Genomic DNA, 72089 nt, shown 5'->3' with positions numbered 1-72089 from the left:
ACAGTGGTTACTGAGATAACTTAAAACGCACAAAAGTACAAAGAAAATAAAACTTATTGAAAATGATCCAATGAGAATGTGCTTCAATAGAATCATAAAAAAAAGACTAATGAAACAGACCTGGAAAAAAGTGATGAAAAAAGTAACTTAATACTTTGCTGCGCATCTTCTTCTTAAAGGTTTCATTGGCTCTACTGGCTTTTATTTGAGAGTGAATCTATACTCGACTTCCTGTCTACTGTATATCTGACAGGAAGTCAGGTTGTGAGAGAGAGGGAAGACATGCAGTAAAGGTCATCAGGTCGGGACTTGAACCTGTGACAGCCGCATCGAGAACTAAGGCTTTCAAATATGGGTCTTGCGCTCTACCCCTGCATCACCGCAGCACCACATTGGACAACCTTTTCAAACTGTTTCTGTAGTTGTCAGTGAGACTTCTGCACCTGTCCACAGGTATTCTTCCTCCCTTCTCATCTGCACACTGCTCCAGTCGTCTCGGGTTTGAAGGGTGCCTTCTAGATGTTTCATCTTCAGTAGATGTTCAATAAGATTTACATGCGAGCAATCTGGGAGGACAGTTCAGAGTAGTTGTGTTTTTATGTTTTCCTTTCCTCGTTTGTCATCTCTCATGAAGTCCGCTTTGGTTCAAAAGATGACAACTGGCGCGATTTGGCAATGATGAACCTTGACCTTGGAATTCACCTTTAATTTCTTTGGACATTGTTCTTTGTTATCATTGCGAATATCCTTCTTTTGTCATCAAGCGTCCTCCTGCGACTGACTTGTTAATCATGTTGTGTACAATCCATAACCCTAACCCATCAATTGTGTCCAGGCCTGTTTTACTTGGCTATTTTTTTTTTTAAGGATTTTGTTGAACCACATCTCAAAAACACTGTTGGAGAGATATAAAAACATTCCATAGAGTACTCGATTACTAAATTATTCTTTCACAGCAGCCCTAGTTCTGTTCTCTCAACTCTTCCTCAAAAAAGGTTTTATTTTGATTTTTTTCTCAAATAATTTATTTTGTACTTTTTTCTGTAGTACAAAAGTACTAAGATGTGTAAAAAGATGTACCACAAATCATGTTACCACGTTATTGAATTATCTTGTAGATGCTTGTGATTTTCTCTCAAATGATATTTTGCACTTTGGGAAAAACACACATACATGTTTTGTGTTTCTCTTGTTTCTGTTTGTCTCCTTAATAAGGAAAGTTTAGGTAAACGCCTAAACTTTGTTAAAATTCTTTCTCAGGTTTTACCAACATAATTTATCATAAAAACTACAAAAACGCCTAAATGTCTACATTTTGATAAATCAAAGTTAAATTAAACGTGTCAGTATTGGTATCGGCAATATTGGCCCTGTTTTTATGTAGTATTGGATTGGAATGTCACACACACCTACTGCTGGAGGATTGCTGATCTATATGGAAATATTATCCAACAGGATCAATAAAACTGCTAAAACTTTTTATACTTTTATTTGATGTTTAATGCAGATTTTCTGTTGTTGGCCGATCTTCAGCCGCAAGTGAAACTGACATGGAAAGTAGCATGCGGCTCCTACAAGAAACCCCGTGGTCCTGATCATCTTTAGCAAATCGATAGCGCCTATCGATCTGTGTGTAATTATGACAAGAACTGGTAGATTATGGACCGCCTCTCCCCCCGACACTCTGTTTGTTCGGGGTGTTTGTGCGTGTGTGTATGTGTGTGTGTGTGTGTGTGTGTGTGCGTGTGTGTTCGGGTCAACTCTCCGCCACCTGGAAATTCGTCCCTCTCCCTTTAAGTGGGAGGTGAGCTTTTTGGAAAAGCTCCGAGCAGCGGATGGAAAGCCCGCTCCAAAACATTTACGCACCGGCGGCGGTCAGCGACAGCGTCTGTCTGCGCTCAGTCACCAAACCCGTCCAGGCAGACCGCAACCGAGGAGGAGCGGCTCCGGATGACCGGGAGCAGAGGTCCGGACTGTCACCGAGCAGCCTGAGTCCCGCCGCGCCGCGCCGCGCCGCATCGCGCCGCGCTCTTGGATGCGGTGAGCGGTTAGGACGGAAGTTTTCCCTCGGCTCTCTGGTGGAGAGCGCAGCGGCACTGGTGAGTGGACAGCTGGACTTCTCAGCTGGAGCTTGTGGAAACTAATGAAACTCTTTTTTTTTTCTCATCTGTGCTTTTGGCTCACTTAAAAAAACTTAAACACAAGCAAACTTCAGTCTGTTCCTGGCGTTATGTAGGATAGTCATGTCCATCATGGTGGTGATGATGATGATGATGTCAGCTCTCTTTAGTCAATGCAAATAAGTGGATAAGGGCTCTCTTTTCTGATTGGCTGAAATTGTCTCCTAAATATTTAGAAGTACTGCAGTTCTTCACTGGTGGAGGCTGTGGGCTCCAGCTGGGCAGAAAGCCACCGGCTGAGCAGGACTGGTCATCTATACTGTTTACGCACATTATGCCTGGTAGCACTGAAAGGTCAGAGGTCAGGAGTGTCCTGTAAGAATGAGCTGCAGGTCTAAGCTAAGCGCGGTGTGAAATAGCAGACTGCTCTGAGGTCAGTTGTGAAGCGATGGCTTGTTCTCAGTGAGCCGGAGGAGAAGGTATGTGAAGGCTGGTGGGCATAGAGCCACCCTGGGGGTCTCACTGAGCGCTGAAGATAGTTATATGGGGGCAGAGGGGGTTGGCCCACTGCACACAAAGCAGTCCATCAGCTGGGAGTCCCTGACCTTTCTTCCTGTCACTCCTCTTTTCTGTCCTTTCATTCTTCCGGCTCCTTATTTTACTCCGATGCCTTTATTTAGTTTGTCTCCTGACAGCGAAGCGGCTTTTCACTCTCTGACTCCCGACTGACTCCTGTTTGTTTTCCAACGGAGATCCAGGTGTCATACACTGCTGAAGCTGCTGCTGCTGCTGAAGCTGCTGCTGCTTCTGAAGCTGCTGCTGCTGCTGAAGCTGCTGCTGCTGCTGAAGCTGCTGCTGCTTCTGAAGCTGCTGCTGCTGCTGAAGCTGCTGCTGCTTCTGAAGCTGCTGCTGCTGAAGCTGCTGCTGCTTCTGAAGCTGCTGCTGCTGCTGAAGCTGCTGCTGCTTCTGAAGCTGCTGCTGCTGCTGAAGCTGCTGCTGCTGCTGAAGCTGCTGCTGCTGTGGAACTTCAACTTAAGTCTTTTCTAGTTTAGAAAAAAAAAAAAAAATCCAGAAACAATTAACTATCCAACTGAGTAAAAAATATCCATCCATCCATCCACAGTAAGTTTGTCAGCACTTAAATGTAATCGTACTGAAAAAGAAAGCACTCAGACATCTAGAAGAATTTTAGTTTGGAAAAAAATTGATTTCTATCACGAAAAGTGAGCACACCCCCCCCCCCCACACACACACACACCTCCACCCCACACACAGTGGTGCAGACAGAAAGCATCCCTCTGTCAACACTGGCGCAGACTGAGCATTATGCACTTCGACATACACACAGAAGATAATCTCAAGGAGTGGTTCGGCATGTCACCCTTCACCTCCCTCCCTCCCCTGGCCCTCCATCACAGCCCACCTCCTCTGCCCCCACCCTCATGGAGTTTTGCCTTCCCAGGTGAATGGGTTCATGGAGGAGGGAAAGGTGACTCCTCAGTCTGTCAGTCATTTGCCTCATAAGCCACAGCCCACTGAGACACTTGCCTTTCTTCAGGTGTTTTAACTTAAAACCGATGCACCTCACTGCGTCGGTTTCCAGGCAGGATTGTTCTCATTGTTCCACATGAGGTGAAGCATTAAAGTAAAGCAGACCACAAGTTGTACTGTAGCTCCGCCCCCCTCATGTTATGAATGACAGACTGGCATATGGGTGAAACCGTACAGCTGATCAGTTGTCAGGTGCAGTGCTTTTAATTTGAAACAACCCATTCTGTTTGTATTAACATGATGGCAGTGGTCCCGGGTGTTTCTGCATGTTCTCTCTGGGTGCTCCAGCTTCCTTCCAACATGACTGTTGGGGTCACTGGCTTTAGCTGCCCTTTGCTACAAGTGTGTGCAGGCATGGTTGTTTGTTTGTCCTGTGTGGGCGTGTGCATGTGTGTGTGTGTGTGTGTGTGTGTTCAGCTGTCCAGGATGGACCCGCCTCTGGAGAAGAGTCGGACTTTAACTCACCTGTTGTTGCATATCGACTGTGTGTCCAGCTCCCGAGGCCAGACAACGCACATACGACGTTGTATTACGAGACAAGTTGAGACTTAAAGTGTAACTAACCTCCATGTGGAAGCATAACAGACGAATCTTTGAAAAATATTCCACTAAAGTGGGCGGAGCCAAGAGACACTGAGGGCCACGGCTAAGTGTGCGGGGTCTGCGGTCAGGATGAGGGAAGGTACTGTTGGAAACCTAATGACTCTGTTGCTGCATCTAGCAACTTTTTTATTTATTTTTTTCAAAAAACAACTCTAGCAACTTCTTCCTGTCTTGTTGGGAACTTTTACGGCCCCAGCATGTGCAGCACCAGTCTCTCTGCAGCTGCAGGCCGTCGTCCTGCATAGAGGAGACCCTTTCCACTCCGTGGCCACGTTGCAAATGAATCACACAAATGTGTCGATCAATGATCACCACGCTCACTGATCCGTCTCCTGGCTCTCCTTGGATAGATGCTTTTACACCCGGAGGTCGGAGTGTGACGTAGCGCACCGCTGCAACCAATAGGAAAATTCAACTGCAGTCGCCACCCTTCACCCCATGGAGGGCGCCACTCAGACCATTTTAGGCAAAAATGTTGCAGTATTAAAGAAATGTACACAAAAATGCACAAAAACATCAACATAGAATCTGCAAGTGCAAATGTAGACAGTTTACCCAACAAAACATTGATTTGGAGGTTAGTTACTCTCTAAGCAACACTTTTCAGAAACTAAGAATTCTCCTTTTTCAAAAAGCTACTGACTTATGAAAAATAATCAAACATGAAGAGTATTCCCTGGCCCTATATAAACCGATTGGATATAAAGTAGCTGAACTAGAGCCTGGCTACTTCATATTCAGTTGTTCTTTTTACCAGTATGTTAAACTAGAACGGTAAATTCATGGCTTTTCAATATAAAACATGAAGTACCACACACATGGTTGTTCACTATTTATAGCACAGCTTTTTATGGTTAAAGTAGACCTTTGAATTTAATGCACTAAGCAAGTGTGTATGTGGAAGTGACGATGTGTGTGTGTGTGTAGGGGTGTGTGTATCATCTCCTATACATTGAAAGTCTCCATAAAGGTAGCAGAGCAGACAAAGGTTTTTTTTCCCCCCCTCTTCTTCTGACCTCCTGTATCCTCTCTGCATTGTTCTCTGAATCCTATTGAACCAAGAGTCCACAGAGACTCAGCACAATAGAGAATAATAGTCTATAGGTGTGTGTGTGTGTGTGCGGGTGGGGGCGTGCGCGTGGGTGTGTGTTTCTTCAGCCTATCCTTTAGCGCTGTGTGAGGCCAAGCCAATCACGCAGAACAATGCTGGGTTCAGGGAGGCCTTGTGATCTTTTTAAAAGAAGACCTTCTCGCTGCATTGTCTCTGTCGGAAGCATCGCTAGAACTGCTGATGTCAAAACACTCGGCTGGCTGACTTGACCAAACACAGGCTGGCCGTTGACCGTTTTATCCAAATGTCACATTTCTGGTGGTTGTGTCCAGTGACTGTTAAACTGCAAGCCAGAGCTGAATTCATTGATCAGATGTTAGGTCACGGTGTGCAGTATCGCAAACGCTAATATTTGCATGTAATATTTGGTAATATAACTAGACTAAATGCGTAAATCAATCAAACGGCACATACAACATCAATAATATATTTTGACAATTGAATGACTGCTACCCGCCCTTGGTGCACTCACCCAATTAAATTTTTTTATGGCTGAGATGTTAAAAGCATACATTGTTTAATTTTGGAACAAGAAAAATGGCATTAAATGAGGAGGCAGCAGGCCTCAGTACACATGTAGCCGTGTATTAATATCTTTAGCATCATCGATTAAAGGTGCAGTGGGTAACAATTACTAAAATCTAGAAGTTAACTGAGAGATAGCTACAATATAAACTACAACAATATTGGGGGATTCTGGATTACTTTAAATACTTTTTTTTATTTAGCTTAACACTGATAATCACCTTAAAGTAGTAAAATAATAAGTATTTATACTTTTGTTTTCATTTTCATAAATGTGTTTAGCCCTTTTAAGATTTTCTTTAGAGGATTGCATCATAGGTGCAGTGCTTCTTTTTTTTTTTAAATTATGTATCCTCAAACATCTCAAAACAAAATGTTTCCTCCTTCCTCAACCAGTCTTTTCTTATCCAATGAATGGATGCCCAGACTGAAATAAATGGTTCATTTTAAGGTAAATATAAGAGAAATATAACAAATTTATCATATGGAATAAACACTTTATTAAGGATGATTAGGTTTTGGTGGCCTAACAAGATCTCGTGCCATGAGATCTTGCATGCTAATATGTCAGGATATTCATGAACTTAATGTTCTGCACCATCTTGTCTTTTAAACCAAACACATCATTGTATCTCAGCCATGACTATATTTTGGATACATTCTACTCATAGGTTGCTGTTGAACCTTGTCACCAGTTGGATAAGACATCAGTAGCTTCAACAAGAGTTCATTGTGTTTTGATTATGTGGCGCTAGCGGCTTTTATTGACAATAATCAGACAGGAAATGGGCTGAGAGTGGAAGGTTCGAAACACGCAGCACACAAAGTCAAGGTCAGGAACAGACAGCTAATGGCGAGGACGATAGTCGTTTTATATGGGGCTCCTAGTTGGAAAATACTGATGGAAGTTAGAGATGCGGCGTTTAATTAACACTACAATTAATATAAATTTAATTGGTAAAAATAAATCTTACAAAATAAACTTTATTGTTCAAATTTTCCTAAGAGAGTTTAGGATTTGACAACTACATCCAAATTTCTATGGTTACATTTTATTTTCCCATTAATTTTATGTTTTATATACATTACGCAATGCACCGGAGCTCCGTATGTTTTGACATAGAAGTACAATGTGCGTGAAAAACTATGCCGCTAAGGGTTTGAGCTGCGACAACGTAAGAGATGATGGCATGTGAGCACTGGCTGGCGCGCCGCTCAGCACCGTTCTTGGCACCTTTTGTATTTTCAGGTGCTGCTGCTACTACATGGTTAAAGTCCAGTTAAAGTCCATGTTATCTCAGCAAACATTAGCTGAGAGAAAACACCTTAAATTTTATTTAAGAGTTATATGAGGAGCCCCCCCCCCCAACCTTCCTGACTGTTTGCTCGTTATATGTTGATAATGTTTGTATTTTTTATTGTTGTCTGTCTGTCTTGTCCACTGTGACAAGTGTTGCTGTCTTTCTTGGCCAGGTCAGCCTTGTGAAAGAGGTCATGAACTCAATGAGTCTTTTATCTGGTTTACTAAAGGTTTAATAATTTTTTTAAAACAACCTTGCTGATGTGCTCAATGCTTGATTTGATCATTTATTAGCTTTAGCTTCTGTTGCTGACCTGTTCCAAACTCATCTCTGGTGGTTTATGATGGAAGCGCTAGAAAACTCCCGACACTAAAAGGAACTTTAGTTTTTGCTTTCACTTGTGTTTGGGTAATGGCAGTACTTCGCTCAAGAGATCTCTATCAAGTTGATGAAATGCACTTTTAAATCAAGGTTTGGTCTTTTTTCAAAATTCTTCTCAGGCTTTGCGAGATCGGACGTTGTTTGTCATCGCTTGGCTTCTGTAAAGCGGGTGAAGTCTTCTGGTTAATTCTTCACTGCGTTGCTGATAAGGGCGCAATATTGCCGTCTGTTTCTTCTGCTTCATGTTGTCTTCTTTTGCATGAGCATTCATTACCCACAATCCTTCAGCCACCACTGGTTCTCTGCAACACTAGCACAAGGATCAATTCATATTCAATTATCCAAAGTGGAAAAAGTGGAGGATTTTATTTGAAGAAGCATCTTATCTGGAGAGTCCTTTGTCACCTTGGAAACTTTAAGATTGTACCGTTGAGCCCAGCAGGGTGTGAAAATATGTATTTATCCTTATAAAACATGGACTTCAAAGGTTTGTTGCCACATCTTTACATCGATCCTCTTTGTCGTCTAACTATTTAATGATACTTTCAACCTGTTGCCTTGTGAAAGGAAGAAAAAACGAGAAATGTGCACACTTAGGAGGAAACACACACACACACAGAAAGGTCACGCAGTGGGTTGTGCTGGTTGGATGATGAGGTGCGAGTCTTCTGCTCGTAATGGTCCACTTTCAGAGAGGCGCTGAGACAAAAAGCAGCCGTGCACGCTCACAACTCTGTGAGCATTCACACCTTCAAGGTAAGAGCTTTCACTGAACAAGCTGGGGGTTTTTTTTTCCAACACGTTTGTCTTCCTGTTCCTTCTTAGCTTTTTGTGCGTTTTGTTTCTGCTGCAGGTGTACAGTCGCATCTTGCAAACTGTCTGTCAAGGCAATAATGCGCTATTATTATTTTTTTCTTTAGTTTTCTCCTGAGCACAAGGATGAGACTAAACACGCAGTTTAAATAAACAGGCTCATTGTGTACAGCACACATGCCATTCATTTACATTCTTCCAGCTGTGCTGTGAATGCACAGTCACTCATCCGTGTGAAGCACATAATAAGTGCGCAAATAAAGCAGGAGTACAGCCTGCACTCCCGGGCCACTGCGGGCGATTTATCAACAGCTGTAAATCAGTTGTAAAGAATAAAGAACGGAAGCATTTTTTTGAAGGCAGCGCTCCATTTCTCATGCTACTTTTCAGCACTTACTAATCCCTTAAAAAAATTCTTCTTAAACTTTTCTGAACTTTTCTAATTTGCAACACCGGCATCGTGCGTGTGTGTGTGTGTGTGTGTGTGTGCGTGCGCACCTTCCAGCGCGCCCTGTCAGACACAAGCTCCTACAGGACCAAGGTGTGTTTCGCTAAATGCACAGACGGCTGAGAGAGAAGCTTTTGTTGGGAAGTACGCGGTGAGTTTCCAGCACCGTGACTGCAAGTTTCTTTTGTCTCATTGTTCCCGTAACGCACATCACATAACGGCCTCGCATTGTTCGCCTGACAGGACATGATTGAGCAGGTTCAGGTTTTTTTTTGGTTTGTTTGTTTTCTTGTTATTTGTTTTTCCTGTGTGGTCTACCTTTCTAGTCTCTCATAATAATAATAATAATAATTATAATAATTAATAATGAGTAAACTTAGGTGTGTTAACTGTAGCTCCAGCTTGAACCGGTCATTTGACGATCCGCCGGTGAGGCTGGAACAAAAAGCTCTTTTGACATGTTTCAACAGCTTTTACTACTTTCGGTGTTAACCAACAGATTTGCATCACCATCACCGTCCTGCACATGAACAGATGTTTTTTTGTCCGCCACATCGGAACATAAAGGTATAATCGGCTTGTTGCCATCCTTTTTTTCCAGCCGATTTGTTTATTCCTGCGAACATCAAGAGAATTCACAAACACTCTATTGATGGCTGAACTCGGGACGCACAAAATAAAAACAAACCAGTTTCCTGGGTCATTTACATGAGGTTCCGTTTTGCTCACACAGCGCTGTTCTGTTGTAGTCACACCGTAATTGGACTTTTTTTTAAATATTACTCTATACCTGTTTGTTGTGTGTGTTTGCATACTGTTATTTGCAAGTGTCCAAAGACCGTTTGTTTGCCGTACACTGGCCTACTGACGGGATTTGCATTTTCTTTGAAAATCTGTGAAATCTAAAGAAACACTATGCCATTATGTGTCTATGTACTATATTAGTTTCTTGTTTAATGCTTGGACACTGTATGAAAACAGAATAGCTGAATATTTAAATACTATTTATTTTGGATTTTCTTTTTATGATTTGCATTTATTAAAAATTGAAAACAATGTAAAATTCTTTCTTGTAAAAGTCTTTATACTTCTTTTTGTGTCTTTTCTCTCATCCAGAAACTAAAAATTCAGACTTTTAAGAAATGATGTGGCTACCTCCTCTTGTATGAAGACATTGAGTCTTCATTCTGCTCTGGTAGTTAAATGGAATCCCAGTGCTAAAGCTAGGAGCTGACTTTTTGCCATAAGTCTCATGTCAGGTCCACTAGCCTTTGCTGTCGTTTCTTTCCTTTAAAACAAAGACATTTTTTTTGTATTTATAATATTTTTGGTCGTCAAAAAAAGCAAAAACAAGCCTGGATAGTTACTTTTACTATCACTGCTTTTACTATTAAGATTTTTAAACCTGCTAGCATTTTTAAACGCTAGCTTGAATGCATTGACATCCAGGCTAGCTTCTTGACGCATAAGCTAGCCAACATTAGCTTGGTGTACTTTTTGCACTCAAACAGATAGAATATTCTGTTGAAAGTTGTTGCTAAATTTATTTTTAATTATTTATTTTACGTAAAACATTAATGAATAAGCAAAAAAACCTAATACTTAGTAAAAACAAAAAAAGTCTTAACCTTATTGTTGCTGTAATATCTTAGCAACAGTAGGCTGGTTGTTGCTGTCATGTTTTTACATGACAGAAAATAGATTATGATATGCAATTTTGTTTTAAATTTCTATGTAAAACTCATTACAGCATTGTATTTTTTATCAAAGGGAATTATAGCAACAAAGAGGTTCATGCATATTGATGAAACCGCACACCCAGTTTAATTATCAGTTTGGATGAAATTTCATAAAACCTAATGAATGTCTTAAGGTTTGCCACCCTCTCCATTTCCCAAACAGTAAACATTCCTCTTTGTATCTGCCAGGTCTTCCACTCTCACTACATTTTTTTTTTGTGTGCTGGTTTTATTGTTGACTGAGGAGAACACAATCGAAGGAGAAACCACCCAGATAAATGTCTTTACACGGCATTTGGCAGTTTTATCATTTCGGAAAGCATAAATGCCTCCAAGCTGGAAACAATTCAGAGTTTTTATTTCACAGTGTACAATGACAAAACACTGTATTGTAAAGCCAGGTGATCCAAACTATCCAGCCATTATTATTTTATGTCTTAGATTGTTACTATGGTCTAGAGCAGTGGTTCCCAAAGATTTGACCAACTTTAAGTTTTTGAATTGTATTAAATAAGAGGGGCTTAGAGATGGAACCTTGAGGTATCCCACATGTGATTTTTGTCAGCTTTGATGAAAAGCTTCCTATTGGCACAAAGATGTCCTTGTTCTTTTAGTAAGATTCAAACTCAAAGGTGCTAAAAGCTGTTCAATAACATTTAACAGAATAATAATACACATTAACTATATTTTAACGCTACATACTACTTTGTTTAGTAAACTTGTAGTTCCTGATTTAGATGGCAGGTTCAGGATCTTGAAATAATGTGGTTAGTTTTATAGAATATATGGATCAACCCAAGTTATTAAGTTTAGTTCATAAATCCTCTTTAGGTTCAGAGGAAGACAAATTTTCTGATTTTGGTACTAGAAACTAGTTGGTTGCATTTATAGATTAAACAAACTAGTTCAATTTATTTGTTTATGATGGAAGAAACCTCAGTTAGAACTAAAAAAAACCCCTAATATTTAGATATTCTGCTGGTTGGGTTATAAAACAGCTAATAGTTAAAAACATAGTTACTTTGATAAAGCAATGAGCTACTTTCACATTTTTCATGCTTATAAGAAAGGATCATTTTTGTCGTTAGTAAAGATACAATGATCTGTTAGATGGAGCCGTCATGTGTCCAGCTAAATAAAATGCAACTATCTACTTAAAAAGCTCTAAACATTCTTATGATTCGGTACTGTGGTCAAAGTATTACTTGTACTATTTTACATGATTTTCCAGATTTTCCTATTGCTGCTCTTTGGTATTTTTTCCTTCTGTTGTGACTCCTGTGCTCTCCTGGTAGCAGATGTTATCAGGTTTGCAGGCTTTGTGCGGGAGGCCAACCACCTTGTCATTAGCGTGTCCAGCTAGCCACTTTGAACATGATCTCCCACATGTTGGAGCTGGTTAGGATCTATGGTGCTAACTTATTGGTAGCCACCCTCCTTATTGAAATACACACAGATTCACACACACATACACACACCGTTTAGACCTCCTGTGGCTTGTCAATGGTGAGACGTGCAGGCCCTCATCAGAATCACCTGTTGTGCCGCTGCTCAAAGGAGTTTCCATAGTAACGTCTTGGAGCTTTGGGCCCTTGGTCTGTAAAGACCCTTAGCAAATATAGACTGCCTCTTCTACCCCAACCACCAACACGACCCTAACAAACTCCCAAACACACACGCCAACACACACCCAGCTGTAATGTGTGTGTGTGTGCTCTCTAAGCAGCAGTAAATAGAGTGCGGATATAAAGTGTGCCGGGCTAACGAAGGGAGCGCATTGTGAGAGTCGGGCCTCCTTTGTCTGAGGTAGCCTGAAGGAGCAGGGGGTGGAAAGGAGGGGGTGAGAGTGTGTGTGTGTGAGAGGGACGGCGGGGAGAGATGCTTTGTAAAGGAAGAGGAGAAAAAAGTGGCCTTCATCCACATCCTTTCTTCCCTTTCTCTTGTTCTATCTCTTTATTGGGACTGTTTTGTCCCCCCGCCTTCCTCCCCTCTGATAAATGCCACAGTAGCCTTTCGCTAGCTGCCACAATAGACGACCTGTTTCAGAGAGCGCAAAGAGAAAGAGGGATGAGAGAGAGAGAGAGACATACAGAAAGAGAGAGAGGACGGCATGAAAAGAAAAAAAAGACTGCTTTTTAACCTGCTCTTCTGAAAGGCAGCAGGATAAAAGGAGGGCTGTGACTAAAGCCAGAGTCCGCTTTCCTCTTCTTTCTCCTTCCTCAGTGTCTCTTTGTGAAGGATGCGCTTGTGTCATCTGCCTATTTATACGTCTTATTTAGAGAGCTTTCAGGGAAGACGGTGAACGGGACTCAGACCTGCTGCGGCCGAGGTTTCAAACACGGGAGGCTTGTCATCTGTTTGACGTACAAAGCTGATCATTGTCCGTGCATCGGAAACGCGTATCCTCCCGCAGACAGCGGATCTAAACCATGCAGCAGCCCGCTTTGTTTCTGACTCTGAACTTCTGCACAACTCTGAATTAACCTTCAAAGCCCCTTTTTTTGTTTGTTTTTGGCCATTTTTCATAATACCCTTGCTTGCCAACTGTTAGTAATCTTGCAGTTTAGTCTACTTTAGTGTTCTAGTTCACGTCTGAGTGCTGGCAGCTCCTTGATTAAGCAACTCTTATCATGATGGTTACTTATAGCCGATAATATTGCAACATCCTTTGCAGCAGCAAAAAAAAATCAAGCCAACAAAAAAACCCACCTAACTAATGCAATTAGGAAACATTGTTAAAAAGACTACAAAGTTTTACCTTGTTTTTGAAACTTTTTTTAAAATATCAATTTCTTTGAATATAATTTTTTAGAAGTCTTTGTTGCCGTTAGCTGTGCTGCAATGCTAACAAGAAAAGGATACTCTTTTGAACATTGGATGTGAATGTATCCATAGAGACGTAAAATGCACATGTCTCTTCTACAGAATAGCTATAAAAATGCTGCAACAATGACCCAATAATAACATGACTTAGTTTTATGCTCCGCAATGCAGACTCTTTGTCTGCACTGATGAAGATGAGCAAAAGTTGAAGGGGAGTTACTTCAGCTATTTTCTTTCTGACCACTTGGGGGCACTAACTGATTGTGTAGAGATGATTAAACTTTTATTCATTAATTTGTCAAGATAAGATATGACTCAGGGTTACAGTTTTGTTATGTAGTCCTGCTTTGATTGTTTCTGTGTTGTAAAAATGGACTTTTTTAAATTTGTGCTTTAGTTTTAATGTAGCTTAAAAACAGAAACAAGCCATCATCCTCCTTCCACTTCCTGTTGCCTTCTTTGGCGTTTCCTCCAGGAGCAACATCCAGCTGTAGATCATGTGACTCGTGCAAAGCTAAAAAAGTGTTTCCATTTCTTTCCAAATTCGTCAGGTTTCCGTTCAGCTAATTTATTCCTGTACTTTCAATTTGCGCAATTTTATAGTCAGTGGGAACACAGTTACTAGTTTGTCTTTTTAACCCTCTAAGATCTTTAGGAAGAAAAGATTCTTGACCTGTTGCCTTTGGGAGGTTTCGCCATACCAGCTGAAGCTGAACCACAGCAAAACCCAAATCTACCCTCTTTGTTCAACACCAACTTCTGTTTGACTGAGAGATAACACAAGTTTTTGATGGGGTTATGCGTGTACTGTTAAAGAAACATAGTGCAGTTGCTTATCAGATCCATAAGAACTCAGCCGTACCGTAAAAAGCAGACAGGCGCTCAGAAAAATGGGGGAAAAGAAAGTTATGCTCTCTTAGGAAATCAAGGTGAGTTGCCATACTTTGACTCAGACCGTGCCAACACCCACAATCCCCTGTGAAGAATAAAGTCCAAAAGTTTTGTTTTCTTTTTTTTTCAAACAGATAAGTAGCCTTTTATAATGGAACAAAAAACGAACTATTTTCCTGTTTGATAAATGCTCAAATCTGAAAAAATAACACAGAAAGCACAAAGCAAAGCCTGACTCAGAAGTAATATTGTTGAATACAGTCACTGGGTCAATGTGGGTGTTCTTCTGTTCTGGTATCCAAATTCTATGGAAATGTTGCATTAACAATAATCGTCTCTAAACACCCACTGCGACTGACGACCAAATAATAGTAATACATTTCACCCACTTTTGTTTTCTTTGTTGGTTAGCAGAAGGATCACTGAATCATATGAAGTGTCAGACCAGAAATGCAGGAGACCTACTGTGAAATATTATTCACGCCGCTTGAACCGTTTCAGATTTCATCACGTTACAGACATGAACTGCAATGTGCTTTACTGGGATTTTGTTTATAAAATCAAAGCAGTGCACAGTTGTCAAACACAAGAAAAATCATAATGGTTCTCCTGATTTTATTTTTATCCAATAAAAAGGTAGGACGTGAATATGTATTCGGCCCCCTTTACTTCACTCCAAAGTTCTCCTATTTGGTACAGTATATGGGATTTACAAGGAGTTGGTCCACTTAAACACAACATCACAAAAATAATGGCCAAAGTGATTTTTTGCCAAAAGTGATTTTGTCCCCCCAAAATCACCCCCTTTTATTGCCAAAATATAAATATAATGTAGGCAAAAGATATATATATATATATATATATATATGTCATTACTTCAGGAAGGTGACAACAACAAATTGTTCCTGTTATGGCACCATCATCACTGAAAGCAGTATTGTGAAAAACAAATGAAAGTTCTTGTGTTTTTAAATATTGGACCAAGGTTTTGAAGCTATTGGTGTATTTCAGTGTGCTGTACTGGTGCAGTTATCAAATACATTTGTAAGTCAGTACATTGTTTAAAAAAAGAAACATTTGAAGTCATTTCAGCTGTTTTTCTGTATCGGATCGGTATCAACCGATACTAAGCCTGAGATATCTGTATCGTTATTGGAAGTGGATCGGTGCATCCCTAGTTTCTGCAGGGATCCAGATTTTTTCAAAATAACAAAATGAAGATATGTTTATGTCTTTTGCCTCAGACGTTTTGCTAAGTAAAGTCTCTCTCTGCTGGAACTGATTCCACGCCTGTTGCATCTGTGTTTAGGACATGGACTGGGTCGGAGAGATGTGCTGAGATGAGCTGAGTGCGTGTGTGTGTGTGTGTGTGTGTGTGCGTGCGGTATGGCCGGGCCACTTGAACTCCAAGAGGAAAAGGGGAGTAAAATGCAGTCTTTGTGATGTCTCTATCAGTCAATCGCAGCACTAGAGTTCCCAACACTGCTGTTTGTGATGAACTGAGGAGCATCAACAGAACAGCAGCATCTTATCAGGACTCGCTGCTCTGTGTGTGTCCGCTCCCCGGGGTGTGCACACATTCGGTGCAATTAGAGAAAAATCACCCCCCCCAAAAAATTGAGAAAGTCACATGTGCCACTGTTGATGAGCTTATTCTTTGGATTGCGCGCTACGGTTCAGTACCCTTGACATCAAAAGGCCAAGAGAACAGAGGAAGAGAGGGGGAAGAAAGAAGAAGAGAGTGAGGCAATTGTGTCTCCGGTCCTGAGAGCTCATTCTCTAATGAGACTCAGTCAGCACCGCAAGGAGGCTTTGTTGAAGAGCTGAGTGTGTGTGTGTGTGTGTGTGTGTGCGTGTGTGTGTGTGTGTTTGGGTGAGTGGTTGTGGGTGCTACAGATTAAATTTTTAGAAAGGAAAACAATGATCCCAGACATGAAACATGCATTCTCCACAAGGATTTAAAAAGTTTTCTAGGGCTTTCAAATTGTATTAAAATCTGCTTCTGAAATGTTCTTAAAATGAGTTGGATAATGGCACATAATGTCGTCTAAACCAATTAAGGGAGCAATTGAAATTCAAATAAATAATGTTCTAAAGTTCAGTTTAGTGCAGAACCACTGGGAAGAGGATTACATTGCATTCCATCTAGAAAAATGAGAACCAAATCTTGGTGCATAACCAAAACTGTAACACCAGTTGAAAGTGTTTGCTCTATTAAAATAGAATTGATGTGGACATGTGGGAATTTTCATCTCTTTATGTTCCCAGTTGGGCTGCACAGTGGTGCAGTTGGTAGCACTGTTGCCTTGCAGCAAGAAGGTCCTGGGTTTGATTCCCAGTCTTTATGCACGGAGTTAGCATGTTCTCCCTGTGCATGATGGGTTCTGTCCGGGTTCTCCGGCTTCCTCCCACAGTGCAAAAACATAACTGTCAGGTTAATTGGTCTCTCTAAATTCTCCCTAGGTGTGAGTGTGTGTGTGGTTGTTTGTCCTGTCTGTTTCTGTGCTGCCCAGCGATGGTCTGGTGACCTGTCCAGAAATGTCTCGCTGGAGATAGGCACCCCTCCTGACCCCACTAGGGACAAGGGTGTTAAGAAAATGGATTGCTGTTCCCAGTTCTACCCTATATCAGTTGGTTTTCTGAAATAAACAGAAATGTTATTTTCATGAAGACACTTCTGTGATTGAGCCAGAATAATTCCATGTGACCTGCCGGTGAAAGATCCCACTTTGTTCTACAGTAAATGTATCCATCAGTTCAGTCAAGGTGCACTAGAGTCTGTCTCTTATTCTCATTAAGTGAAAGACTCCCCGGACAGGCCCCCAGTCCCATCAGAGGGCACAGAAACAACCAAAGCGACTCCATTACCAAAAGCAATTTATGAGAAACTAAAAATCCCGATTTGCATAAAAGAGGTACAAGCGTAGTGTACGTCTTGTCTAAAGTACAAAAAGTTCTTTCTAGAGTGGATGGAGCTTTCGTAGGGATTGTCCAGGAGAAAAGTTCTCTTTTTTGTTATTTCTGCAAACACGTTAATTAAAAAAAATCTATTACAAGAACCCAAAACTTGACTGCAGAAGCTAACATGCATGGCTTTCCTTCTTTTCACCCGTTGAGGTTCAATCAACTCTGAGGAAAATGAATGACGGTCCTGGACTGACTATGTTAGAAAACGCTAGCCAATAACACGCCGAGTAGCCTAGCAGTTTCATCTTCCCAAGCCGCACTTTCTTTTAGACATGCAAAAGAAAATTCCAGTAATCGGCAGATTTTTCACAAATAATTTAGAGTCACGTTTCACAGGAGTCGGTATCCACGGTTTTCCTCTGTCCTCTGTGACAGGAGGGCTCTGCTGGCAGCACAGAGTCAGAACAGGCTCGTGGTAAACAAAGACCTAAAATTGGTTGCTAAACAGAGCCAAAACCAAGATGTTAAAAAACAGCCGGAACTGATGGGACTATATCGTACATCCCTATTGGAGCCTCGCTTTAACAACTGAAGATTTAGGGAATTACGATCATTGAGTGTTTTACATTCAGATGCCCAAAGAAACACTCTTTGGGAGAGGTTGCCACTGACACATCTTGTAGTAACTTGTACTTTGTTATGTTATAATTGTTATTATATAAGCATATACTATTTGCTGCTGTGGTTTCTCTGTTTTGTTTCCTCTCTTTCTGCAAGTCTAGAGGGAGACTTCTTCTCTAACTCCTCTTCTTTCCCTTTAAACCTTTCCTCACCTTTACTGCTTTTCCATCTCCATTTGAAATGAACCCACATTAATTACTTGTGTGTATATATATATATATATATACACTTCAAAAACACTTTTAATATTGTTAATGTTCTTAAATCCAGAGGCTTTAGCTGGAGGTTGGATGTTGGGTTATGATTGGTGGATCTCTAAATGTCTTTTCACTGAATTATTTCCTATTTGTTTGCATTTAGTTCAATAATTTTAGCCATTTTGTGGTTTAGTTGTTGAAATCTGAGCGCTGTGTGAAGCGGGCTTTGAGTGGTTTGTATATTTATATATATATATATATATATATATATATATATATATATTAATAATAAAGAAAAAACTGTAATCATTACTCCTGAGATTTCTGTTTTGAAATAAATTATTCATACTCACTTTGATGACAGAATAGTTCAATAATTGCCTCATTAAAATGTTGAATTGTTACTACAGTAAATATCTGACAGCAAGAAGACAGTTAAGTTTGACAAGTCTAAAAAGCAACTGGAGCCAAAATATTCAAGTGATTTTTTTTAAACCTCAAACCAAAATAAAATCAGATAAATAAATACAATTGTGAATCAAAATGGAAAATGCAAAATGAACTTGTGTGGGTACAAAAGAGGGGTTCAGCTCGGTGAAAGGGGGAGTAAACCCAACCTGGAACTCCTCCTCTTTTTTGACATTTCTTGGAAAGTTTTTTTTTTTTTTTTTAAATTTTTTTTACCATGAATATCCAATTCTTAATGGGAATTTAAAGTCTTTTCTTTCCACTAATGTTGCAAAAACTAAAAATGCCCCCCCGCCCCCCTCCCAAAAAAACAAACAAACAAACAAAAGCCCAGCCAACTCTCATATAGTCATTTCCCAACTTTAAAATAGTGACAAGCAGCTACAGTGACGCCTCATTCTCTCCCCCTCTCTGCTATGTAAATGTTTTCTTTTTCAACGCTGAATCCACAATACCGTTCACATATTATTCTGGCTTCGCTCTCCCGGTTTGCGGTCATGTTTCCAGGAAATCATAACGGAGGGGATAAGGCCGACTTTGTTAGAAAGCGTCCTCCCCCGATGAATGCGTTTTATCGCATGAAAATCACACCTGTTGCTTTGGCCGCCCGATCGCTATCGCGCACGGTCGTGTTGCAGGAAGGCTTACCTGCAGCAGCAGCAGCATGCTAATTATGCAAATGCGCAGCCCGTGCGGTGGGATCTGAAGAGGCTCTTTGTACTTGTTCCCTCTTGAGGGGAGAGTCTGGGGGGCGGAGGGGTGGCTGCCTGGGTCAGAGGTAACAGAGAGTAGAAAAGACAGGCGCTACAGGAGCGCAGCAGAGCAGAGCAGAGCCACTCACTATGACTTGTGTCAGCAGCTCTGTTCCAGGCAGGGAGCGATTTTGGATCCCCGCACATCCACCCGGCCCTGCCAGGTCAGTACAAAGTGCACGGAGAAGGTGGAGGAATCATAATAGGTGGCGGGTGTTATTTTAATTTTTTTTACAATTTTGTTTGAATTAAAATTTTCCTTCAGCTTTACACAACCTCGTTTCCGACACATGACTCTCGATTTTAAGATTTGAATCAAAAACGAGCATCGCGAAGTGAGCTCAGTCGTGTTGTGTGTGTGTGTGTGTGTGTGTGTGTGTTGCGTTAAAAGCTTTCTAGATGAGATGCGGTTGAGTTTAAATGATGTTACACTCTGCTGGAAGCTCTTTCCACGATAAGGCAGAGCCAGGCCCTGTGGGCAGAACCGCGCCGGCTCCAGCAGCCGCCGCCGCCGCACCACCAGCGGCTGGATTGCTTTATCATCCCTAAGCAAATAACTGCTAACTGCGAAACATTAACCCCAAACATTTGTTTATACATTGCTTCACACTTGTCTTGACACGACTGGGCGGCAGGTCGGAACTCACCGTGGGCAACCCTGTCACGAAAAGCTGCTGACAATTGAACAATGCGTGAGAAATGGCGTGATAATCAGGGATATGTTGTTATCCCTGCTGTGGAAATCTGGCACAGAGAAAGTTTTTTTTTTTTTTTGGTTCCTCTAAGTATTTAATGTTTTAATTTTGGAGTTGCTCTGATTGGATGGAGTTTTATGAGATTCTTGCATGAATCTTTTTTTATTACCATTGCAGCTGCCGGGCACTGTGATGACAATGCAATTGTCTGTATTTATATGTTGTCAAGTGAACCTTTAGATGTCTAACACTTCTTTCATCTGTTGAGTAAGCCTCCTGGCACTCACGCACTCTGGCTTTTGTGTACTCTGAACAATTTTGCCCCAGGCACTCGTTGAAAGGAAACTGGGATGATATAAGCCCGAAAAGCTGCTGTTGTCAGGAGGGGAAAGAAGAAGAAGAAGAAGAAGAAGAAAAACAATGACGGAGAGAGAGAAGGAGGAAACAAAAGGAAAGGAAAAGAAAGAGAGAACAACAGAAGGGATTTGCATTGCCAACCCCCCGGGGACTAAATGTTAGGTTTTGCGAGTTACAACTTGTTGGGTAACTGAAGTTTTTGTGTGAAGTGATTCTTGTCGTGGGAAGTGTAACGTTTCAGTGTTGTCGGCGCTCAAAAGGGAGAGGAGTTGATTTTTATCTGAGAGCGGAGGTTTCCTCTGTCTGCTGTCATTCATGCGGTAGGAGGACTCGGCGCTGAATCGTAAAAGACTCGTGGTACAACGCGCCGAAACTCCGCTTGGCGACCGAGCCATGGACTTGTTGTGAAAGGTCAGTTCACCTTTAAGGTTTCTCCTTCAAGTTATCAAAAGTGAACCGTCATCTGTAGAGATCAACAACAACAACAACAAAAAGAAACAAAGAACAACTTAAAACAGAACATTGTTCTGCCTGCATGTGTCACATGCTTATATTTAGAGGCAACCAAAGAAGTCAGTTCCTAACATGCAGGTCTCTAACCTTTCACCTGTAAGCCCTGACTAAAACTCTTATTTGGAAGAAAAAAAAAAGGTTTTGAGATGAATCTTTCTGGTTTTGGGCTTTTAAAACTTTCTCGAATTGTTGGTTTGACCGCTTATGAGCAGCAAGTGAGGCTTTTCATAAGCCGTACGGCAAACAAATTTAACACAGTAGGTTGTATGATTGAAACGGAGACAAGAAGTCTTAAAGTTAAACAACCAGTTATGGCAAAAGTTTTTGTGCTTTTCACTGATTTTAAAAATTGAAGGTTATTTTAGCCAATCGTGATCCATACACATGAATTAACCATTTGGAAAACACTAGGAGCTTTTTCTTGGTCATCTTAGCAGGAAACGTCAGGTCACTCTGTGCAGCACCAGTTTAAGGCAGTGTATGTTTCGGGGTGGTGTTAGTTTACAAAGGCTATTTCATACCGTCTGGTCCACTCTGCTGTCCACTTCAGTCCCAACACCTGTGTGACTTAAGATTCATCTCTGGGGTCCGCGGAAATCTGCTAGCGTGTATTTTTGCCCTGTTTGTGTCAACAGTGAGAGTAGCTCTGCCGTTAACAGGGCCGATCCAAACACACCATAAAACGTGTTAATGGACGAGTAGAGAGGTGTCTTTCTGTGCTAACGCTCCAATACAGCCGACATGGAAGTAGAATTAAACAACGCAACTCTACGTTTCTGAAGCGGTTAAGTTTGCTGTGGCTAGGTTGTTGGCTAAACCATTTCACAAGTACAGCATTAGAAAAGATAGAAAAAGAAGCACTACATTTGTTTGTTGTAACCTCCTGAACACTCAGAGGGCTGGCATTGTTTTCTTGGAAAAAAGGTTGTAAGCAAAGTGTCCATTACTAGCTAGCTGCTGACTGGCAACATTTTCATTGTAAAACTTTTTTTTTTTTGCTTTATAAAAAAAATCCTCTTTCATTGGAGCCAAGAAACACAGGATGTTGCAGCTGATTTTTTCCCTCAAGATTAATCAATGTTGTCAAACCTTTTTATAAAGTAAAAATATTCATTTCAATCATTTGGATTTGTAGAAAACATTTAGGTAGTACGGTAGACTCTGTTCAATTTAGGGACATTTCACACTGCTGCAGTTCTTTCACACAGCACTGAGTCAAACCAGCCAAACCCTTTGAGCAATCGGTTCACCCACCTCACCTATGGTGGCGCTGCACCAAGAACCACAGAAGGACACAACACAGAAACGTCTGAAGAAGACACTGAGCGCAACTTCCTTCTTCGCAAAATGCTAACAAAAATGGAGTGGTGTCAGATCTTAGCGGCTGGAGGATTTTTCTTTTGCCTTTGGTAAAAGACCTGGAGCCATTCCTGCTGTTTGTGCTCGACATGCACGTTTGTTTTGGTTGTATTTACCCAGAATGCCCTGTGCTATAGTTCACTTCCTGTTCTTGGAATGGTCTCCAGTTCAGTCGGTGTTCATGAATGCAGCATTAACTTCAACCCAACAGAGTCCTGGGCTTTTAGGCGGATCAGAGTTTGCGCTTTTTTTTTTTTGTCATCAGTTTGATTGTACATTCACACCTACCAAACACTCTTGGCAAACAAACTGGAGTTTGATTAAAGATGACTAAGCTGAGCTGGTTTGAATGCTCCTTTATGAACAACTAAAGTGTTGTGAAAGTGTTGCAAAACATAGCAGCCGTCTTTCAGCCAGCCAGCTGGCAGTGTGCAGCAACATGTCAAGGAGGATTAGGGCTGAAATATGTACGACTCTGACACTTTCTCTGCCAACTCAGTAAAAGTAGCTTAAACTTTATAAAGAGCATGAAATAATGGTTTTAAAGGTTGTTCTTTTTTTTTTAACAAACTAGCCAATTTTTTAAACTAAATTGTTCATGTCTCTTCCTTTTCTTAGTCTTGTTTTGCAAGAGTAATCATGACTAGTGATGGATATGCATGACTGAAAGGTCTGGCTTACTACTCCTTTTTTTTTAAACTCAAACATTTGATACTGCAGGTAAATGATTTCCCCTCCGCAGCAAAGATCACCTGCTCTGGCTGGTTTATTTCCTGCTTCATGCACACGTACCGTAGGCACTAATAAAAGTTTCTGCTCACTCACTTTGTTCTACTTTGTAAAGCTCAACATCTGCCTGGAGGTCGGCTTCATTGTGATTTCTCAGCAGCATGTGGCAACGCCGTATAAAAGCCCAAACAGCCTCGTAGGTGGTCGCAAAAAAAAAAAAAAAACAGGCCTCAATCAGATAGCCTCGCAAGAAGGCAACGCTTTTCAAATAATGCAACACACACACACACAAGGTCGGGTTCTGCATGGATGCAATCTGCTGTGGATAGACTCGCGAGTGTGTTGTTCAGCCAGAGGAGAGTGATGGAAGCGGCAACCTTGACTGGTTTGCATTGTTCTCGCTAAGACGCCGACGGCATTGTCCAAGAGAGTACAAACAAAAACTTTTTGCGCTGGTGAAAAATACACTCCACACCTTTGACGCGCATTCCTCGCTGTCAACAGCGCTGTGGGTCGTTGAGATTCTGTGCATACCTCTGCAGCCGGTGACACACATTCACTCTGAGCGTGTGAACACCACCTGTGGCAGCCTGGCTCCCTCTGGAACGCCGAGAGGAGACCCAGGAATAACTCTGAGCGTGGGACTGGACTCAGCGTGTCGCCGCCGTCCCCCCTCACCCCCGTCCCTCCACTCCCCTTTCCCTCCCGCCGTCGCACAATCAACCCCTTGCTGACGGTGGCCGCTGCCGTGTTGGCCAAACAGTTTCCCACCTCTCCCTCTTCACCCTTCCCCTCTCACCCCCCGATTTTATTTCTTCATAAATATCCACAAACAAACACCACACCTGAAAATAGCTGTCAAACAAGATGAGGCTCATGCCGATTTTTTTTGAAAGCTGTTGATTTATTCCAGTTATGAGTGGAACGTGAATCGGTGCATTTGAAATGCTTCCCTGACTACTTCTGGCTTTAAATGTGAATCTGAATTGCGTGTGTGTGTGTGCGCACAGGGGTGTGTGTGTGTGCGTGTGTGTGTTTTGTTCCGCTTCACAAGAGTTTAGCCTCCAATTCTGCTGGCTTGTGATCTAAAACAAACACACACAAATAATTCAGATCACTTTAAGAGCTAAAAGTAGTCAAGTAGACAATCCCACATGTTTACAGCTGTTTTATGTGCTCTGGAGTTTTAGCTGCAGTTAGCATATACAATGTAACTTACAATGTAAGTTACATTGTATATTAAGATTTGAATACAAACAGTTGTACAAATACCCAAGTTCACTCAAATTAATGCAGTCTTGCATATAAATTAGAAGTTGGAACGACTTTACCTTCAGTCAGAACTCTGTGCATCTGCTTTGTTTCCATCCCAGTTGCTATTAGCTAACAAGCTAACAATACATTTTTAACAATACAAGTTTTATAGTGGTTATCAAACATCAAGCAGAAGTAAAGAGTTTAAGAGCAGCAACCAGGAACTTCAGGGCTGGTCGGTAAGATCCCACTGTTGGAATTCCCACTTCAAGAGGCGTTTTTATATTTATGGCTCAAAACTCAGAATGCCAGTCTTCAAACTGTCCTGTCAACGTACTTCTACACTTAGACCAGAAAGGTAGATTTGTGTCGCGACTACGGTGCATCCGTTGTCTTAAAGCAAAGATTTTTGAAATGCTAATTTCAACTGTGGAGTTGTTTAAATGGCGTTTTGAGCAGTGAGTTTCTAACTGCTTGTTTTTGGTGACGGGCTCGGCCATATTTAAACAGGTTTGGCGGCGGCACAAGTGAAACGACACAACCTCCTGAACCAACACACATTATCAACAAAAGAAGAATAAAACCGAACAGGGTTGGATGTTGAAAGTGTCTAATGAAGGCATACAGTCTTGTTTACGTAATACATTTATGTGACGTCACATTGGACAATTTGTTACCATGGTTATGTGTACAGCTCCAGACAGATGTTTGCAGAAATTCATTACGAGTATGAAGAGTATGAGTTGGACTTTTTTTCAGGGCTGAGCGATTATACAAAAAAGAAAAAAAAAACATCTTGAGAGATTTTTTTGTAAACTTAAACATTGCGCAAATTTCAATTTATTATGGAATTCTTCATTCAACACACATCAAAGATGCAAACAGGCTCACATATTTCACTGTGGAGAAAAACGGTGTACACATTAGAGAGCCGTTTTTCACATTGAATGTCAAAGAAGTCAAATCTAAGTTGGGTTTTTTTCTTTCAATCTAAAAACAAACTGTATTAAGCATGGTGGGAGTAGTGTCATGCTGAGGGTAAGTTTGAGTGAAGATGGAAGAAACCTGAGCACAATTAGAAGTGCTAACAATGATCTCATGTGGACAGGTTATTGTAAGAAAAACACACACAAAAAAAATAAAATGATTTTTCTAGAACAGCTCCAATCCCAACTGTATGAAAAATTTAGTGAACTTGAGTCATAAATCTGCTAGATTCCTAATGGGCAGCATGTGAGTTATAAGCTGAAAAAGCAAAACGTATACAGTATATTTTACTGTATATGTTTTTAAATGTTGTCATTTGAAGATTGTTCCTTCATAAATGGAAGGTTTTAATTCAAAGGTTCTCCGTATGAATGATGAGAAACTGAAGTAAAACGGGGCCGACATTTTCATTCTGGAATGGAAACGTTTTGAAGGAGATTTGTTTTTAAATTAATTGTAACATTTATATCATTAGTATAATATTTCTTAAAAATTTAAAAAGGCAATTTTTTTGCTTGCTGCTTTTCTGCAATTGGGACAAGCAAAAGCAACATAACATTTTCCAGAGCTGTGCATTCAAAGTTTCAGAGACCATTTAAAATGATCTGATTCTCTGATTTTTCTCTTTATAGTTATATGTTTGAGTAAAATGGACATTGTTATTTTATTCTATGAACTACTGACAAGATGTCTCCAAAATTCCAAGCAAAAATGTTGTTTGTTAGCAGAAAATGAGAAATGGTCAAAATAACGAAAAAGATGCAGTGCTTTCAGACCTCAAATAATTCAAAGAAACAAGTTCATATTCATTTAGACACAACAATACTAATGGTTGAAGTCGGGAAGAGTTCAGAAATCAATATTTGGTGGAATAACCAGGAGGGTTCAGTGTAGTGGGCTTTTAATTTTTTTTCCCAGAGCTGCAGAGATTCATGCAACTTTTTCTCTACTTACAAAACAATAATGGAAGATAAATTGATCTTCAGTTTTTTCGTAAATATTGTTAAAATCTTCTCGTCTTGCTCTTGTGAACTCAACATGGCGAGTAGTCTTGTTTGGTGAGTTGGCTGTACCTTTAAACCTCAACTTTTGATGCAGTATAATAGTTAAATGAGGTCACCATTACTACCTGTTTGTATACGTCTCCTAACAGCCACACCCACACACTGAAGCATATTGGTGAGGTCTGGAGCCGTGGACCCTGGCAGACAGGTGCCTTTGTTCAGAAACAGGGTGTGCAGTCTGGGAGAGCTGGCCATAGTGGAGCGGGGGCGATGGGGGTTTCTGAGTCATTATTATGCTTTCCACAACGGTGGCGCTCTGCGGTTTTTCTCTTTTTCTTTTTTCGCCGCGTTCCCGAGTTGGTCGGCACATTCCGCTGGCATTGTTATGCGGCCCGTTTCCTGCGGCCGGCGGCTTTTGTCAGCCTCTCCCCCATTGTCCTGGCTTCCTTTGTTCCCCGGCTCCAACAATAGCTTTTTTTTTCTGCCTCTTTATATATATGTGCACTTTTTGCCCTTGTGTGTTCTGTTTGTTTTGTTCTGCTGCCTGCTGTGATTTTCTTTTCCTCCGGTTGTAGAGCTTGGAAATAACACACACACACACACACAATCCCGAGTTGGTGTTTGTTCAGGTTTGTGTGGATTCAGACCTCTCTCAATCAACCTGTCCTGTCTCCCTCTGTTTTCCCGTCACAGACTCACATAGTCGAGCCTTACAATGATTTTAACTTGACCGTAACCAGGTCACTGTAACCTGGATTAGGCTTGTGGAGGTTTTGTCCAGTTCCCTCCTCCCACGCCCTCATCTCCATTCTAGTTTTGGTAGTTTTGTACCCAAAGTGCTACAAAGATATGTATAAGAAGTGGATGTGTCTGACACGGGCCTTCTACAACTGTTTGTTTGTTTGGACCTGGAATGTTTCACAGCCGCTCTGATGCTTTGTTCACTCAGGAATCGCAGCGACTTAAAAATTATTTTCTGTCATCTTTGTAGAGTCGATTGCAGGGACGCCCAAACCGCTGGTCACATCAACCAAAATCGTCAACTTAAAAGTCCTGGCAGTCAAAAAATATGATTAAAAAAAACAGCTAAAATCACTAATATATATATGTATGTATGTATATATATATATATACACAGTACAGACCAAAGGTTTGGACACACCTTTCTAATTCAATGGGTTTTCTTTATTTTCATGACTATTTATAAGGCAATAAATCCCACTTATTAACCTGACAGGGCAGGTTGACCTATGAAGTGAAAACCATTTCAGGTGACGACCTGTTGAAGCTCATCAAGAAAATGCAGAGTGTGTGCAAAGCAAAAGGTTGAAACTTTGAAGAAACTAGAATATAAGGGCTATTTTCAGCTGTTTTACACTTTTTTGTTTAGTGCATATTTCCACATGTGTTATTCATAGTTTTGATGCCTTCAGTGTGAATCTACAATGTCAATAGTCATGAAAATAAAGGAAACTCATTGAATTAAAAGGTGTGTCCAAACTTTTGGTCTGTACTGTATGTATATATATATATATATATATATATATATATATTTTTTATTATTATTTTTTTTTTTTTGTTTGTTTTTTTTGTTTTTTTACCTGCTCAGCAATAAACTAATGATGATCCATTTTAGTTAAACGAATAAAGTTTTACTTTTATTGGAACAGAAAATGTCATAGACTTGGAGAATCAGCATTCAGTTTCTTTGCTCCTTTAATCTGGAACAAACTTCCAGAAAACGGTAAAACAGGCAAAACACTGACTTCCTTCAAACCTTCACCTGTTAAGAGTTGCCTAAATAATATTAATAGGAACATTTATCGATATATTTGCTTGATGATGGCATTTGATGCTTGTTTCATAACTGGTTGGTTATGTTTTTGTCATTTGAGGCACTAAGTTTGTGTTTTTGCTGAAATGTACAAATAAACGTGACTCATAGATCCAAAGCTTTTTTTTTTTTAGGAACTTTATTTGTTACAGTAAACAACAACACATAACTGTGTACATATCACAAATATATGCTGGGTGGTGAGGGGGCATAAAATAAAACAGAATGCCAAGAGAATGACAGCCACAATAGTTTTGCATAAAGAAAATAATATTATGAATTGTGACACATGTGCGACGCAAAACTTCAAAAAAAAAAAAAGTGTTTTAAAGGATCTGAACCACTTCCCCAATCTTGAAGGGTAGATTTGTCCCAATTCCCCAAAAATTCACAAAAAAAACCTTTGTATAAAAAAAATGTCTATATGAAAATGCAAAAGAAACAAAGAACTATATAAATCCGCCATTCATCTATGGAAATAAAATAAGGATGAAATTTTATGTCCCCCCCGCCATTGTTAGAACAATGGTTCAGTCCAACCTGTAGGAGGAGAAACAGCAGCGCAGCGGAAAAACCCGCTGAGCTGAGGAGCTAGCTGTGGTTATGCTGCACAAGCAAAAAAAACCCTTCAGTAAGTAAATACTTAAAGAAAAAGATATGTAGCTCAATAGGATGAAACACACTAACAATAAAAATCAGACTGCAGTTAGTTATTTCATTACTTTGGCTGAGTTATGATAAACTATCACATTATGCTTTGGAAATCAAAACTAGCAAAACTGGCTACATTGCTTTGACAGACTAAAGCAAATATTTTAATTATTTAGCTCTACTGCTGAAGAAGAGTAGTCAACGTAGTCTTTGAAACCACAAAATAACGTGATCTATTTTTGTTTCAGTGCTTGAGCTTTAAGTTGTGATGCTTCCCAGATATTCATTATTTCTGCTTGTAGGTTCTCAGCCATCCATTACAAGGCAAAACCAAAGCAGGTTTAAAAATAAAGCAGCTTAAGTTATAATTTAAATAGCACGTAATCTGTATTCAGAGATGCTACAATAAATCAATGTTTGAGGAATTTTACTATGTGGGCTTATTTAGTAAAACTTATTTCTATTTAGAGCCTTGCATTTTTGTAAAGGTGCAGCAGAGATTATATTAGTGACACTGAACCATACTCATCTAAATAATATTTGAATCCTAGTTGGTCTCAACATTTACTGAGAAAAACACACTTGACGTGCATTGCTACTTACTAGTCATTTTTGGTCTTGCAGCTTGAACATTTTAAATGTTTCACTGAAATGTAACATTTTACATTACATTTCAGTGGGATTTTGCCCCCAAAATACCTCTAAGCTATTTTCTTTCTAAATTGAATTTTATCTGTTGTGTAGCTGGATGGATTGTCACATGTAAAATGTAATGAATGGGTTTGTTTATGGGTGCAAAACGTACCCGTGAAAATTAACTAAAAATTACAATGCATGTGGAAGAAAATGATAGAAAAGCCAATGTACTTGGTGCCATGACCTCTGACCTGGAGACATGAGATCTTCAGCTGGAGATTTTCCTGAGAATCTGTGTTCAGTTTCAACAACCTGACCACATCTCTGGTGTTTTTCACATATTTTTAGTCTTCCTTTTGAAAATCTGAGATACATCAACAGTTTAGCCCTAAATTCATGAAGCTCCTTTCACTGCTACGGTCATTCTATGGGCCGGCCAGTGAAAAGCCAAAGCTGGTAACTAACTAAAAGCGGACCTGGCTGCAGTCCGTGTCAACCTGAACCACCCTGTGAAAGAACTGCAGGCTCAAGTCGGAACATTTTGCAAGCCAAGGCTAGCACCACACAGGGTGGGACTGAAAAACCATCTAATCTCTTTGTGTTTGTGGCCAAGCCTCTAATTAGGACTGTGCCCACATTTTCAGTTTGCCAGCGCATGAAATGAGACGATTCTGAAACTTTCCCTTGTCTCCATGCAATTTCCATTTTGAGTCATGCTTAGTATCAACTACCTGTACAAAAACTGGCAAATTAGCATGGCAGAGACTCGCAGCGCGCCACACCCAGAGGACAATTAGCATTATGTGTTTGTTTGTTCTTCCAACAGAATGGTTGAGCCCAGCCCTTCAGCTCTGCACCTCCTTTCTGGTGGGGATGTACGCATGGCGGACATCGGCGTCAAAGTGGAACAGGAGGAATGCGGCGGAGACGGCGGAGCCAAAACCAACTCGGAGCACCCCAGGACTCTGCACGACTGGTCAGCAAATCAGCCTCTAGAGACGCGCCAGCTGACCCCCCCACTGTCACGCTCCCCTTCAGTAAGGAGTCTTATTGGGAGGAATGGGACTGCATTTAAATATAATAAAGATTCTTCCCCCCTACTGGGGAACGATGCTGAAACAGTCAGATTTGCTCGGTGTGATGATGAGTTGCTCCATGTTCTTATAGGAGGGCTCTCCAGGAAAGGAGCCGCCTCACAAGCAAAGCCCCAGGGGAGTGAAGGGAGCCGGGATTCATGAGCGATCAGAGGGGCCAGCCAAAATTAAGGAAGGTCTGTAGTCATGTTTGAGAGTCACTTGTTGGTGGAAATACTTCAAAGATGTTCTAGTGTTCCAGACAGTGTTATTTCTTTTATCCAGGGGTGGAAATAAAACATTTTCCTCCACCAGCCACTGTTTTTTTTTTCCTATTACAAACCCAAGCAAGTACAAGCAAATGATAGAAAATGTATGATTTATTCTTAACTCTATGAAAACCAATTTACTGACAATAAGTTTACCATACAGATGTACATATACAGAATAATTTAACATGAAGCATGGACACCTTAACAGGGTTGTAGTGCAATAAGTTCATTTGAAGTAATTACTAACAGCAAACTTTAACTACACAACCTTAACATTCTTGCAATCATATCTTGAACATTTCCAAATTTTGATAGTATTTATTAAAGATGTGTCTGGTCATTTTTTAAATATTTTTAAATTGTATCATTAGCTGTTTTCTAACTGTTTTATTTGTTTTCCCTTACTTATTATGTTTTCTATTGAAATTAACAATTATTACTAAAATATAATTTTAGTTATATATAGTCATTATCATGTCATTAATAATGAACGTGCTCATTATTAATCCCGTCATCATTCTTGTGTTACTCCAGAGTTTTTCTGACACCTGGAGCTTAGTGTTAGCTTCCCCCTCACACACACCTGCCTTCCTACATGCATGAAACTTTTTCTTTATGAACATTTTCACTCCTTACCGGGCAGCAGCAGCTAATCTGAACTCTTCCTCAATCTGTCCCTGGTCACGTCTCTCTCATCATCCTCCTCCAACGATAATAAAGCCCCTGAATCGCTAATTCCCTCTCCTTGTCCGCTACTGAATCTGTTCCAGCGGTCAGAGTTTGTGTGGTAAATTTATCGGTTAGTTTGACGCATTTTTCTGAATGGGCTAATGCACTTTTTAGCTTTTGTCATAGTTTTTGTGACCCGCCCGTCTCGTATCCGCTCATTTTCTCGGACTCCGGTTAGCTGAAATGGCGCTATTTATAAACTTAGAGGGGAGGGGAGGGCCAAAGAGGACTGAGGGATTTCATTGGATAAGCCCAATGTCCGTCAATAAAATCAACCAATGGGCTGTCGCGGTCGATACAAATTAGATTTAATATAATTTTTTTGTTACATTATGACAGCATAGGGCCGCCAGATATGGACATTGTGTACATCAGTCTGGACTCCAGACAGTCAGTCCTCCCCTGGACAGAAGTTCAAACTGAATGTAGCTATTTTTTTTTTTTTCACAATTTTAAAGTGTAACATTACTTTTTAAATATTAAGACATAATAACTAAAAGACACCCTTTGGTATTTTTTAAGTCTTTCGCATGACTGGTCAGTAGGGCTGGGCATTTATTGTATCGTTTATCACGTATCATCATAAATTTCTAACCACGATAAGATTATTTATTATTGTAGCCATGATAAATTCTAATTAATGATGCTTTAAACCCCCCACAACTGTCCACATTGTCAGGAGTGTTATTTTATCCACTGTTTGTTCAATGAGAGTGTCAGTAAAAATCAATACATATGAAAATATGATTAAATACAGTTAGTGTGTGCACGTCTGACTGGTGTCCATATCGCCCACCCCTTCTGGTCAGCAAACTCTTTGATGTTCAGGTCTCTAAGGTTTACTGCCTCCACATTGATATATTTTAAGAGTAACTGAATATAATCCTATTGAGATGGAGTAAGAACTTAAATAGACAAACTGTTTTACCTTTTGATTACTGAATTTGTTTCCTTAGGACCAACCCCAGATTGGATAATCAATGCTTTTAGACAAATATTCTGACAGTTTCTGAATCAGAAACTGCTGACAAAAAACAAAAAACTTCTTCTTCAGAAGTTTTTTTTTGTTTCCGTCAGTGGTTCTTGTTGCAGCGCCCCCACAGGTGAGGGCAATGTGTATGCTGTGTAGGAAATGGACACACAACATCCCCCGGAGGCCAACATTTCAGTATCAAAGACTTTTTGTTTGTGATTTTAGAATCAAGCTCTCTAAGTAATCATATGTTCAAGCTACATTCATAACATTTTAAGAGAAATACATTTTGTATTGTTGCTCAGTCATGCTGTTGCTGGGCTCTAGATTGATTTAAAGTGGACTGAAGCTGCTTTTTTTGTTCATTCTCTACCCTCAAGAAATGTTTTTCACAATTCTGAACTCTTTGGTTGATTTTTTTTTTCTTCTTTTTTCTCAAATTCTCTCCACTCTGTGACCTTGGTTTATTCTCTGTCCAAATATTGATCCACTCAAACACTCCAAATTTCTCCCTGATGCACAAACAATCCCGCGGCCTTCGACATCCCGACCGTCTTCTCCAATCAGTGCCATTAGGCCGGGCGGGCGGGGAGACGCAGAAAGCAGTTAGCGCTACTGTTAGATGTGTTTTGATTTGACGGAGTAGATTCTGGGTGTCGTGTAGTGCCGCGCCGAGCAGTTCAGCTGAGTGCCTGTTTGGTTCTGTTAACAGTAATGCCGACTATCGAGAAGCTGCTGAACGCCGACTGGAAGGAGAAACTTCTGGATAAAAGCTCAGTGGGCGCAGGACAACTAAAAGGTCAGCTCTGCTAAGAAAACAAAAAGAAAAACAACTTTACTCCATTTACTGCGTGTATTGTTTGTATTTCATTGCATTAAGTGTTGGTGGTTTTTAGATTAAATGGAACAACTGTGCTTTAATATTCCATTAATAGTCTTACTGTGTTTGGTTAAAACTGATTGCGGTTGTTGTTGCATGGGTGCAATGATAATAACGCTTTATGTTAAACTATGATGGCCAGTAATAAATTTTGTAATTTTATTGCTAAATTATTAAAAAATAATGTAGCAAATTTCAGGTTTTTTTAAATTCATTTATTTTTTTGTGTACGATTGGTAAAGGAAAGGGATTGTAGAGTTTGAAAAAAATTTTTTTTAATTTTTTTGTCAACAACCCAAGCATAACACTGACCCAAAGTTATGGCAACAACTGCAGCGTTTAAATGGAATGAAGACGATTTGTAGGCTTGATCTTCCCAGCTGCTATTAGCGTCTCCATCCTGCTTGCCACTTTTGGATAAGTTTCACTGTCATTGTTAGCAAAAGACAATTTATGATTATGGATTTGAAATTTTAAGTTGTATTTAGGAAATTGGCACAGATGTTTTTAAACAGCCTGGCCACATCTCCGCCTAACTGTGAAATGATCTGGTGTTTGAGTTTCCACCCAGCAGATCCAGATCAAGATCAGACAATTTTATCACCACCTCATTACTTAGTACACATCTGAAATACAGCTATGGCGATTACTGGAATACGGTGCATAAATATTATGTACTACTAAAGTCCGTCATATCAGGGAATGTCATTTTTATTAAAAAAAAAAAAGTTAATAACTAATTAATCACTCACTGAAAATGAGTGGCAAACATTAGATGGTTTCCTGCAAAAACAGGAATCCACATTTTGTCAAATTTGAACCGTTGCTCACAAAAACAAAATTTCTCTTTTATAACAGAAAACTTAAAAATGATCAAAAGAATTTTCCAATAAATATTTATTTTTAGATTCAGTTATTCACAGGTGTCAAACTCGCGTCCAAATCCGGCATTTGTATTGTGCCAAACGGTGTTGTGTTCAGTGTCATTTAACTTTGATACATTCTCATCAGACTGTTATTTATTCACATTTTAATAGTCTCTTAATGGGAAGTTTTATCAACAGATTCTGCCACCATCGGCACTTTTTAGGATATTTGTGATGTGTGTGTGTGCATGTGGGACGAAATGAAAACCAGGTTGACACGCCTGCTCTAATGGTTTCCAGGCACCCCGGAGTCTCTGGCGGAGAAGGAGCTGCAGCTGCTGATGATGATCAACCAGCTGAGCGGCCTCAGGGAGCAGCTGCTGGGGGCCCACTCAGAGCAGAGGAACATGGCCGCCCTGCTGCTGGAGAAGCAGCAGCAGCAGATGGAGTTGGCCCGGCAGCAGCAGGAGCAGGTACGGCTTCCTGCAGGAATATCATCAGTCGGATGATATGAGACGTTCCTGTGGTCTGGCATTTCAGAACATCACCAGCTGCGTTTCCACCAACCACAGAACCAATTGAAATTGCAAAAAAACAAATTCGCTTGATGAAAAACGTGCATCCCGACGCAAAAACGTGCATTTTAGGTGATTCTTTTCTTTTCTTCAGCTGAATTAAAAAAATAAAATAAAATAAAATTTTTGCATCACAAGGGTCACATGATCAACAACCGGTTGTTACTACTGGCAGAAATGCAGAGGAAGAAGACAGGAAGCAGCAGTAGGAGGAAGATGGTTTGTTTTGTTTTTTTGCAGACAGTGCGCAGCTGGCTCCTCTAGAGCTCTCGCAGCATCACAGTTCCTAAAACGTTGTGTGACATTTCAGTGTGTCGAATCCATAAGTCTTCTGTAAAATCACTGACTACAATTTCCCCAAAACGCTGCATACGTAGTGGCTCCACAGTAGCTGCTAGGCTTCGGGGCTTGTGGCTCCGCAGCCTGCATAAAACACTGACATCCGTCAGCACCATGATTTTGAATCGCTTATCATGTCAACAAACTTATTCATGTGTGATTTTAATTTCATTTCTAATTTAATGGAAACACCGCAAATGTGAAATAGTTTCTTTTTTCGGCATTAGCAGAACGTAGACAAAGATTTGCACACATCTGTAATGGAAACGCAGCTGTTGAGCAAATGTGACAGATTGTGGCAGTGCTCTGACTTTTTTCCTTGCACTGCGTGCGTCTCTGGTTGCTCACACAGCAGCTAATGAATGTGCCTCGTCTCTCAGATCGCCAAGCAGCAGCAGCAGCTGATCCAGCAGCAGCATAAGATCAACCTGCTTCAGCAGCAGATCCAGGTCAGCTCCTCTCCAGAGCTTTCGTGTGTCTCCATATATCACGGCGGGCGCATCTAGCACCAGATGACCATTACAAATGAGAAGTTCTCGCCGCAGGTCAGCACATTAGAGTGCTGGAGAAAATGACCCCAGAACATTTTGTGTAAGGTTCCTTTTTGGTTTTTTTTATTGTCCCAGCAGGTGAACATGCCCTACGTGATGATCCCGGCTTTCCACCCCAACACCCAGACCCTCCCCGTCTCCTCAGATCCCCCGATGACATTGCCTCTGCAGCCCATCCCCTGCAAGCCGAGTGAGTAGAAGTAAAAAAAGAAAGAGAGAAAAACAAACAAACACTGAAACCGAGAAATGGCAGCATGGAGAGAAAGACAACAGATTGGAGGAACGTTAGAATAGCCACTAAGTTCATAACTGTGTAAGTAGGTGGTGTTGTCGTCAGGTGTGTGAAGAAAGGCTGCTGACTTTCATTTTGGTGGTGCCTCTTTTTATTTTATTTTTTTAAATATTGTACATTTGCATCAGCTGCACCCTGAACATCAATGGCGTATTGTTCATTTGGGATTTTCCCTAAAACGTCAGGTGAATTTAAACTAGCCTGTCAGAACATGGTCCAATCTAAAATCACTTTTGAATTATGGACTAAAATGAAATAATGATTTGGAAGTGAACTAACTGAAGACTTTCCAGCTGCACCTGGAACATCCTGGCCTTTCTACACCTCATGTAATCTGAAAGTACGTTTCTGCTTTCCGCCGTGTCGACTCATCACCGCCGCTTTGCTCCACAACTCATTTGGCTGACATATAAAAGCTCTTAATGGACTCTTTTTGTTTTAACGTCTGTAATGATGCATTTATTCCTGAAAACCTGAATCGCTGATTTATATTTATTTATTCAGAATTTTTTATTTTGTTTTACCTAAACTAGAAGAGTGATATGATGTCCACATAGGACAGATAAGCAACATGCACCACCTCTTATCTAAGTTTGTCAGACGTATTAAAAACATCAAGGGAACATCATTTTAATCATCTTTCAGGGATTGCTATAAAAATTATTTCTTTTGATTTTTTTTTTTTTAAGTACTTTGGGATTTTTTTCTTTGAATTTTCTAGGCAGTTCCATAGAAATTTTATTATGATTATTCCACTCTGGAAAAACTCATTTCCAAATAATAATTCATATCATCACACTGATTTACACATGTTAGTGTTGATGTTGGATAGCATAAAAAATTGTTATTTGGAGCATTTCAATGAATCGATCAATCAATCAATCAAGTTTGTTTGAGAAGCACAAACGGGGCAGTTCAAAATGTTTTACATCATAAAAACATAAGTCATGAAAACATTGCACAGTCACCAATTGAGGAACCAGTCACCCTCAGTGTTTTTCTGTTACTGTAGCAACATCAGCGCTGGTATCTCCATGGAGATATTAACTATGCAGGTTATGATAAGCATGCAAACTGCTGGTGTGTCCATAAAGTCATTGTTGGTCCCTCTGCTTGTCATTTCCATCCCGCATTACACTATAAATGAGCACCGCTCTTTATCCACACGCTTTAGATTCAGTCCAGCTTAACTCGGTTACCTCACTGCAATGTCTCACAGCTGATGGAGTTGAGCTGGGTCGCTATGGTAACTGAACAGGAGCGAGTTGGACTGTAATAAATGGATTTAAATGACCTGGGATGGACGTACAGTAGTTGCTCATGAATTTCGTTTTGTTCTGTTAGTTTCTCTCCTTCATAGAATTTAAGTTTAATCAAATGGACCAAATACAGTCCAGTCCAGCATAGCTGGAGTCCAAATCGAGCCGATCAGAACAGACTGGAACAGATCATATTTATTCTCAATCCGATTATCACTCGGTGAATTTTCTAATTCTGAGCTGCGCCTCAAATTTCTTGTTTCTTCCAGCCAATCCTGAACCATGTTTTGCTTTATCTGGCATCAGTGATGCCACTGGTATCGTGGGATGCTGTTTCTTTAAGGGGTGCATTTGGTCTGTGATGACGTTCAGGTAGATGTTGTTCATTTGTTTTTCCCCTCGTCAGACCGGACCACCCACTGCCTTGGCGGCGTGGTTCAGTTCATGCAAAAGTATTCCCAGGTTGAATTTCTTACTTTGTTACATTACAGCCACAAACGTCATTAGACGTTATCACAATGTTCCGTTGGTCAGAGTAGCTCACTATAATTGTGAAGGGTCAGGAAAATGTTCCGACCACCCCGGTGTATTAGTTGCTGTGTTTCCATTACAAAATGTGTGGAAAACGTTGTCCATATTCCGCAAATGTTGACAAAAACAATTATTTTGCAATTGCGGTGTTTCCATTAAATGACAAATGTAATTAAAATCACTTGTTCACACAATGTCATTAAAAAAAACAACCTCTCCACGTCGTCATCCTCCTTCTACTTCCTGTTGCTTTAATCCTGTCTGGAGATGCTGACAGGAAGTGGTGACAACGCAATGACGACTCGCACGATGCAATAAAAGTGTGTTCATTGCAGTTTTGTAATTATGCTAATTTAGATACTGCAGAAAAGCCACCTCATTACAGCTCAACAACTTTTATTGATTTTTCTTTTCTTTTTTTTTCCCTGAAATTGCCGCGTTTCCATGAAGCAAATTTACTTTGGCTGTTCCAGTTTGTACAATCACACGGTCAATGGAAGCGCACGCTGAACATTTCTTGGTTCAGATCCGCCTGCAGCCTGTAAACCTGTGCTCTGCCTCTTTCCAGCAGTCGACTATCCCATGCAGCTGCTCCCAAACAGCCACCACACGCCCATCAAGAGGAGCAGCAGCTCCTTCCGCCAGGTACCGCATCACACTCTTGTTTACATTACCTCCCATTTATCCGCCTGCTATTTGATTGCGCCCATTAAGATGGTAGATGGGAACCTATTTGCTCTGCAGTGGGTGTAGGTGCTGGATGTGTGTTTGTGGTTTAAAGCAATGTTAAGGAAAGTGATTCTCTCGGGATTGAGCAAACAATGGGTTTTTCTAGTATTTAGGAGGCTGAAAAGCTTTAGGAATACGCCACACCCTCTGTTCAAAGGTTCAGTGTGTGCGGTGTAGGTGCAGCGCAAGCCGTTTGCACGGAAGGTTCTCAAGGAGAGATGGACCAACACAGCTTGAGTAAACAAAAGGAATGAGAGGATGAGAATAAGGCAAAAAAGACAACAAAAAAAAATGCTAAGGTGTGACGGATGTGCTCCAACATGTCAGGTGTACTGTTCATACCCGGGATCCGCGCACACCCTCATCCTTTGTCGCTCCGCCTGGCGTCGGCAGAGGCCCCGCCCCCCTGATGGTTTGCTCTCTCCGCAGGAGGCGAGCCAGCCGCTGAACCTGACCTCCAAGCCCAAGGGGATGGAGCTGGGGAAGACGTCCAGCCCTCTGAGCCTGGAGCTGGGATCAGTGGGATCCATGCAGGGCGCCTACAGACCCAGAGAGGTGTCCCGCAGCCCGCCGCGGCCCGCCCTCAGTGAGTAACCCGCAGGCTGGGGTCGTCCCAAGGTCACCTGCCAGGTTTCTGTGATGTAAAATAATATATGAAGTCAAAAAAAAAACGTTTTTCCAGTTTTAATGTGATGTGCATCCACTATGACAGAATAAGGAACAAGCTGCAGTAATGGCTGCTCTTGAAATCTCTACTGGTTGAACTGGAGTGCTTGGACTCACCACCAGCTGAAGAATGAAGTCATTATTCAGGGTTTTCCCCAGAACGTCCGTTATGTCTTTGGGAAAAAAGGTTTAAAGTTGACTGGACATTTGAAAATATGACTCGCTAACTAGGGGTTATTGGAAGACATAATTTTTATTTATTTATTTTTATCCTTTATCCATGATTTGTCTCTTTGTTCACTGAAGTTGTTGGCATGCAGACCAGTAGAGACAGGAAGTGTTTACAGAGATCCAGTGAATAAAAATGTGTTCATATTCTGACCATGCTGTGCTACCATTGTGCTTCTCACCAAGGAGACTCTTTAACTCGTCTTTGCTCTCAGTGTTATTGGTGTTTTAAAAAACAAACAACGGTTAGCCTGCAGGGGGCAGTATATGAACACATGTACTGTATTATAAGCCTGGCAGCCTGCCAGGCTTGTAGTACACTAGGGAATGCACTGATTATTACAGTGGACCCCCCGCCTAGTGACAGATCAGTACTGACAGATTCACCTAGTCATGGATTTTTCTGTGGAACGTAACGCCAAATTATTTTCAGAGAAACCTCATCATCAATTTTTTGTTTTTTAATTTGTAGAGTGCATCTAAAAGATTTGGAAAAAAAAGTGTAGCTTAGGAATAGCAGGTTACACTGCTACTTTAAACGCTATTGCACAGCAGCCAATCCAGGAGCAGCATTTGTTTTCCTGGCCACTGATTGGCTGGACCCTCTTCAGAGTGGAAAGAAGGAAAACGGTAAATGTTAGCTTCTGCTGTAGCACTAAGATGGTTTCCACTGAGCATATTGATGCATATTAATGTGTGAAGTATTAAAATAGGCTTTTATAGGAACTGCTGCTTTTCTTTCTTCAAAGTGAGAGTCTAAACAAAGATGGTTTGAATATTGTACAGTCTTCTTTGAACCTTACTGAAGACGTTTAACATGCCTGGCTTTGCGACACAAAGAGATTACTGGAATCTTGATGTACATAAGTATATTAATACTTATGTATTTATATGTATGTGTTCATACACGAGATGGTGTGAACTGGGCCAATAGAAAAGCGGCATTCCAGCCACATAAACCTTTGATCTCCAGTCCAGAAGGTTTCACAGAAATCCATGGGAACACTTCTGGAAAAGTATTGGAAATTTTTGAGACTAAAGTTGCTAAGGTGATAAAATGCCTCTCAGTGTATAGGCATTAGCATTAGCCTCAACAAGCAGCCTGTCAATCAAAATAGCATAAAACCAGGAAAGGAGTTTTCTTCTTCAAGTCAGACGTTTACTGCCCGTACCTTCTAAACAGAAACCTACTTCAGAAATTTCCCACTGTCCCTTTAGAGATCATCCGCTTTGTTCTCATTGTCATCTCTGTTGGTGAATTTTGAAATGAAGTAAATAAAAAGAAAGTTTGCTCCTTTGAATTATTGAATTGTTACAGTAATACATGTGTGTAGTTTATTGTAGTTGTAGTGGCTACAATCTTCTTTTTTTTACCCTGTTTTTATTTCCACCTAGTCGCTCGTTTTCAAGTGTTTCGTCCGTCTGCTCTGCCTTTGTCATCAGATTTCCTAGGAGACGGCGACGTGGTCACCCAGGCCATCCATGATGCCCAGCAGCTCTTGAGGAGTCACAGCAATGGAGGGAGAGACAGGGACAGAGAGAGAGACGGTTCTGGAAAAATGGTGAGTTGTGTCTACATGCTTGTTGAACAGACGGGCTCTTTGGTAGACGCATCTTGGTTCTATCTGGTTATGCTGAATCTGAATATTCACCAAAGTTAGTAGGTTGTATAAAAGTAACTTGGCGATATTTTATTTATTTATTTATTTATTTATTTCGAACAGACTTTAAAACAATCAAAAAGAAAATAAAATAAAATGGAATGAAACAACTTAAGAAATAAAATATGAAACAAATTATTATGCCCATGTGACATGCAAAATTTTTCTGTTCGAACAGAACATATTGTACCAACCTGACTGGAAGCTCTAACAATTGAAAACACAACCTATATTAGGGTGCGATTACTTTGATCTCCTCAGTCTTCCTCTCAGACACAAACAGTGGAGAGTTCATCCTGACCTGACCTGATGCTGACCTCCTGTCGGTCTCATCTTGGTTATGGAATAATCTGTGACCATAAAAGCTACATCAGTACTACATCATATAGTCGGAGCGTAGCGTCACCTTCATGGTTAAATGGATCAGTAGCAGCACGAAGTCGGATGAGAGCAAAAGGTCACAAGGGGATGAACCTTTTCCTGTAATCTCCTGGTTATTTTATTGCTTCAATATTTGTTTACTCAATCAGCAGAGATATATAGAAAACATTTATTAGAGTGCAGCCAGAACTACATCACTGTAAGATGTGTAACTGAAAGGAATTTAGTTTGTCAAAACAAAACAGCTATATAGTGTTTTCTAGTCATTGTGGCCAAAATTACAGAGATGACCTACAGCATATTATAATCCATGAAAATATAACTCATTCTCATGGGCAAAAATAAATATTTAGAGTAATGAGCTGTGGTGTTACGTAACCTTTAACAGCGTTTTGCTGGCTGTAACGCCTGATTGTTGTTTGGATCAATACTGTAGCAATAGCATAGCTTCATTCAGTGTGGCATTGGTCCGATTCAGTCCAACTTCTGTTTGTAGAAAGTCTGGTTCGTTTGGGGAGGTGTGAATGCACAACCGAACTCTGATGAGGAGCAAGAAACGTAAGCTCTGGTCCGCCTGAAAAACCTCGGTCCTGGTTCGGTTGTGGTGAACTCAGGTGTGTTACGAACGTCAAGCGAATTGGAGTCTGCTCCAACAGCAGGAAGTGCACTATTGCACAGGGTATTCTGGGTAAATACAACCAAAACAAGCTTGTGTCTAACGCTAGCAGGAGAGATGGTTTGTGGTCTTTTGCCTAAGACAATAGAGAAATCATATAACTGCTCCACTGGAAACCACTGGAAAAATCAGCTAGATGTGCCACTGTTAGAGATTTCATGCAAGTGCTGCAGAAATGTCACAGCAGTGACTGTATGATACCATTACTAAATCTCATTACACCCTTGCAGAAGCTCTGTCTGCACTGATGAAGATTCAACTCGCCTTGCGTTGCTGAATGCTTGAAGTGGCTCCAACAGCAGGCCAGTGGGCCTATGTTCTGAATAATTGAACTAATGATGATCTGACCATTTGAGGACACTCGTAGTCCTACATAGTATTAGGATTTGCATTTCACCCCTCTTATCTCCAGCACACTCACTCTGTACAGAGAGGATCACCGTATCTGACAGGAACACTTCATAGCTGCAGGACTTTGGGTTAAACAAAACAAGCACTCCATGTCTTCGTGTTCAGACACGTATAAAAGTCGTTTTAAATCAGTTAATATAGGTGGCAAATAGGAACACTGTGGCAGCGCTGTTGACATATGGAAACAAATAGGGTATTAAATGAGACTGCGGACTCCAAATAGCCTCTAGCTGATTAAACTCCATAAGGGAATGGGAAAGCAGTCTCAAGTCAGTCTCCATCTGACATGTAGGATGCAATTTAGAGGTCAGCGTGGTTTTGGATTACAGGGAGTCATGCTTCTCACAGCACTAAACTGATGGACAAATATCCCAGCTGTGGTTCAGCCACACACTGAGGCACATTGTTACAGTTCAGCACACAGCGTTAGAGTAATCGTCCGTGCTTGTTTTTCACACTCGTCTGCGTTTTAAGTTCAAGGAAATGGTTTCAAAATTGAATTGTGTCTTTTCTGTTGTCGTTGAGGAACAGTCTAGTATTTTAGGAATCGGGCTTCGTGACGACGGCCTCCCATCCCAGCCTTCATTCTTTGAGGTGACTGAATCTCCAGCTCTCAGCCTTGTCCTGAGCAACAGCTGTTGCCGCCTCACAATACCACAAAGGCCTCAGTGTGGCATTGACAGAGCCACCTGCCCTCCCTCTTTGTCCTCACTAATACTGTACTTAGCTCTCCTCCTCCTCCTCCTCTTCGTCCTCTCCTTTATTATCCTGCTCCATGTCTCCTGCGCTGCTGTGTTAGCACCAAAACTGTTGACTGACCTATTTTGGTATTCCACTCCTCTCCACTCTGTTCGCAATTTGCAGCAGCAGAGTAGGTGACAGATAAAACAGCAGTTTTGCAAAACAAAAAAACTTTTTTTTTTTTTTACATTTTAATCTCGGCCTCTAACAATCAACACCAGCCATCCTGTGTGGACTTTCAGTTTTCCATCTTTGCACATGCAGCGCTACACTCTGAGCAGCCTCTGATTGGCCGGCGCCGTGTCTCTTACCTTAAATAGAACTTTGTGCCACTCTTCCAACACTGGGTGATTGTTTTACCACGGTCCAAATTCAAATGCTGATATACCAGTGAGGTTACACCATGGATGACTTCATTGGCTTCTTTTTGTTTTTTATTTTTGTCTGCAGGATTATAAAGGTTCTCCTCGTGCGGAAAAAATAAGTCGCTGTGAGCGCAGTGAGGAGAGGCACGGCGAGGAGCACCTCAGCAGTGACTCTGAGGGTAGGTGTTCCCACGATGCTGCTGCTGTTCCTTACTCAGAATAAAGGCTTTTCACCAGAACGTTACGTTGGCACTGGAATATTTCAACTACCAACACTGTGTTTTAATTGAAACGTGTCAAAATAGGACAGCAGACTTTCAAGATGTCTTCCCCTCTTAGTAAATGTTTCAGTGTCACTTTGACAGGAGACAAATTAATAATAATAATAATACATTTAATTTGTACAGTGCTTTTCTAAACACTGTCTTTACAGGAATAAAGAAAAATTACAGGCAAAACTTTAAGTACATCAAACTAAGTCCTAATAATTAGAATAGTCATACATTAAAATCTGTTCCATCAGGGTATTCCTAGATGTGATTTGAATGTGGATAGCAGCCATGGAAACTATTTAAAAATATATTTTTTACAATCTACTTAGTCTATGGTAGGTGAATGTGTGACTCTAAAAATCAACACGTACTGGAAGAAGATTGCTCAAGATTCTTATTGACTTGATCAGGAGTCATTTTGTCTTCCAATGAGTGGAAGTCAATTGGCAGCAATGGGGACACAAACGGTAATGAATGGCAGTAGAGTGCTACACACTGACTTTGCATAAACTTGATCAACATTTTTTTTCCATCCATAATAAACTAGTATGTTTGGGTGACGCGGCATCCAAACTTTCCATTTTAATCTCAGGCTCTCCTCTAACAATTAACACCAGCCGTCCTCTGTGGACTTTCAGTTTTCCATCTTTGCACATGTAGCACCGCATTTTGAACAACCTCTGATACGGCTCTTCCAAATGTAAAAAGATATAAAACTTGATTACAATCCTGTGAATTGACCCACAGCTGAAATCAGAAGTACAGTGGTTTGAAAAGTAAACACACTTGATAAGTAACTAATGGGGGGGGAAGACATTTCAAGCCTTACCTGTCTGTGTCTTGCTGTAGGGGCCCTGCCCGTCTCTGTTCCCGGCAGCTACTCTGAGACCCGGCCCACTTCCTCTACCGGCCACATAAAGAGACCCATGAACGCCTTCATGGTGTGGGCCAAGGACGAGCGCAGGAGGATCCTCCAGGCTTTCCCAGACATGCACAACTCCTCCATCAGCAAGATCCTAGGTGGGTCCTCCCAGTGGCTGGTGGCGGTGGGTTTCTGCATCTGACGTAAACAATACCTAGAAAGTCAGGTTAATAAAATCTGTTGCAACTGTAGCTTTTGGCAAAGATGATGTCAACATCCAGCAAGTCGGGTAATATAAAATAAAATCTGATGCTAAGATCAGTAATAAAGCCTCACCAAGGCACCACAGATCTCTAGCTAGCTCACCTCTTGTCTATTAGTTGATGGTCTCGTCTGTTCTTCTTTAGTAGAAAGTTGCTGTTTAAATATGAAATAAAACATCCAAAATGAGGCTAAAAAACCTAGCTTTGACTTTTCTGTTAACACAGTAGCCTGCTTGCTAACTTGCTAGCTTCTTAACTATACCTAGCTAACTGCATTAGCATAATTGTTGTTGCCGTTTTTTTCATATGTTGTACTTTTATTGTCTTTACCTTTAGTACATCCTACTGAATAACTGTTCTTGGTTTGACATATTGAAAAAGATATTAGCTGAATGGCTGCGGTTGAAATTTGGTTCGTGGCGCTTCAGCGTCACTCCAAAACGGTTGCTAGTGTTTCCATTCCAGGCTTTTCATGCATGTAGAGAAATTCTGTGCTTGGCAATAACAACTGAAATAATTCTCGTTCTTCAACTTGAACTGATAATGTTTTGCCTTTTAGTCATTAAACATTGGAAGGATATTCTCATAATGGTTTTCTTCAAGCCTCAAAGATGCTATGTAGTGTTTGTAGCTGCTGTTGGATAATATACACACAACCAGCTACAAAGTATTCATACGCTTTGAATATTTCCAGATAAATGGAAATGTTTTTATTATTTTTTTAAAAGTGTGTATCTTTGCCTCCTTTACACTAACCTAAATAAAAGGTCAAGTTGTATGAAAAAGAGGAAAAAAAATTTTTTACTGAAAAGAAAAAGTTGATAAATTTGCAGTTTGACCAAAACTGGACATTTTCAAACATCCTTGATGCTAAAGTCCGATTGCCTCCAGGCTCCAGGTGGAAGTCCATGTCCAACCAGGAGAAGCAGCCGTACTATGAGGAACAGGCGAGGCTAAGCAGGCAGCACCTGGAGCGTTACCCCGACTACAAGTACAAGCCCCGACCCAAACGGACCTGCATTGTGGAGGGCCGAAGGCTGAGGGTGGGCGAGTACAAAGCCATGATGAAGAGCCGCAGGCAGGAGCAGAGGGCCACCTACACACACAGGTAGAGAACCAACCGACACGCTTCACACTCGCTTTGAGAGAGAGTCCATGAGGAGAGCAACAATGTCCCTCTTTACTGATGGTAACCCACGGTAACCCTCCACAAACTGTACGGCCTTCAGCTTTTCCAGCCGTCTTTGGACTGTTGAAGTGTTTGGAGCCTGTCCTCCATGATGAATGCAACTCTTACAGTTCTTCAGATGAAGCGATCAGTTGTTGAAGCTTTATGTTATTCATGCTCTTTTTTCCCCACGGCAAACAACAAGCAGAAAGTTTCATAAAACAAATATTACAGATTTAATAACTCGGCCGGAGCTGGCATGGATGAAATAATTCAAACATATACGAGCTCAAACATATTTTTTTTTCTCATTTAGTTAGGTTAAAACTTCCATGTATTTTAATGGTGGAATTTGACAAGGCCGTTTTAACACATGAAAGTGCTGTGATGTAAACCGGCTAACTTTCTGATCGGGTTTTACAAAATAATATCTAGAGTTATAAATCCTATGTGACCCTTAGGAACTGTTATGAGTTCTTACTGTGTGTTTGTTTATAACACACTCTGTCCCAGCCTCTAACTCGGTTAGCATCCCAACAGCATGATGCTGCCACCACTGGGCCCATTGCAATAAACAATAAATCAATTAAATACAGTAGAATGAGCTCCATGATTTCTAATTTTATGACTTATCATTTTCCTCTTTCTACCAAAAACTGGATGATAAAATTCTTCCATCTGGTTCTTTGGTCTGAACTAGAAGTTTTAGTGAAGAACAATTTTGTTTTAGAGACTTTATAATTAATTAATTTGTTATTTTCATTTTGTATATTGAAACTGTCTTCCAGTTCCAGTTTTCAATATTCGTTAGTATTTAAAGTTTATTGGTCTTTGTGTCTCAATGTGTTGTTTCATTGTTATTATGCCATTACTATTAGCTTATTTGAAAATGGTCTCAAAACAATATTATTGTTTATCGCAATAACGTCTGGGACGATTTATCGTCCAGCAAACAGAGACGGTGCGTTCAGGGTGACGTAAAGTTGTAGTTTTCCCCAGTTGAAACATTTTACATGTAAATTCAAGTTTGGTTTCTTTCAGCAGAGCTTTCCACTCCAGCTGTTTCATTCGGGTTTAGCACATAGATTAGTACTTTTACTAGTGAATAAAATGAATAAGACTCATTGTTCATGTATCATGTTGCGTCGTGTCTGATGCCACGCCCTGACAGTGACTCATCCTGTCTTCCAGCCAATCAGAGCCGCAGCAGATCCAGTACTCCCAGAGCGACCAGTACTCGGCCGGCGGCTCCATCTCCGTCCCAGGCTTACCGTTTCACCCGGCGCTGCTGGAGCGCTACCTGCCGCAGGGCCCGCCCCCCGCCCGCAGGTCCGAGGACCGGGCCACGCCCACCCCGCTGCCCAGGGACAGGGAGAGAGAGAGAGAGAGAGAACGACTGCCCTACAGCGAAGGAGAAGAAAGCGACGTGGGAGAGAGGAGTGAGGGGGAACTGGTGCTGCTCACAGACTGATCTGGTCGGGGCCCGGTGGGTCTCTGGGGGTCCGGTGTGTCTGGTGGGCCGGCAGAACAAGGAGACGGAGAGGAAGATGAACAGAACTTCAGCTTCAGATGTCGCTCCTGGTTTCGAGGCAATCAGAATCCAAATCCTGGACGCCACACACGCTCGCGCGCGTTCACACACACTCTGCTTGTACATTAATACAAACTCCCCAGTTCCCTCACACAAGTCCTTATCAGTTCCCTTCCCAGATGAGTCATCACCTGCTTAGTGTTTTTTTTCTTTTCTTTTCTTTTAACTGTTGTTAGAATGTAGAAAGTTATCATTTAATCCCTTCTGCTTCTTGTTTTTCTTCCATGTTGCCTTTCATCAAACAATACGCCTCCCAGGGATTAGAATCGCTGCAGGAAACTCCAAAGGAACTGCTCAACTTAGATTAGCTGCTTTTCACCTGTCAGGCAGCCCAGGAGGCTGGACTGGGTCTGCACCGCCCCCTGTTGGTGGAAGCTAGTCGTTACAAAAGGCAGACATAAAGGTAGCACTGGACCGTTCACATCCAACCCGAAACCTCTGACCAAAGAAAAGCCTGATGACAGCAGGGTGCTTCACATCATCATGTCTGTTTTTAGAGAGGGCTGCTTTGTTCTTTTGTGGGGTTTTTTGTTTTCTTTGGCCTCCAGATGTTGATGCAGTCGTTGGCACATCTGGAAAAGCAAATAATTTATTATCCCGTCATCCCAAAACGCCAACATTTAATTTGAGTACGTTTGTCTGTTGGTGTCCGCTCCCCTGATGATTCCTGTCAAACAGAACTAGAGAATTTTCTAACCCAGATTGTACGGCATCATAAAGTCCACCAGGAGACTGAAGCGAAAAAACATGGTGGACAAATTAAAGGTTGGATTTTTATTTTTATTTTTTTACCTGAAATATTTTATATTTGCAAAAATAATTTGATCATCTGACTCATCAGTTTGGCATTAATTTGTCCTTTTAACAGATTTTCTTTAGGAGGACACTTTATGTTCCAGCACCTCCTAGTATTTATAATAACAATCATAATAATAATAAAGAAAGACATTTTATTATTCATTGGCTCCTTGCCACCGTACAAAATGCATAAAATCAATTATAAGATGCAATAATAAAATCACTTGAACAGGAAGTGCAGAAGGCATCAGATATAAAAGCAGTTTTGAAGAAATGGGTTTTAAGTTGTGATATGAAATGAGGGAATGAATCCATCATGAGCTGATAGTCACATCCTCATCCTCCTCCTCCTCTTCCTCTTCCTCCACATTTCCTCTGTTCTCCTAAAGTGAACTGTGTTTGCTTCAGTTCCCTCTCCGGCTCGGAGGGTTGACCCCCGACCTGTTGCATATATTTGTTTTTTTGCTTTTTAAGTGTTTCTTGATTGTTGTGTTTAATCTGTGCATTTAAATACATGTTGGTTTTTTTCTTGGTGAAACGATGCTGAAGTTCCTTCGTTCATCATCGTTCATATTCTCGTTCAGGTCGTCCAGCAGCAAGAAAAACCATCCCGTGAATTGAACTGCCTGTCTGAAATCACTCGACGAACTGCAACTTGGAACTGCAGAGGTGTAATGTTCATGATTTGCTTTGTGATAGAAAATATATGAGTTACGACAACAGTGGAGCACTAAAAAAAATGGATTAAGTTGCTTTCCTTGGAGAAAAATGAGTGATTGGGAACGCAACCTTTTTGTTGCGTATGAAAGGGAGCTGAACGTAAATAAACCTGCATCCATCTGACGGCGGGAAACACAAATTGTAATACGACAGCACTTTCCACTTTAGAGACACTGGTCATGATGGGTACACTGGCACCATAGTTAGTCCTCCTTCCTCATCTTGCTGTGTGATATTAAGTTTTGTTTTTACAAATGGGTATTGGTCAGTTATTGGTGTGATGGTATACAAGGATTTAAAAAAACAAACTTCTAGCTTCAGAATTGCATCAGTTTTACGTCCTATGAGCTTTTAATGGGAAAACAGTGGAGTTTTGTTCATAAATCACTAGCTAGCTGCAGTAAGACTCCATTTAGAAAAGACACAATGAATGTTGCTGACAATAAGGAACGACAAACCATTACTCTCCTTTTGTTGTAAGGCAAACCATAACCAGCTACAACCGGTGTGTTTGTTTAAACAGCTAGCTAACCCTAGAGCTAGGGTTTAGGGTTAGCTAAAGCCTAGCTACACAAGCTAATATCAACAGTAACAAACAAAACCTCAAGAAGTTAGTTAAATTATGTTCCTTCCTTGAGATTTATAATTTTTGATTCCCAGTAATATGATCATAAGCTACAGTTAGACCCTGAATTATTCATACCTATTAAATTAATGGTAATGGATGCTTCTCCTTACTGAAAGCAGTGCTAATGTTTTAGCATTCTCCACATTTTACGCGCCTTTTGGCATCACCTAATCTTTAGCTCCCTCCACAAAGTTGAGGCTTTTTGACTTTATGTGCTAACTTTGGTAGCATTAAACTTTAGCGTAGGTCAAGTTGACAAACCGTAGCTTCCTGAAATGATTCCTAGCTTTTATTAAATTGAAATTATTCAATTATTCCAGTTTTCTCAATTCTGGTTCCAGCAAAGAAATGTACGTTTGAGAAGTTTTAAGAAGTTTGTTTTATTTTTAAAGGTTAGGTGAAGAAAACTGTTAACTAGCAGCTAACAGTTTAGCTTATCGAGTTTCACTGGTTGCATTAAAATCAACAAAGAAGGAAACCTGGTACTTAATGTTTTATTTTGTAAAAGAAAAAAAGTTCTTATGAATTTAAAGATATAACTTCATAACTGTGGTGTCTTTGTTCTCATCATATCCTGGCTCTGTGGTATTTAGATTATTTCAATAAAGAAGTTGTTAGCTCCACCATTAGCCAACGGCAAGGTCAGTTAAACAAGAATGGCGAAAAAGTGTCTCAGGCCTAAACTGGACATGAAGGTTCATCAGAAACATGCTGGTTCTTTTGTGTACAGAGATCAGAAATGAGTTATTTTATTACATACTAGAACCACCTGTCATTACCCTGCTGATGTAAATATAGAAAAACTTTATTTTGTTTATAAGAGCTTGTGTAATTTAAAGGTGTACATTTCCATATGTTTTCAGAGTTTTTGAAAGACAATAAACTGGTTGTTTTAATCATGTTTGACGTTTTTAATAAGTTATACTTCTTGCCAATTGCCTGGTTCTTCCAAATGCTCTACAAAACTGAATGGTTGCCATGGAGATCAAAGGATTTCTCAAACATGGATGAAAGAATTAAGGCAATACTCCAGATATGTTTTAGATGCGGGAATATTATGACATGATGTAAAGCTCAAAGTCAATTCTACATGATACTGTAATAACACTTTTAACGTTAAAATCGGTGCAGTTTAAATTAAAATCCTGACCCTCGGAGCATTTTTGCAGGGAACAGTTTGATCTTCCAGATGGACCAACAGAAACCTGGTTTATCTGGAACTGTCCAGTTCATTCCGCCTCAGTTGATCTTTGTAGAATCTAAGGATCTGCAATATATCTGCATCCTCGTGTCGGCCATGTTTATGAAAGGTCCAATGCCTGATGTTCATTTTCATCTTGTTGCCATTCGTTTCAAGATGCAGAGGGGAAGAGGATTTGGCAACAAAAGGAAAGCAAAATACATAAAATCAATAAATATTGGTTATCGGCCATAAAAGAGATATTAAGACACAGACTTTCATATCAGTGCATCCTTGACGTCAGTTAAGTAACGATGGGTTTGGATCAATTCAGTGGTGGTTTTCTGCTTTAACTCGTTCTGTTTCCACCAGAGTCTTACAGTAACGGGCAGGACGTCCCACCACCCTGTTCCTCATGGGCAGAAAGGACCACAGGCCATCCACACACACACACACAAATGAGGCGTAACACACAGGAGAATCCTTTTAAAATCAATTTAGTCTTTAATTGAAATATTTACCGGCAGTCGTTAAATAATTCTTTTCACTCCTACAGGCTGTGAACGATCACTGTACAGTAAACTTTTCACAGGATTTATTACAGTATTTACATCCTCCGTTCTCCACACATTTACAAATTCCCGTCTGCAAGCCAAACTCTGGCTCCTTTCACACACAACCCCGTGCTTCTGGTCGATGCTTTACAAAAAGGAAATCAAAAATAAACTCAACAGTGTCTTTTTAAATACATTCACTTAACCTTATTCAAGGTTAATCCAACCTTGAATAAACTGCAGTTCAAAGCTAGACCGCCACTGGTGAAATTAAAGCACACGATAAAAAGGCGGGAAATGTAATGTTAGCTTCATTCAAATAAAACTGCTTTCACAGCTTTCTGGGACATTAATGTGCAGGAATGTTTTAATGCTACTTCTGCTCTGCTGAGCACAAAGCAACCAGTTCATCTGGTAATACTGATAACAGAGGAACCTCACTGGTCCAAACACAGAGCATCGGCTCCGGGCAGAATCAGTCTGCAGCGTTTTCTCTGAGTAAGTCTGTCAGCAGATGATGTCGGCTCGAGGTCAGAGGTCAATTCGGAGCGTTTCTACAGTGCAAATGCGCTTTCTCTCCGGGCCGAGCTGCGATTGTGCTTACTTCACTGATTTAGTCTGAAAATCTACGCGAGCTGCCCTGTGGCCTGGTGATCACAGCAGCTTCTCTGCTCCCAAACATGCACCACATTTCAGCGGATCGTCACGGCGACATAAAAACGATCCTCTGTCAGGACCGACAGGGTTTGGCTTCAGAGACGGACGGCTCCTCCACTTTCTTCCTGAAGTCCCCGCAGCTCAAAGCGCATCAGCATCAGAGAGTCTGCTCAATTATGAAACCCTGCCGCTACACCACACCAGCAATGCAGGACAAAGGTCGCGCTCCCCGGCGCCCCCGGTGGGAGCTGTACTGAACTACAGACAGACGTCATACAGTCACGTTGGTGTGAAGAAGTGGCTCAAAATGACTTGAGACAGAATGGAGGAGATACAGGCTGAGCTGCAGCGGTCAGGTTTTTATGTAGTCGATGTTTTTATGATTCTGTTTGCGGTCCGAAATGGAATCTTCTGGTAGTTTTAAGTAAAAGAAAGTAAATTATGACAAGATAATCCTCATTTAGGCACCTATTGTTTTGTTTTTTATAGATGAACTAGCATGGAGTGTTTTGAGGATGACAGTTATATAGAGACGAACCAATCCCACAGCCAGACAATTTTACTGAAGATCCGTCCCATCTTCAGGCTCTGAACACGTCGACCAACAGGAGAGACTTTATTACACGTTCTTTGACTTTTTTTTTTTTTACCAATTTTTATAGGGATGCACTGGAATTGGCTCAGATTTCCTAAATTGTTGGTGATGGGCCTCTGCAAATCAGCCTGTCCCACTTTGCTCTGCATGACCTGGTGATGTGAATGACGGACCGGATACAACATGTATGGTTGTATCTGAAGCTGGACTTTTATGGTATCAATAGCCACAGTTGGCAACCTTTGATGTTCCAATTAACAACTTTTCAGACCAAGAAAAATAAATAAATAAATAAAAATTGATGTCAGCCAAAATCGGCTTGAAAGAGAAAGAAAAAGAAATTGTTGATTGGTCAAAAAGTGCAATCTGTGCACAGACAGGTTTCTATAGACATTGTTAAGTTGCATTTCTAAAAACGGGTTCAATGAATCATGTCATCCATGTGACCCGGTGGGCTGGATGTGGATGTTTAACAACACTCAGCCACTGTTGGCAACTTTTGGAGCTACATTCAGCAACTTTTCAGAGAAAAGAAAGTGACATAGGCCAAAACTGGAATGTCAGGCTTAAGAAAAAAAAGGAAAAATATTGGTGATCAGCTAAAAACCTGCAACCTGCACCTTGAAATATGTATACAGTTATTATTAACTTGCATTTCTGAAATCGGGTTCAAAGATTCATTTTGTCCAAACTAACAAAGTGACCTTGAACTACTCAGTATCCAATGTGTTACAGTAAAATCCAATATGGCTGCAGATGTAGGAAGCAGGTGGGAGTGTGAGGCTGAGGGAAGCAGAGGGCTGAAACATGAGGAGAGAGAGAGAGCAGACACAGAGGGCTTGGGGGTCAAAGGTCGGGATTTTCCAACATGTCTGGAAAGCTGAAATGGAAAGTTAACAGAGAGAGTCGCTGCAGCCATAAAAGCCAAGAAGCTGGAAAACCGGACAGACGCTCTGCTCCGCCTCGAAAACAAAAACACCAAGAGACAGAGAATAACTGAAAATAAATACACAAACTAAAAGTCCAGCTCCTCTTCCTCACTGTGTGGTTCAGACAGACAGATTGACACGTGGGCTGAGCCGAGGTTCAGCAGCAGCCACCTGAAGGCCATGGAGTCACAGAATCCCAGCAGACATGAGCTGCTGGCACCAAACCTGAGGAGGAGCAGGAGGACGAATGATCCGGACAGGGGGAACGCTGCAAGCCTCAGTGTGGGTCAGAGGTCAACATGAAGAAATCAATCAATCACATGGAGCTTCAGTCATTCTGCAGTCAGACTGGTGAAGGATGCTGAGGTAAGTTTGCAGGAGAGTAACTGCGCTTGATTAAGACGAAGGCTGTCTGGCGGTGTGAGAGGCTCCGCCCACTAGCAGCAGGTTGACATAACCGACCCGACCCTCTTCCTCCTCTCACTCTGGGATCTGCAGTGCCATCACTGTGGGTTTGATGTGGAAGTACTGGTTGAAACGGAGAACGGCGTACCTGCCAAAGACAACAGGAAGTGACTGACAGCAGCAGGAACGCCGGACAATAAATCAATAAACAGTCCTAGAAATGATTGCAACAAACAATAGTATTATTATTTTGAGATCATGTTTTACTGGTCTAATAATAAAAGCATAATAATGCAATCACACCCACTGGGGGGAGACAAAAAAAAAAAACCTTTCATTTCTACAGAATATTTGTCAGTGGAACCAGAAAAAATGGAAATATCCAAAATAAAACAGAAATATTTACATTGGATTAGAAAGTCTCTAACTGAAACTATATTTTAAAAAACATTCAGCTTAGACAGGAAAACAGGCAAAAGTGGCAGGTAGTGCTTGATAGACAGACGCTGTCTATCAACGCTGTCTAGCAAACATTATCAAATGTTTGCAGCATTTCTCAAAATGCCGGCTTTTCAACAATATTAAAGGGGAGCATCTCTAATGACTGCTGTCCAAATGGAAATTATCACACTTATTTTAATTTATCATGTGAGATATCTCTCACACACTTTCACACACAAGAACAGGAACAGGAACCTACCCGAGGAAGTCAAAGTCGATGGAGGAGTATTTGGCTTGGATGAGAGCCCAGAATCCCCAGAAGAAGTGGGAAGCCTTCAGGGAGAAACGTCACACATCAGCTGTGGTTCCACAGCCGGGCTGTGTTGATCTGAACATGAACCAGGCCGTTTCTACTGACCAGAGCAAACTTGTTGACCTGAACGTAGAGCGTCTCCAGCTCCCGCTGGCTGACCTGGTCGGTGTTCTTGGTGAACAGCTTGTAGACCTGCAGGTACTCCTTCAGCCAGTCCATCTGCATCTGAAGACTCGGGTAGAGGCCGTAGTCCAGCTCAGCCATGCCTGACCACCACAGGAACAGGATATGCCAGAGATATAACTGACCAAAAAAATCACCTCTTGCATTCAAACCGTAAAGTTGATCACCAACCTGCAAATTCGTTGAAGTGGTTGCCGATGTCGAAGGCCTGGTAGTTGTAACTGGAGTATTCGTAGTCTATAAAGTGAACGTGACCTAAAACACAACCAATCATTACTTTATGGTCTTCGGTTATGTGCTGCGCTGTTGTACCAAGACATAATCCCTCAGATGTTTTGAGAACCTGCAGAGAGGTCACACTCAACACAAAGTACGGCTCTATGCTGATGATATTCGTTTTTAATTGAAACTCAGCCGTTTTCCTGTTAGAGCTAGCCCGGATATTGACCTTCTGTGCGTTGACTCTCGGCGGAGGCCACCTACCCTCCTTGCTGTTGTGGATGATGTTCTTGCAGAGCAGGTCGTTGTGGCAGAGCACCACAGGGGAGCCCAGCGTGGACAGATGCTCCTTCATCCACACCATCTCCTGCTCCAGCACCGCCTTGCTGGGAACCTCCTGCTGGATTCTGGGGAGGGAGAGAGAGGAAATAGGGAAAAGATCACTTTTTTCCACCTCCTCTCTGTGCTGTGACGACAACCACGAGTGTCAGAAAACTCAACGCCAAGGTAAACAGGAAGCGGCAGGTACGGTTACGCTTGCTGTTATTAACCAAAATAAAGTGCGACTTGCTGTTTTGAAATCCGTGAGCTAGAAACATGTGGTGAAAAACAAGTGGGAACAACAACAGAGCAAAGCTCACAGCACCAGGCGGTGGTGGGAGGAGAACTGCTGCTTCTCGCATCTCATAATTCACTGGTTTTTATTCACGTTTGTCTTTTTCGTTTCTCTGCATGTTGCCCACGGCAACTTAAAGGGCCAAATTTACTTAGCTGTACGTCATGTTAGAATATTATTCCCTCATTAAAAACATAACTGGAGTGTTGATTTCATGCGGGTTTGAGAAATCCTTGAATCTCCATGGAAACCATCCAGCTATACAAAACGCCTGCCTGGACCAAGCTCCGCCTTCAAGATGCAGCTCCTCCTCCTAACAACAATTTCAGAGTTTACGAGCTTCTGACTCACAGAGCTGCCCTCCCCCACTCAGCTCCTTCAGACTAGCCAGCAGCAATTAGCAAACAGCTGGTAGAACTGCGCATCAGCAGAGCTCATTATAGAAGCTACGTCTCGGTGACACACTGGTAAAAATGCTGTTACAGCGTCAACAGAGGAGCCATGCTGGGATGAGTTCCTGAAGGCGGAGCTTCACAAAGAGCAAAAGGTTTTAAAGAGACGGAGGCCCAATTTCAAGGACTTGAATTACAAAGTCAAATTTCTTTTAAATCATATTTGATATATATATATATATAGCATCTTTTTTAACAATTGAAGGTAACGTGTTTACTTGAGTGTGCTATAAAATGGCACTATGTTCCTGGAAAACGCATAACACCGCTCCTTTAACTTTCATCTAGTCGTTGTGATCTGGCTCCAGACTGCCTCTTTTCAACCGACCCGTATGAGCTGCAAGCCGTTTCTGGCCCACAGGTTTAAGCCTCTGTGAGAGCCTCAGCTGACCAGGTCCAGGATGCTGAGCAGAGACCCCTACGCTGAGTCTAATGGGCTTATGGAGCCTAATCCCGACCGGGTCAGTCTGACGGGATGAGGCGAGGCTGGATTTCACACCCTCTGCTTCTCCTCACTGACTGGATTTCAGCTCATCCCACATTTTAAGGTGGATCTACAGTAATCTTACCACAGGATAGTGAGGACGGCGTCTGTGGGAAACTCAGTGGGAAGAAAGGAGGAAGTAAAGTGAGCTGCTCCGTGCATGGAGCTCAGCAAACATCTGCCTCCGTGAGACTGATGCAGTCAGCAGTTACATAAGGCACAGCCTGGCTTTGTACCAATAGACCTCTGTGTGCCACATTCGTTCAGCTAATTGGTGGAGAGTACAGGCTGAAGTTATCACACCCCTGGGACTCCACTGAAATCTACCTGTGTGTAACTTAGGCTACGCTCACATGGCAGGCAAACTAATCTGAAAAGACTTTTTGTCTATACACGACTTTTTCAAGACAGTCTGAACTGCCCGATTTTGATCTTTTATTGCAAGGGTGAGTAAGCAGGTCACTTATGCTAGCTTGACTTTGACAATCTTAACATGTAGATGTGCAGCGGAATGCTGTTTGTTTCACTTAAAAAATTAAGTGTTTAATTTTAGTTTTAATTTTAATGATCTGTCATACCAACTATGACAGATCACCAGTAGAGCAGGTGTTTACATTAACTAACCAACTGTGTTCAGATGATCGTGTATTAATAATCGCAAAACAAATATCAACCCTAAAAAAATACTGCAATGGACTGGAAGTTCTGTTCTTTGTGTGGGAAATATTGGTGTGTTTTTTTGTTGTTGAATCTTAAGACACTGAAACTAATCTCTGCTCTATCAGCTGGTGGAGCTGATGTCAGCCAGTTGCTATGGCAATGGATCCGTATGTAGTGTTGAGATGACAGAGAGAAAAAAGAATACAAGTGGTTTTGAGTTGTTCTTCAACTGTTTTTCTGCATTATTTTCCCTTTGCTGTGGCGCACTGCACTAAATTAATGACGCCTACATCTCCAGGTTTCATTTAGTTGTTCCACTGCTGCTATGGGTGGCAGATAAAAGATTCGTCTTTTTGCCCTCTGGCATTGTGCGCATGAGAGAAATTTAGCATTACAAACCCACCACTCCTGGTCCGACCACTGTTGAAAGGAATAAGAACAATAATTCCCACAACAACAAATAGTTTAGAGGGGAAGAAGCTGAAAACCAGGCATCAGTTTCCTTTCTTTTCACAGTGAAGCAGGACTCTGTGTTGGTCTGTTCCGGCAGAACACGCCGAACGTTGCGGTCGTAATGTGAAAGTGTGGAAAAGTTCAAAGGAGGTGAATGAATACTTTTAAAAGGCTCTGGGCGTCAGAATCAATAGAGTGACTAATCTGTGAGCCAGCTGCTGACGACTGCTTGCCAACATGGATGAATAGATAACTTATAATCAGACATTTAGATAAGCTATCAGTGAACGTGTGTAAATGTTATTCAACTTGTTCGGGGTAAGAGTAGAAACTGAACTGAAACTCAGGATGAATGATGAGGTGATGCAATGTTGTGACACAGACTCAGTGTGGATCCAGGATGCAAAAAGCTTCTTTTTTTCCCCTCCTGATTGAGTTCATGATCATGTTAACTGACATGTTAAATATTCACTAAGTAACTCTGGGATAACTTGTTGGCTGACTTCAACTTTCACTGCCAACATTTTAATTGCTGATATAAACGTTTGTGTTTGGCTAAAACCATAGAAGAAATGAACAGTTACAGGGGAGAGCTAGAGATACTATTGTTGTGTTTCTTGGGTTCAATATTTTAGATATATTTTCACTTCATTTTAGCATCTCTGGCAGATAACCCCTCAGAAACTGTAAGCGGCTCTGCTGGAACCTCAACCTATTAACAGATAATTCTCCTCTATGGACTAAATATTCTGGTACATTTTAAATTCCACAAGGATTTCTGTCTTTTTGTTTGCAAAAAACATTTAGACTCAGCCATCCATGTTGAGTTTGCATACAAATTACACAGATAAGAAAATAAAGGGGACTTATTGTGCAAAATTCACAATAACTTAATGTTTATGTTGGTGTCAGGAAAACGAGCTTTTACAAAAACCTCCCGGCTGATGAGTCACATTCAATGGGCCCCCGAGTCATTACGAAGCCGAGCTCAGTCCGTTACCTAGCAACCCAAGCTGAGCTCCTGAACGTTTGGTCAGCTGGTTTTACCGCTGCATTCTCTGTGCAATGGCTGCTGGAAAAGACTAGTGTGTAGTCGTTGACTTACCATCCAGAAACCACTTGCTGCATTCTTGTTGGTTGTGGAGGAGGATCCATGTCTGCTTTTCAAAGATACAGTTCTGTAATTGAGTATCTGATTGCCTCCATTTTCACGTGAGTATAAATGTGGAGTTGGAGGGCGTGGCCAGTAGCAGCTTATTTGGATTTAAAGTAACAAGACAATTTAAATTCACTAAAATCTCATTATCCAAGAATGATTTGGTCCATAAAATGTAATGAACATGTTTTGTGTAGACCAGTGACCCATCCTAAAGGGTTCAAGGAAGCATAATAGATCACCTTTAAAAAAATGGAAATATTTAATTAGAGGAAGACTGTTTATTCTGTATCCATTAGATAGATGGTCCATTCTTAGAAGGTAATTATTGCTTAGACAGGAAACAATGACTCCAATCCCATCTCTAATTTTAATATAGAAATTCATTCACTAGTGCTGAAGTCAGCTGGTCAGTGCAAAAATAAGTCCAATATACACATGCGATCACTCTCCATAACAACAAACTCAACATTTGTATCAGAACCTGTGATTTTTATGCTCCTGTTAATATGGCTACATCAAAGCCCAGTAATGTATTTACTAGGCCATTATTTAAAGATGCAAACCAGACAACCTGCCTCTCTCTCTCTTTCTCTCCAGTGCTGAGGTGACAAGAGCGTGGCAGGAAACCACAGCTGCTCCCACTTATTTTCCAGGCAAACCAGGCAGCTCTTCAGGCAACATTTGCATGGTCATCACGGTGAAAGTTGAACAAAGTGGAAAGAGAGAGCTTACCTGATGTTGGAGGCCTGATCGGTGAACTCTGTGGCCACCAGGGAGAAGTACTGCCGCATCTTGATCCACAGGTTGGGCTTGGGGATGCAGCCGTTGTGCGCATGGATGGCGTGGATCCGAGCCATCTCCCTGGCTATCAGCCTGAGAGCAGAACAGAACCAATGAATCGGCTAGAAATAAGTCCAGACAAAGAAAACAACTGGTTGATGATGCGGTCCTAACCGGATCAGGGTGGGGTCCCGGACGTCCTGCGGCCCCAGAGCGTCCCCCTGCATGAACTCGTAGCAGATTCCGTTCTGGAAGGTGCAGTAGAGGCGCGGGGCGCAGCCGTTAGCGTGCAGCACCTGGAGCGCGGCGGAGCAGAGAACGGGTTAGGCAGGAGAACCAAATCCCACGCACCTGGAGGTCAACCCATCAACACGCCCACGCTACCTGGAAGCTCTTCAGCTCGTTGTCTCTGTCCACGATCAGCTCCGTCTTGTTGCCATACACTCGAACAAGGACCACGTCGTCGGGGCTGTCGTCTACGTAGTAACCAACCAGTTTGTTGGTGGTCCCATCGGTGAAGGACTTGAAGAGAGAGACAGGAAGTTAGCGTTCCCGCTATGAAGCACGTTTCCTGAAACATTCCCACCTCCAACCTGCTACACCTCATGAAAACTGACTTGAGCCAGCTTCTTCCTTCTATTTACAAGAGAATAGTGTCAGTACTAAAGGTGCACAGACTTCAGTCTTTATTCCGGTTGTTGGAATTCTGGTCTTGGTCGTTACCAATAGTTTTTCATCTGTATGTATCAACTGATCACCAGTCAACCAAAATTAAGGAAGTTGAGGTCCATTTATCAATTTTAGTGATTGATCGAATCTTTGGTTTTGAAGACGTTAACTTTGACAATCTTCTACTTATTTGGACTTTGAATTCAGGTCAAATCACAGAACAGATCGTTGAAATAAAAGCCAGTTCTTCAGTTATTTGTAATTTCTTTTTAAGAAAACAAGGTGAGAAAAAAGAAGAAAACTAAAATTCGGTCTTGGTTTTACTTTTCAGCCATATTGCCCAGCTCCAATACAGTTGTTGGCATTATTCTAAATTAACTGACACAATGTCAAAACTCTGTCAATTGACGACCTCATCTTGAGAAAGGTAAAAGGTGGAACTTGGAAATGTATAATTCCAAACACAAAACCAAGAAACTGAGCTGCAGAGTCTGGAAGGAAAGGGGAAAATGTCTTGGAACCAGAGTCACACACAATATGGAGGCTGAGGAACCAAACACTGAAACATCTTCAGTTCTTCTTCTGAAGATGGAGAAAAAGAACTAAAGCTGATCATTTCTGCCACAGTGAACCAGAGGACCATCACAAGCAAGGCAGGTGAAACCTGGAAAAACACCTAACAAGTTCTCTGCAAAGGAGCTCAGACTGATGCCAGAGCTTTGGCTCCTTGGAGGTTTGGTGTTTTTGCAAAAGACGGAGACCAGGATGAGTTAGTGCAACCGGACCCTCGATCAGTAGAAGCCTTGGACAGAGGGAAGGTCAGCCCTGACGAGCCTCTACGAAACCACCCTAACATCTCACACATGGGTAGTCATTACCACGGAAACGTCTGTCACAGCAACCATGGCAGCTAGCGTGTTCTGTTCACCAAACAAGGGCAGAGAAACACCTGTGTAAATATGATGAGCAGCAGCAGAATGCAGCGGAGGAACAGCAGGTCTGCACACATTCTCCTTTATTTACCGATGAAGTGAGAGATGTTTGGCTCTTACACAAGGGAGGAGCAGCATGGTGTGTCAATAAATGATTTAGAATCACACCACCGTCTTCTGGATCATACCCACAACAAACTGTCTACGCCACTCCGGCACCCCAGGGTTTCCTCTGGCAAGGCAAAATAAGACGCCACACCTTCAGAATGACGTTTTGGGGTTTTTTCTGTGCGTCTCTGACAGTGCAGTGGATTTTACTCATCATGCAAGACCGGTCCAAGGCTGTATGTGGCCTGGAGCAGAACTTGACTTAGGGGCCCCTCTTGCTGATAAAAACATCAGCAACTAACAGCTTCTGTGTTAGATTTAATCTGGGAGAAGGGAGTAGTTTAATTGGCCAATCTAAAAAGCAATAAGTTATAATCGCAGTTTACTAATTTGTATTTGTGGGCAAACAGAGATCAAACTCAAAGATTAAATTCACAGCATCAAATTGTAGCTATGGTAACAAAACAATTTAACTATGAATATTGTTCTTTCAACTTTTACAAAGTAAACTTGCCAGCTCCTTAAAATCTTACATATAAATGTTGAACAATTTGAAATCTTTTAATTTATGTATACTGAAACCACTCAATTAAATTCATTCAGCATAATTGATATTTATTTTTATTGTTTTTTGATTTATTGTTTTTAAGACTAGTTGTGGGTATAAATAGCGTTTCACTGGTGATGTTTTCCAGTAACATATAATTACCCAGTAATACTTTTTACATTTCCTGTCTACTTAACATCTTTTAATACAAAAACACGATGGCCCACCGGTGGACCGCCTCGGCGCCCCGACCACCAGGCTTAGCAAGTTTTCTGGGGGAAACCCTGGTTGATTAATATAGTTTAGCCTTCATACATAATGTTTCAGAAACACTTTGAAGGCTTATGGTATTTAAAGGGGCAGTGTTACGTAAAATCGACTTTTCTGAGCTTTACATCATGTTGTAATGTTATTCCCACCCTCTCCCACTCAGCTCCTTCAGACTAGCCAGAGGCAACTAGCAAAAACCTGGTGGAACTGCAGATATGTTGAGCTCGTTAGAGGAGTTTCTTCTCAGTGCAACGCAGGTGAAAACGTTGTTAAAACGGGTTAACAGAGGAGCCATGTTGTGATGACTTCCTGAAGGTGGAGCTTTACAAAGAGCTAGAGACAGAGACCTAATTTCAAGGTGCTTAATTGCAAAGTCACATGTCTTTAGTCATGTTTATATATATATATATAAAATCGGAAGGTCAGGCTACTTGAAGATCATTAATCTGGGATCGGCCAGGAAACTGCAAACAGTGTATCCCTAAACTGAAGGTAACTTTTACTTGATTGTGTAACTATGTTACCTTGACAGTCCACTGTCAAGGTTTAAAAAAGCCTTAGAGGAAACGCTGCACCGTCACCGTCGTTTTCCAATAATGTGGGGTCTTTCCACAACTGGCTGAGATTCCATCTCCAATGTTCAAACAGATTTCATTTTCATAAGAGGTGATGAAGAAAATGGCTTATTGAAGAAGTGGTTTTAGGAATGTTCAAGAAGTTTGTAGAAACCCAACTTCGTTGCGTCAGTCAGGCTCTTCTGCAATACCAACAGCAAGCAGAAACCCCTAGAAATGAAAAACTAAATGTCTGATTGACAATACCAACATACAGGCTGCCTGCGTCCGTCTCTGCCCAGACGCTCACTCACACATATCTGACATTCCAAACGCGACTCGCCACCAAGACGGGCGCACAGGCATCTCTGTTATCACTGAACATTCACCAGCACACACACCCGCACACACACACAGGTCTCAGTACAGCTCTGATCCCATCCACCCAGCACACAATGCAGCGTCTAACACCAATGCATGTAGCACACTGTTTACATCCTCAGCAGCAGGTGTGTGTCTGGTCAGTGTGTGTGGTACCAGATTCAGGCAGGGATTAGCTACTATGATGCAAACATGCTAGCTGTGTTTGAAAGATGCAGCTGGAGACAAAGAGCAGTAAAATCTGGACCTGAGTCACTTTAAATGTCCATTTTATTTTATTTTGGGATTAATGAAGTGTTTTTGAATTTGAATTTGTCTTCTAACCAGAACTCAACCAGGATTTTCTGGTTCTATCATCTAAATGCAACAGAAATAAATCATGTTAAAGTACAAAAAGAATTTGGTCACAAATTTCATACAAATTGGAACTCAAACTTCTTGCAGTAAAAAATGAGGTAGGCATGGCTTAAATATGTTCTTTACTAGCCAGCAGGTCTCAGGTTAGATTTTGCAGCTGATCCACCTGAAATGTCTTCACCACCAAATATCCAGAGGCGCAGAAGAAGAAAGATGCTCCTGCTTCACCTCAGACAAAGAATGAGCTGTTCAAAAAATAAATAAATAAAAAATTTTAAAAAACTGGCATCGGCCTGAAAAAACACACCAACCTGTGATCCTGATTTTGAAACAGATGGAAACTTGATGAAACTTCATAATGCAAGGCATTGAGTTACCAAGATGACTAGAAAAGAACCCAGCAAGTTCAGTTTATTTCTTTCCTTTTTTTTTAAACCTCAGCATGAGTGGAATATCACCATATTTGGCGCAAAAACACTCGTTTGACTTTGAGGAGGGCGAGTTACCCCTGTCCCACTGCCAGACTCCAGTCTCCATCTGATCTCAACAGGTTTTTGTGTTGACTAGTCCTACTGACAGACCACAATTACTGCCGTCTGATGCAGACTTTTCTTTTTTTTTAAATCAAGAGAAGCTGAGCAAAACAAACAAAAAAAAATCACGTTTGGGCATCCTCAGCTTTAATTTGAAAATCCCACCTTTGGGAAGGACACAAACATTTAAGACATAGGGTCAAAGATTAATAGCTTTGAAATGAGCTGCAGATCACAAAATGATTCTCCATGATCTAATATTTTCGCTGAACTGTGCCGTTACTGCGGCCTTGCTTGAGTTGATGAAGGTTCTGATTGCACTGCTCCCAGCAGCTGCTATCAGCATTCAGTCACACAGGCGTACAAAGCCGACGTTAAAACCTGGAGACATGACAAAGAACTAAAACTCAAAGTCAGCAGGCTGAATACAGTTGGTCTTCCTCTTTGGACAAATTATGGACCCTTTAACAGTAAACATCTTAAAGGACAGCAAGAAGTCCAAACAGGAAGGTTTGGCTACGTTTTACTTTAGAGCAGTGAAGCAGTCTGGCCTGTTGCCGGTCAGAGATCCCTGACTGACACTAACAGATCTACAGATATGCTTGTTTTAATGATGTCATGGCAGTAGTTGTTGATTGACTGATCTTTGATGACTTTCAACATTACTGTGCTTCCACTACCATTACGTTAGATATATGTGATGCTTCTTGAAAATTGTTCCTCAAAAATATTGGAATGGGTGAAACTGTCTGTTTGCCAGGCTTGTGGAGTCAAGCTGAATACAAATGCAAGCCACACCTTTCAGATTTTTCTTTGTCCAACTATCTTTAAATTGTACAATTGTTAAACTGAAAGGCACATCATTGATCCCCAGATGCTGTGGAGCTTGGATTCAAGTGGGTTTTTTTTGTGTGTGTTTGTTTTGTTTTGTTCTTTTACGCTGTAGTGGTATTTATTGTTCAATTAATAGACATGAAATAAAGAGTAAAGTGAATGGGAAGACATGAGGCAAATGGTCCCAAGACCGGGAATGACAATAATATCTTTTTGCCAACATGACAATCAGAACATATTAGACATATAATCCACGATCATTAATAAATTAGTAGAGCGTCTCGCCAGCAGTCAGCGCACTGTAAAAGAAATGCAACCTGCCGAATAGGTCATGTTTCCCGGCCTTGCCCCTGCCTCAGCCCGGTGATGCTACGGAGCTGTCAATCTTAGCCTAGCCTAGCACAGCGGCTAATGTTACCTTGGTTCTGACGCTGTCAGGCTCCCACGCCGGTCTCAACTCCTTAATGAGCTTCATCGCCCCTTCTTTCACGTTGTGCTCGTCTACGAACACGGGAATTTTTCTGATAACCGGCGACCCGACAGGCACATGTATCTGCGTTTCCATCCTGCGGCAGCTTCTCTGAAACCGTAACCTCCGAGTTCTTCACAGCCGTCTCTCCACAGCGAAGCACACAAGGAGCTGCTTGGTTGTAACGTACCGGTTGTAACGTGTTTTCAGACTTTGTTTGACAAAATGATCCCGGTACAAGCTGGAGTTTTGACGTTGGACTGAAGGGACAGGGAATGTATGAACAGACTGACGGGGTGCGGATGCTCGTCGTCGCCGGTTTCCTAAGAAGCCAACAGCACCATTTCCTCCTGCTAGGCTCCGCCCACCGGAGGATCATCCGATTGTACCACACGCCGATTGAGACGCGCGAGAGTCAGACACGCCCATTATTACCGAGTGCTACCGAGTTTAACCGAGCAAGATTCACCGCTAACCTTTAGTGGAAATCTGTTTTAGTATATTGTCCTGAAGAATTCGTTTATATTTAGACAAAATAGTTGCCATTTGACACCAGGACCTCTAGACCAGGGGTCTCAAACTCCAGTTCTCAAGGGCCGCAGTCCTCCAACTTTTAGATGTGCCTCTGCTGCACCACCTGAACAGAATAATTAGGTCATTAAGGCTCTGAGAACTGATCTACACAAGCAGGAGGTAATTAAGTCATTTCATTCCAGCGTTTTGTACCTGTGGCACATCTAAAAACTGCAGGACAGCGACCCTTGAGGACTAGAGTTTGAGACCCCTGGTCTAGAGTAACCAAGGAGAAGTTGTTTTAGTATACTTTTCCAATATATATTTATATTTAGACATAATAATATGTTTATATTTAGACATAATAATAACCATTTTACACCGGAACCTACACAGTAACCATAGAGATAACATTTCCTGAAGGTTCTCCGATGTGTGGGTCTATTTTACACCATTTGTGGATAAGGGAGCATTTCAACGTTCACATACATTTTGGACACAACCAAAATTAAATACATTTTGGAATATCATATTGGCTGACAAATTGAAGGGTAAGCTTGTAAAATAGATCATGCAATTAATATTAACAGTAGCAGCTAAATGCGTTTCAGTTAACTGGATTCTCCAACATCCCATATATGGTAAGGCAGGATGCATGAGGAGGGGGGGAGGGGGGATTGGAAAAATGTATAATTTACTCTTTAACATTTCAATACAACTATATGGGGATTTACTTCTGCGATACTAAAGCAGCAAAGTTGCTGAATCTGAGTTGCTCACTTGTTGGTTTTGCCTCTGTTTTGAGCTCTCTTCCTTCGTCTCTCTTGTCTTTCATGTGGCTTTTATTTTAAATCCCTGCATGTATTTTCTATCCTCACATCTGCATGTGTGCAGGTGGAGGTGAAGAAATATCTCTGGATAATCTCAAAGATCTGTGGGTAACTTCATAACTTGATTTGGGCTTTGATGTAAACCGTTACTATGGGCCTCTAGGCAGAGGCGAGGCTCTTAGTGGAGTTGTAGAAACACATGAACCGAAAGATGATCAGTGGAGATGGGGCTTAGTTTTCATACACTGTATGGAATATACGTTTGCTTTATTTTAACCACATTTCACTTATGAGTATTGTGTGCAGAGGTTTGTGGGGAAAAGTTAATTGAATCCATTTTGGAGAAAGGCTGTAACAAAACATAATTCGGAAATATTATTTCATCACTTTATTAGTTACAAAATAATAAAATGTTGTGAAGTCTTTCCAGATGTAAGTCCAATCAAATCATTAACGACTGTGGAGAAAATGAAGAAGGTCCAGGGGAACAAAGGGAGTTGTGCATATTAATACTGTATTTAGTGATTCATCACCGTATGCACTGGAAAAAGAAATCATATGGACGCTAGTTTGATGAAGCTTCAATATCTGTCAAAAGGGAATAAGGACTAATATAAAAGATTTAAAAATGTACTATTTTTGTTTTAATAATATGAGGCAATATGGGTGCTGAATGTAAAAAAAACGGACAAGAATATTTGTGATGTAGAACAAAACTAACAGCGCTTCAAAGCAAAAACTTCATTCTTGCAGTACCATCACTTAACCAAATGGTGGCAGCACAGCAGCATAAATGTGGCAGAAATTTGAATGGAGCTGACACACAGAACGCCAGAGCAACAGACGTCAACCTAGCCGCCATATTGTGAGGGGCAATTTATGGGGAAAGAAAGGGGAAAAAACAGAATACAGAGGAGCACGGCTCTACTCTAGTTTCTCATTGGATGGCAGAGCTCCTCTCCGTTTTTCTAAAGCTGAGCTGTATGTACGGCTTGTTTCAGGAACCTCGTTCTTCTGGCTGTGATCCATGTTCCAATAAAGTCAGACCTTTGCAGAGGTATAAGATCAGTGGATACGATCAGTTTCTCATGTACGAACCAAAATTAAGAAAATCAGGTACAATTTATGGGTTCACCTCTAAAAATGATTTGTATATCTGTATTTTTTCCTCACATATAGACTAAGCTAAGTATAGACAGTTTAAACCCTAATTGTACCTTTACACTATTTATTAAAAGTTGACCATTTTCTAATATTTGTCTGCACTTTCACAGCCAATCTGAACAGCATCTACATGTAGTAGGTTTTTGTTAGTAATAGTAGATTATGAGATTCTGAGGGTTTTGGCCAAGTCATTGCGAGTGAAAATTAGAATACATAGTACGTCTCAAATCAGACATGTTATTATATTGAGTCATAGCTAGCAGGTTTTATCTGTGACTATGTGACGTTGTTGGCAAATACCGGTGCTTGTTTTTGGCAGCATGAAGTCATGTTGTGTAAAATGCCTTGAGGCATGATTTTACACGTCAGTCTCAGTGTGTGTTTAAACAAAAGATCCATCAGCTTAGCCTGCAGCGTCCCTGCATGTTGTCGAGTTTCAGAGGGCCCCTGATAAAATGCAGCGCAAACAAAGCAATCATCTTAAGTTGTCTAAAATTCAGCAAAGGTTAAGCAAAACACAACTTGCTACACTGTAAAAAGATCATCTGGACAATTTTATATATAAACATTCACATTATTCACACTTTATCAAGGATAGCTCCATTTTATTAACATTATCTACTTTATTTTTAATAAGAAATCCTACCTAACCTATTTATGTTGATGCATATTGTGATGACAGCCGGTTGAAGACAGCTGTTATTCTCTGTCATTGTGTGTAATGACCAGCAGAGCAAGCTAAGCTTATATTATGAATAAAAAATATCAACTTAGCAAAAGCTAAGAACTACATTAAGACATGTGGTTGAAAAGGTTGATTAGGAACATAGCTAACAGCAAGTCATGCTAGCTAGCAGAGATTTTTAGCCCTGAAAATGCAGTTGCTAGTGATGTGTAGCTGAGGCTGCCAGCAAAAACGTTTATCCCACCTTGCTAATGTACATTTAAAAAGTTCATTACTATTTCATAAACTATTTATACCTGCTGGACCATCAACCAGTTCACTCTGGGTTTCATTTTAACAACATGGTGGTGCAAATGAGCAGAAGAACAAATGTGATCTTAATAACTAGTTAGAATGTAACTTGAGTAGAAATTGGTTGGATTGTAGAACGTTTATTTGGATGTTAAAACTAACAGAATTTCTATTAAAAGGGAAAAAAAATACAGATTTGACCAAATTAAACATATGCAAATTATTGCATAACTGTGCCACCATGCAGAACCTTAATGAAAGCAGAAAGAGCTAAGGCTGTCTAGCTCTGGTTCTGGAGTTCTCACAGCTCAAGACGGGATCTTATAGGCGCTATTCTTTTCTCGTTTGGTGTCTAATCCTTTGTGACTGGTCAGATAGGAGGTGACTGATGAAGAAAGCGGTTATTTTGTCATTCCTTCTTTTACCCTTGCTGCAAACTTTCCTGGAGTTCTCCATGTGGTATTGTTTTTGTGAAAAATGTCCAGTGGAGCCAAGCCTGGCCATCGCCTTCCTACGATATTCAAAGATGCTGTTCGGCTCGCCGTTTCTCTCTCCGCAGTGCACGATGGATGTTCACAGTGCGCTCGGTTTCATTCGTAGCACAGCTCACATGGTGTCACTTTCTTCACAAACGTCAAGGCCGAGGGTTCAAATCAGATCCGATCATTTCAAACTTCGACAGGAGGTCTGGACCGACAGCTCAAAGCATAGAACAAGCGGTTGATTTTTTACCAGGCTAGTCCAGAGCAGGTCTTTGGTGTTATTCTTAACACATTCTCTAAGGAAACAAGTTTTTCCAGTGTATGTACTGATGCTGCAAGAGTTCAACTGCTTAGTATAAATGTTTACAACTGACTAATAACTACTAACAGTGGTACAAGACAACGTGTGATGTGCAGTGCAGTCACACCCAGGTAATATCCTGAGATCTATACCTGTAGCCACATGCCTCGTCTGCAGCTATGTTTTAGCCAGGCTCAGCGCAGCCTCTCTGGTATGTTACTGGCAAATTGAGCGTGAACCTGTCTCCCTGTGTTAGTGGGCTGTGTGTAGGCCTCATTTATGACCCAGGTGGGACAGCTCAAAGGTAAACCTGGCCTTCTTCCACAAGTCCGGAATGAGGAAATGTTTGCACTGTCACACACACACACGCACGCACGCACGCACACACACACAAATATTTTTGAAAAAGTGAGCAATAAATCACATTCTATTGAAGAAGAGAGTCCTGAACGAGTTTCCTCTCGAGCCTCATCCCTCATGTCAAAGCCCATGTTGACACACTCCTCATCCATCACGGATCCTGTAGTTTGGATAAACTGGATGGTTTTCTGAAGAGGGAAGTGTGGCTTTGTCCATCAGATGTTTACATTGGCTTAACAGTTTTGAATGTGATCGGCGACAAAGTGGCATTGATAGATGTTTGAACCCTTAACTCATACATGTTACACTGCAAAAACACAAAATCTTACAAAGTATTTTGCATTTGAATATATTTGAAATAAGACAAAACTAGGTTTTCAGTAACTTTTCAGCAATATATAAGAGTTTGTTTTTTGTCAGTAATTCATTAATATGGATGGAAAAAGTCCTAGTTCCACTGGCAGATTATTTCACTTATAATTTGGGAAAAATATCTTGTTGTAAGTGAAATTATCTGCCAAAGGAAACTACTGCTTTTTCATCAATATTATTCAATTCAATTTGATTTAATCAAGGACAGCCCCTTGAACAATGCTACACGTTGTTTTGACAAACGAGAGAGACAGACGATACTGACTAAATAATTTATTACAACAAGAGTTTGGCTGAAATATTTTTTGAAATAATTGAGAAATATGGGGGAAAAAAACGACAAAAAAAACAACCAGACTTAATCATAAAATGATAAAGCTACACAGTGGTCAACACAGAAGCTACAAACCCTTAAATCATTGCATTGTTATATATTTTTATGTGGATTCTTTGAAACTAAGGATGTGGAAATACATTCCACATGATGGTGGGTTTGTAAGAACAAGGCAGGAAATTAGCTAAATTTGAAGAAAATTAGAAATCCCCACTGTTCTGCTCACATGAATAAAATTAAGGTTCCACGAATCGAAGAATTTGTAATCAATGCACCAGGACTAAGTCCAGGTTTGAGGACGGTGGACTATTATTATTCACAAGAGTTATCGACCACATGATTAGCTGAAATGTGTGAAGACCTGAAACCACCGCAAAAATCATCTATGGCTGCCAATTTTAGCAGTCTTAACCCAAAACATACCTTAAGATGCACGAATGTGTACAGTGGAAACCTTGACTCAATCAACGTTCTGCTAATAATTTTGAGTTACGTTCCACAGAGAAATCCATAGATAAGGTCCACTGTAATCAGGTTTGTCTAATTCTGCAGCGGGGCTAATGCCTAAAAGACGGGGCGTCATCCATGTTGTAACAAGGGCTATCAGCCAGATTTATGTGCAATGTGAGCAGAATGTGTAAATAAAAAAAAAATCAAAGTAGGAAGTTTTCCTTGTTTAAGTCAAAATAAGAGTCCCAAACATTCATGACAGAGTTTCAACCTAAAAAAAGAAGAAAAAAGAAGAAGAATAAAAAAATCATATTTAAGACTTAATCTTTATCAAGCAAGGTTCATTTTGACAGCAACTAGACAGTGGTCACAAGACAAACCTCACATTTACAAAAACATATTGTGGTGTTTTTATATCACATCTTCTGAAATCACTAAAACATCCACTCAGTACTCTGTATGTCTATTTCCTTTGAGATGTTTAGGCTCTTTGACTCCCACCTATTTCATTCTAGTAACATGTGTATCTGTAAATTTAAAAATAACCACGCTGAGTTATGTAACAAAGAGAAAAACACTAAAGCCATGCAGTACAGGAATCCTTTTGATTTTAGTCTTTTTTCAGTTTTACCTAAGTATATTCTATTCTAAACGTTAAACCTAACGGTTAATGTTTAATGGTGATGTATTTGCTTTCCAACCATCTGAAATGCAGACATTTTCAGTATGAGACTTACTCTATT

At 41.0% G+C, this 72089-nt stretch overlaps 2 protein-coding genes across 5 annotated transcripts; one reads left to right on the top strand and one right to left on the bottom strand.

Moving 5' to 3' along the window:
- The first annotated feature begins 19242 nt into the window (after positions 1 to 19242).
- Positions 19243 to 47701, top strand: sox13 (SRY-box transcription factor 13). 4 transcript variants are annotated; one of them, XM_028002063.1, is made up of 14 exons: positions 19243 to 19475; positions 30157 to 30367; positions 30498 to 30600; positions 33090 to 33176; positions 34424 to 34596; positions 35418 to 35486; positions 35667 to 35778; positions 38242 to 38315; positions 38829 to 38985; positions 40737 to 40855; positions 43614 to 43707; positions 44650 to 44820; positions 45817 to 46033; positions 47285 to 47701. In XM_028002063.1, the coding sequence occupies exons 1-14, from the start codon at positions 19402 to 19404 to the stop codon at positions 47562 to 47564; spliced, it is 1941 nt and encodes a 646-aa protein (XP_027857864.1). In that variant the 5' UTR covers positions 19243 to 19401; the 3' UTR covers positions 47565 to 47701. The 4 variants fall into 4 exon arrangements, with proteins under 4 accessions (XP_027857864.1, XP_027857865.1, XP_027857863.1 ...); XM_028002064.1 differs by having other exon boundaries at positions 35664 to 35778; XM_028002062.1 differs by having other exon boundaries at positions 19245 to 19475; positions 38239 to 38315.
- A 3790-nt stretch (positions 47702 to 51491) lies between these two features.
- Positions 51492 to 65933, bottom strand: etnk2 (ethanolamine kinase 2). The gene is made up of 9 exons (XM_028002065.1): positions 65514 to 65933; positions 60295 to 60432; positions 60085 to 60206; positions 59863 to 60003; positions 55571 to 55713; positions 55259 to 55342; positions 55010 to 55170; positions 54851 to 54924; positions 51492 to 54298 (listed from the first exon to the last, which is right to left on the bottom strand). The coding sequence occupies exons 1-9, from the start codon at positions 65658 to 65660 to the stop codon at positions 54226 to 54228; spliced, it is 1083 nt and encodes a 360-aa protein (XP_027857866.1). The 5' UTR covers positions 65661 to 65933; the 3' UTR covers positions 51492 to 54225.
- Positions 65934 to 72089: the final 6156 nt, after the last annotated feature.

This window comes from Xiphophorus couchianus, chromosome 20 (genome assembly GCF_001444195.1).
Source record: "Xiphophorus couchianus chromosome 20, X_couchianus-1.0, whole genome shotgun sequence".
NCBI lineage: Eukaryota > Metazoa > Chordata > Actinopteri > Cyprinodontiformes > Poeciliidae > Xiphophorus > Xiphophorus couchianus.
Note: the sequence above shows the minus strand (reverse complement) of the source record. Positions and strands in the feature narration are given on the sequence as shown.

Coding starts and splice junctions, on each gene's coding strand:
- etnk2 (XM_028002065.1), bottom strand. CDS start 65,660: ATGGAAACGCAGATACATGTGCCTGTCGGGTCGCCGGTTATCAGAAAA. Junction 60,207..60,294: donor ACGAGCTGAAGAGCTTCCAG/GTAGCGTGGGCG, acceptor GCCGCGCTCCAG/GTGCTGCACGCTAACGGCTG. Junction 55,714..59,862: donor GATCAGGCCTCCAACATCAG/GTAAGCTCTCTC, acceptor CTCCCTCCCCAG/AATCCAGCAGGAGGTTCCCA.
- sox13 (XM_028002061.1), top strand. CDS start 19,402: ATGACTTGTGTCAGCAGCTCTGTTCCAGGCAGGGAGCGATTTTGGATC. Junction 30,601..33,089: donor GCCAGCCAAAATTAAGGAAG/GTCTGTAGTCAT, acceptor TTCTGTTAACAG/TAATGCCGACTATCGAGAAG. Junction 44,821..45,816: donor CTCCATCAGCAAGATCCTAG/GTGGGTCCTCCC, acceptor GATTGCCTCCAG/GCTCCAGGTGGAAGTCCATG.